The sequence below is a fragment of the Electrophorus electricus genome, chromosome 20 (assembly GCF_013358815.1).
Source record: "Electrophorus electricus isolate fEleEle1 chromosome 20, fEleEle1.pri, whole genome shotgun sequence".
NCBI lineage: Eukaryota > Metazoa > Chordata > Actinopteri > Gymnotiformes > Gymnotidae > Electrophorus > Electrophorus electricus.
Window position 1 is genome coordinate 4,284,877 of NC_049554.1, and position 60,948 is coordinate 4,345,824.

The 60,948-nt window shown below is 44.9% G+C and overlaps 4 protein-coding genes across 9 annotated transcripts; 2 read left to right on the forward strand and 2 right to left on the reverse strand.

The window, feature by feature from the left end:
• Positions 1-10,409: 10,409 nt before the first annotated feature.
• mst1rb (macrophage stimulating 1 receptor b) lies at positions 10,410-28,543 on the reverse strand. Its single transcript, XM_035520441.1, has 20 exons — positions 27,261-28,543; positions 21,569-21,745; positions 20,333-20,455; positions 19,727-19,897; positions 19,103-19,263; positions 18,590-18,734; positions 17,935-18,071; positions 17,659-17,838; positions 17,120-17,219; positions 16,484-16,702; positions 16,142-16,288; positions 15,589-15,742; positions 15,056-15,154; positions 14,610-14,825; positions 14,150-14,230; positions 13,313-13,494; positions 12,860-12,969; positions 12,535-12,700; positions 12,205-12,341; positions 10,410-11,031 (listed from the first exon to the last, which is right to left on the reverse strand). The coding sequence occupies exons 1-20, from the start codon at positions 28,479-28,481 to the stop codon at positions 10,800-10,802; spliced, it is 4,158 nt and encodes a 1,385-aa protein (XP_035376334.1). The 5' UTR covers positions 28,482-28,543; the 3' UTR covers positions 10,410-10,799.
• A 2,706-nt stretch (positions 28,544-31,249) lies between these two features.
• mon1a (MON1 secretory trafficking family member A) lies at positions 31,250-39,201 on the reverse strand. Of its 5 annotated transcripts, XM_035520273.1 has the most exons (7): positions 39,115-39,194; positions 38,629-38,795; positions 38,249-38,422; positions 36,307-36,726; positions 35,276-36,041; positions 34,268-34,415; positions 31,250-33,396 (listed from the first exon to the last, which is right to left on the reverse strand). In XM_035520273.1, the coding sequence occupies exons 3-7, from the start codon at positions 38,379-38,381 to the stop codon at positions 33,256-33,258; spliced, it is 1,608 nt and encodes a 535-aa protein (XP_035376166.1). In that variant the 5' UTR covers positions 38,382-38,422; positions 38,629-38,795; positions 39,115-39,194; the 3' UTR covers positions 31,250-33,255. The 5 variants fall into 5 exon arrangements, 4 of the variants coding, with proteins under 4 accessions (XP_035376166.1, XP_026880741.2, XP_026880740.2 ...); XM_027024940.2 differs by lacking the exon at positions 38,629-38,795 and having other exon boundaries at positions 39,115-39,201; XM_027024939.2 differs by having other exon boundaries at positions 38,629-39,154.
• A 228-nt stretch (positions 39,202-39,429) lies between these two features.
• On the forward strand, positions 39,430-45,041 carry traip (TRAF-interacting protein). 2 transcript variants are annotated; one of them, XM_027024945.2, is made up of 16 exons: positions 39,430-39,546; positions 39,817-39,933; positions 40,057-40,114; positions 40,192-40,278; positions 40,608-40,647; positions 40,772-40,899; positions 41,060-41,154; positions 41,395-41,508; positions 41,874-41,961; positions 42,360-42,449; positions 42,563-42,651; positions 43,094-43,249; positions 43,350-43,389; positions 43,673-43,789; positions 43,950-44,039; positions 44,177-44,294. In XM_027024945.2, exons 2-16 carry the CDS (start codon positions 39,836-39,838, stop codon positions 44,198-44,200), a joined length of 1,314 nt encoding a protein of 437 aa, XP_026880746.2. In that variant the 5' UTR covers positions 39,430-39,546; positions 39,817-39,835; the 3' UTR covers positions 44,201-44,294. The 2 variants fall into 2 exon arrangements, with proteins under 2 accessions (XP_026880746.2, XP_026880745.2); XM_027024944.2 differs by having other exon boundaries at positions 39,433-39,546; positions 43,950-44,000; positions 44,187-45,041.
• A 3,024-nt stretch (positions 45,042-48,065) lies between these two features.
• Positions 48,066-49,619, forward strand: LOC113586649 (polyadenylate-binding protein 1A-like). Its single transcript, XM_035520595.1, is given in 4 exon segments — positions 48,066-48,574; positions 48,576-49,067; positions 49,069-49,490; positions 49,543-49,619. Coding segments are annotated over 4 exon segments (1,500 nt in total).
• Positions 49,620-60,948: the final 11,329 nt, after the last annotated feature.

Consider the following 60,948-nt stretch of genomic DNA (forward strand, 5'->3'; position numbering starts at 1 on the left):
ATCACATCGCTCCTATCTTAGCTACTTTACATTGGCTCCAGGGAAAATTTTGTATCGATTATAAAATACTTCTAATAACCTACAAAGCACTGAATGGTCTTGCCCCAAAGTATCTTAGAGAACTCTTAGTGCATTATGTTCCACCACGCCTGCTTAGATCAAAAGGTGCATGCTCTTTACTAGTATCAAGAATAAGAAAATCTACCACAGAGGGCAAAGCTATAAAGCTCCCACACTATGGAATAACCTTCCTGTAAATGTTCGAGACAAAGACTTAATATTTGAGGCTAGGCTGAAAACCTGTACAGTCTGTAGGCTGAAAATCTGTACAGTCAGGCATCTTATTAACTACTTCCCGTCTTAGGTAAAGGCGTAGATGTGGGGGTCCGTGGGCATTGAGAGTTCTGGTAAACTGGGATGTTATGATGCTGTCACTTCACCTTTCTGTCACTCAAGTTTGTTGACTGAGAGAAGCGGAGTGTTGATGATCCAGGGTGCCCTCGTGCCTGTGGTTCCTTCTGGCTTTAATCTTTTAGCTGTGCTGCCACAGCTAGATCTGCCGCAGTCCATCTTTGCGCATTATAGTTGCCTAATTTACAACCCCTCTTACCTAGACATGCCTAATATTCTAGTCTCTCTTTCTGCCAAGGTACCTTCCCCTGATGTCATGATGTTACCGAGCCTCAACCCGTCTCAGCTGCCAGGGCTACTCCCACCACCCCCTGATGCCCCCTGCTGTAGGCCACCACACCTCCGCCCCAGCCAACTACTTCTCCGTTGCCCTTAATGGACGTCCTCTTGCGGGATGGGTTTCTGACACATGCACACCATCGGGACAAGACTAGCACCCCATTAATTGCTTATTTTTTCATTTTATTATTATTTATTTATTTTTCTCTTAAAATTGTTACTATTGTGGTGATCATTGTCCCAAACCCCCCGTGAGTCTTGGTTCCTCTCAAGGTTTCCTTCCTCACGCTCTAGGGAGTTTTTCCTTGGCACTGTCGCTTTGGCTTGGCTTTTCCTTGGCTTGCTCACTGGGGGCTTGTACTCTGACATTTGTAAAGCTGCTTTGTGACAACATCTGTTGTAAAAAGCGCTATATAAACACATTTGATTTTGATTCATTTGATTTGATTTGACCCTTCATTCAGCTCTGCAGTGCTAAAACTTGGCAAAGGACTCGGATATTTTTACTGCCAAAAACTTCACAGGCCAACGATTAGGCTAACAGAAGTAAGAACCACAAATAGAATAGGACATGACTAGAATAATCCATTTTCACACTGAAAGCTCTGTTTCAATCAGAGGTATTCTACCTCTAAGCTCTTTGTGAACTGACATTGTAACACGCCACTGAGGCCCACCAGCAAGCCTCCTAGACACACAATGGTTTCACGAGTCAGTGACGGAACGCACGGCCCTTCATTATGGAAATCAAGCTCTGACAGAAGAAAGGCAAACCGGAAGTGATGTTAACTAAACTGCTCCAGGATCGCTACGCCCCGAGTGTGATTTTAACTATGAACAGCCATATACACCCAGCTTTGGGAACAAAGTGTATTGATGCTGGAGGCCTTCCCATAGAACTCCGTCTAATCTGTTCACTCCTCCCCAGTCATTTGAACCGTAGCGCATGGTTTCGAGTTCAGTTTGGGGCCCAGAGACAGCTGTGTGCACATGCTCGGGGCCCATGCCCACCCACAGCCGCTCATTCAGCAGCCAACTATCAAATATGCAAATATATGAAAATGAGCTTGTTTTCAGAACACGCCTCCAGCAGCGACCGCACCTCTATACCGCCAACGACTGAGCACATTCTGACTTACGGTAGATGCTGTTTTCTCCGTGACAAAAGCTTCCGGGTCATTTACAGGAGTAGGAGAAGAGCTTCGGACACTCTCCAGGAAATGTAAGGGCCGGGGGGCCTGGTCATTGAGGGCTAAAAACTCCAAAAAGTTTGGAGATCTGGTTTGATTTATGTCGACTGCACAGAATGGCTAAGCAAAGGTCGACCGAGGTCAGCATCCCTAAATGAAGCTGGAGCGGTGAATTAGTATGAGTTTACACAGAACAGAAGTATTATTCAGACCTAATCAGGCAAACCTTCCTGTCTGTAGCTACGCATATTGAGCATGGCTCAAGTTTCTACATCTGTAAATGCCTTTTCCCTAAATGCGAATTACAGATAATGTATTCAAACAGAAACTCTACACATAGGCCTATGTACACATGAATAAAAAGTAACACTGGCAAATCCTTAAGATCTAAAAACTTGTCAGCATTGTGGTCTTTCTGTCTCTTCTTTGCCCTAAATCAAAAGATAAAGACCCTTGTAGGACCTGAATATGTGCAAAGTCAACAGAAAACCCCTGACACCTATTTTACTCAAAAAGTAAAAAAGTAAATCAGTGGCAGCTAAGTATAAAAAGCAAAAGTAATTTAAAAAGCATGGATCTGAATAAGGGATCAGGATGAATGTGTGACAACACACGGCCTTTGACAAGGACCTCTGGGTCGGGCCACATTAATGTCAAACTTGACTGACTGCTTCAACAGAAACGTGCCATATGGCTGTTGATCGTATCAAGATCCTGATACACTGTGTGGACAGGAATCTCCTCTTTTGAATACATCATTAAATCAAAAAAGTATGCCTAAGCCATATAATCTTCATTTTACAAACCATCCTTTAAAATAGTGATTCAGAACAATGTTTTTTAAGCTTCAAACACAAGCAGGTTTTTTAATCATTTTTGTAATACAATACCTGAGAGCATTGGCAGGCCCTTAGCACTACAGGCCTATCTAGAAGAATGCTCATTTGAAATATGGAATATATTAAAACGATTAAAAGTAGTAGATCTAAGTTTCTCATTTGACAGCTCTTGCCGTGATACCTCTGATGGCTGCAGAGCTAAATTATTAATGCACTCAGAGCTATTTGAGTACACCTGCTTTGCTATGTAACAGCCCGACTTACTAATTTGACAATGACACACGAACAGTACTCAGCTCAGTGTACACACATGGGCTCTTCGTGCAGTAACATCAGATGGCTCCCGAGGTGCGTCCAAACCTGATTCTCTATACTACAGGTCTTCGCTAAAACTAGCAAAATTATTTAACTAATTGTAAAGCTGTGCTTAAAATAAAATATTACCTACAGTCCAATTTACTTTTAATTGTTAGATAATACATTTCACTGGAAGTAGACCTTTTAGTGTAATTGACATCTCATATGTAAATCTGGTAAACTATGTAACCCATCTATAAGTCAGAAAAGAGGATTGTTGATACCTTCAGAAGGAGCATTATTAGTCAAATGTGTTGTTGTTCAGGATAACTTAAAGTTCTTGGATGAATGCTAAGGTTTTTCACTGAACAACACACAGCTATGAATAGGTATAGTCAGTATGGAGTGTCAGGGTTGAACAAATCATGTGGGAAATTTTATGAACTGGTTGTATATTAATGTACAACAAAAGTTTAACTGTTAATGAAGTCTAATGTTGCTGATCATCTTAACATTTTTTAAAATGTAGTTTTGATTAACTACTGACTGACTGAAGCAGCCTCACAGTGTGTCCAGTGTGAATGCATTGTTGCGGTTAGCATGAGCATCAGGACATTTGGGTTCATCAGGACATTCAAAGGAACTTCAGGAACTTCAGAGGCTTTCTTCTTCCGATTGCATTCTTAACAAGTTTCACCTCGTCTTTTCTCAAAGGGAAAATAAATACATTTGTCACAAGGATCAGTTTGCCTCAAAAATCCACCAATTCAAATTCAAAACTGGGACTTCCTCAAAGGCCAGTTAAAAAAGTGTGCAGGGGGCACCAGGCCCAGACGTACATGGCGTTCATCTAAGAGCCAGGAAATGGGCGTGCAGCCAGGCGGTGTCAGTTCCACTGTCCCGCACATCATGATTGGCCCATGATTGGCGTAACCACGCCTGATCGAGGAGCAGGATATCATGTGCACATGGAGAAGAAGGCAATAGACAGCTGTAAACTTGTTTTGGGAAAAGAATCAGTGCACACACTTTGTAAAACACCTGGAGCAACAAGGGAATGGGCAACATTCAAACATCGCATGATCCGTGATTGATTCACAAATGGGGATTTAATGTCCCAGTCAGTAAAACGATCCGGAAGCGAAAGAGGGGTATGACAAACGATGTCGATGACTGAACCGTTTACTGCCATCCAGGTAACATGGAGTGTTTCTGGGGAATGCCAGCCATTATAGTGTTTTACATGTTTGGCTGTTTACTCTTGGAAAAGAAAGTTTTCTGCTTTAGTGAGCTCCAGATGTGAGCCTCCAGACTACACTCAGAGATGAGCAATACGGCCCTCTTTAGTGTGGAAGCAACCTTGAAGCTTTGTCTCAGATTCATGCTTTTAGGGCATTCAGTAAGGATTCTTTTCAAATTTAAGCAGAAAATATAAGCTACACTGTAGATATCGTTTCAACTTATATAAAAACTACTGAGGCCTGTGTAAAATAATTTCACTTCTCCTAGATTAAATATTTTGCTGAGATTGATCTTGGCAATCAGTGCTCCCCATTTAAGATGAAATGTTATATTTAGTGAGGCATGCACCATCTCTAGAGAGAAGAATCAAATTTATCTCAGTTCATTACCTATACGCTGCAATGACCACTACAATAATATAGAGAAGGACGTTAAAGTACACAAAAGACAGCCTAATTGGAAACAGAGTGGAAAGATTATTGGGTAGCACTACCAGCAAAAATAAGGAAATATGCAAGATATAAGTAATGAATACTTGAGATATATAGAATTATATGACAATGCGGTAAAAGCTCATATAAAATTACTCTGTGTGAAATGCCTAAAACCTTGCTGGATAAGATTATTTGCATATTGCAAAGGTAACAAAATTAGAAATATTAGATTTGTTGCTGGCATCAAGCCGTTGTTCTGCTGCTGGGACATCATGTTGTGTCACTCAGACTGAAGAGGTCGGCGCTTCCGATGTAAATGCGTGGGGTATTTTTGGCGTGATGAAATGATGGCACTCTTTGGCCCGGAGGACAGCGTCTGCTTTTCTCCCGTGCCTGTCAATCAGCCTTTCTCCTCGGAGGGCTCAGCCTTAAACACACACAGTTCCCACCACAGGCCTGTCGTGCCAGGAACAAGGAAGGGCTGTTAATATTATTTCTGGGAGTTCTGAATGAACTGAGACACTCCCGTTTCTCCTGTAGGCGTATTAAAGTAGGCTAGTATGTTTTAAGTTTACAGAAAAGGTTACCCAAAAGGAGTGAACTACTATCCTGGAGAGTTAGTTAATTCGCATGCCAATGGAGATATTAGAAGAAACAAAAACATTTGAGATCTATTATTTTCCTTTCATCTGCGACTCTTTTTTTGCTTGTTTGTTTTTAAAACGGCAGTGGCTTCGTAAATGTCAAGGTTTTCCTGCAAGAAAATGTCTTTTGTGGGCAGCAGTAATCAGTGGAGATGGAACTGCATTGCGTTGGCACTCAAACACACACAGATTCACATCTGATCTTCTGGCCCGTGCCGTACGTTAAACCCAAACTTAAATCTCTTCTTTTTTTAAATTTTATTTTGCAAATGGTGTCTGCATTGTGTGTGAAGACCCGATCGAAAATGAGATTCAATGAAACGCCCGTCGTTCATTTCTGCTGTAAAGATCGTGCTGACTGAGGCGGACACATAACGCCAAATGTTTGGTTTCTTTTTTCTTTTTAGGTGGGTTCCAGATTCACCGCAGCTGTGTCAAGTCCTGCTTGTTGTGAGAATAAATGTCCAGCGCTGGTCCCAAGGTTTCATTTTTGGAGTTTCTACTCTAGCCACCCCTCACCCCCCATAACTCACTCTGAAGCTGTTACCCAATACAACTCTGCACCGCTGCCAGCCACTGCTACACTGACACAGCCTAGAGCCCTCGGTCACCCCATATATCACTGCCAGATATCTATATTCTATAGCCAATATTCAGCATTTCAAGTGAATTTCCTCATTCCCAGCCCCCCTGGAATAGGTTTCCCCTCTCCTCAAACAACCAATTCCGGCTGCACAAATAGCTGGTGAGTTGGTGTGGTGGAGGGGATCGCTACGTATGGCTGTGTCTAACTCCCATGGCTGGAGTTAGACACTTATAACGAGCATCCTGCTGTGGAAGGAACCACGTTTGAGCTTGGCCCTTAGGCGCGCCCCGGAGGGGCTTGTGGGTGCTGTTGGTACTCCTAGGAGCCTTAGCACCCCACAAGACACATCTGTGGATCATTTGCAATTTGGAATTTAGAATTTGAAAAGAAATAAATACATGAATAAAGAATAATGATTAGTATTAGACTAAAACATGAACCCAAAACAGGTGATGTGATTGAGTCAACGGGTGCAGCACAAACGTTTGACCATACAGAGCGCTGGTTGGCGTCATCATAACAGATCGTTTAAACTTCATAAACGTTTATGTGTAGAGACTCTGGAATCATTGTAAACCTGGTAAGGCTACAGTGGATGTTGATAGGTCTCAAGAAACTACAGACACAATAGTCGTCACCAGAGGTAGACAAAGTATACATATTTCAGCTCAAATATTACTCCAATACAAGCAAAAATAGAAATAAATCCTGGAGGACGGGGATGAGCAAGGAGAACCTGCCCTCCACGTCTCTGAGGACGCCAGCAGTGCCCGAGGTGATATTAGAAATCGTCCCCAAGATGACCGTGGTATAATTGTGCAAAATCTTCTATTCAGAGGTGTGTTTACATATAGTCTTATGAACCTTATAACTTCTTGTGCTTGATCTTCGGCTTGGTTGTGAAGTGTTAAACTGTGGAAAACCAGCTCCTTAATGGGAAACCCTAAATTTCAAAGCACCACAGCCGAAAAGTCAAGCAAACCCACAGCCAGCGCCAAAGGAGCTCTCTGGCGTCACTTATGGTTTGGCCTTGCACGACTCTGACCTCGCATCGCCCGGCACATTGTGAGGAGAACCAGTTAGATTCCTCTCTTTTGATTTGTTTGTTCACCCTCACAGATAAGATGCTGAAATATTGATGAGAATCCTGAAGGCGCTGGGGAGATTCCTGGGCGGAGAGGCGGAGAACGTCTTTCCCGTTTAGACAAGTTGACAGAGCGCCACAACAATAAGCATTCTTTGACTCCTGTTGACTGACTCGCACACAGACACACACACACCCCCCCACACACACACGTACACTCGCTCGCTCACTTACTTTCTCTCTCTGCTCTATGAGTCCAGAGCAACTGTGGAGTTTTAGTCAAGAGCGCAAAGACACACACTCTCACACCTAAAACAGGTCTCGCTTTGGGACCTCTAAATCGAGCCATCTCTATCTGGTTTTCTAAACTGTTCCATCTCTCTCATTCAGCAATAATTCAGCATCACATGATCACACATGGCCCTGCTGCTCCTAAGTAAAGGGACACATTTAATGCTTTGCTACAGTATCTACTCTCTTTTCATAACGTGTGCTACAACCCACAGAACAGGCCGTCTCCACACCACAGGAAAACTATACATTCTTGGAATTTTTGCAAAATGACAGCAAGAGAGAGGGAGATAGAGAAAAGTCTAAGTTGCAGAGTTATGGCAGATTTAGGCAATTGTCTGTGTGTGTGTGTGTGTGTGTGTGTGTGTGTGTGTGTGTGTGTGTGTATGAGTGTGTGTGTGTGTGTGAGAGTGTGTGTGTGTGTGTGTGTGTGTGTGAGTGTGTGTGTGAGAGTGTGTGTGTGAGAGTGTGTGTGTGTGTGTGTGTGTGTGTGTGAGTGTGTGAGTGTGTGTGAGTGTGAGTGTGGGTGTGTGTGAGTGTGTGTGTGTGTGAGAGTGTGTGTGTGTGTGAGTGTGTGTGTGAGTGTGTGTGTGTGTGTGTGTGAGAGTGTGTGTGAGTGTGAGTGAGTGTGTGTGAGTGTGGGTGTGTGTGAGTGTGAGTGTGTGTGTGTGTGTGAGAGTGTGTGTGAGTGTGAGTGTGTGTGTGTGTGTGAGTGTGTGTGTGTGTGTGTGAGTGAGAGTGGGTGGGGTAGGCTCTCTGCAGTACAGCATCCCAACACCAAAACGTCGATGAAATATACATAAGAAAGATTCCCTCTGTGCCGTCTTGTCCTCTCCTCAGCTGTGAACCCTGCAGTCTCTGCCCTGGAGGAAGTGCTCCGGTTGAACATAAGGACAGCAAACGCCACTGCTGAGCACTCACCTGCCACTTCCTGCTACACCTCACTCACGCTGATGCACATCCACACAGCAACATGAATACAAGCAACCGAGTCCGACACTAAAACAGCATTTTTATCTGCAACTATCGTGGAAGGTTAAACTCAAAGCATGTATTAGTGCTACAGAGGTACTCAGCAATATGTATGCTAAAGGTAAACTGCAACTTGGCCATATAATTCTACAGAGAATTATGCTATCCATCAGCCACAACAGTGGCTTACCTGTAACTGAGCGAGGGGCTCTACTGACCTCTAGTGGCAGCGATCTGCCAACGCGACTTCACCTGAGTCAAATGTCCATTTGATGATACTTTGACACCACATTTAAAGCCAAAACATAGCAGTTACATGTCACGGACAAAAGGTGAAGATACAGAAAATAAAAACAAGTGTCAAACGCTAAACAAAAGACTTTGGCTTTGTTACACTGGATTTATTTAAAGATCTTTTCTACAACATTCTAATGAATAAAATTGTGTCTACCAGAACGTCTCAAGAAGAACCAGGACACTTTAAGGTATAATACATTTGAATTATGATAACTGAAATAAATTAGCTTTACTCTAAGGTTTTAAATAATGGGCATTACATTTTTTTTTAGTTTACAAGGTAGCGAAAGCACAGATACCCACACAGTCATCAGCTACAAAGTACCATTCAAACTGAACTATGCATGAAGAATCCATATATATATATGGATATATATATGGATATATATATATATTCATTTCATGAGAAAAATGTAGACACAGCATTTAGGCGTATAGTACTCCTACAGGCGACGCTCCGTCTGTCGTGTAATGTGAGCAGACCCGTTAGTCCAGCTCAAGACAACCGTTGAGCACGACACGTGCACATGTAAAAACTCCAGCAACCCCGCCGGACCTGCAGATGGATATGAGACCAATGCCGGGACCACAGACACTAACGAGCAACGGTCTGTACGTGCACACCTGTGTGTGCACACCTGTGTAAGGAGGTGCAGGGTAGGCCCCAGGACTGGATCATGCTCTTCTGTGGAGCCAAGCTATGAAAAATTGCCCCCCCCCCCCTTTTGATATAACAATAACAGCGTAATGAAGGAGAATGAAGCAATAAAACAGTTCACTTACACTAATTACGATGCAACAAGAAAACAAATAAACATGATCATGCACTCAATGTGAACAGGACTATAGTCTCACAAATGACTGCGAAAATGACTGACTTCTGAAATGCATGTCTCATTCAGGAGATGTAGCTCAATAGTTCATGCTTGTTTCTCTTGCTGGAGTTTTCGTTTACAGGTCCCCACTCTCAGAGTTCCTAGGTGTCAGGATTTGATGCATTTTACTGGCATATCTGATGAAATTCTAAGCAAACCCTAATGAACTTGACATTTTGGCATGCTCTGTCTCATATGAATATCGGTGAATGCCAAATTCAAATTTGTCATCATCTCACGCAACACGTTGACGTGCGTCATGCACGCTCGTTAGGCCCTAGATCTGCATAATCCGGCCATGGTCAATCCCTTTAGGATTTTGGGGTATATGATCTCTTTCAGTGGGATTCCAGCTGGAGGAATGCTTGTGTAATACTCTGGCACTTATCCTCACGGCTGTACACGCATTACTGCATGTAGGGCGGAAACATGGCACCTCCGTGACAGTGGAATCCACGGTGTTGGTCATCCCGTGACTGTGTGTCCCTTGAACTGAGGCTGAGGCCTGGACTCATAAAAGGGCGTTTCTTTATCGATAGGCTTTTCCGAGAGTCGTCTGAGCGCGGCGTCACGTCGCGAGAGCCTCGCGGAGACACCGTCGTGTTCTTACCGTAGTGACTCTGTAGGGTCTCTGTGACTGCTAGAGGGAAAGTAGGGTCCTTGGAAGTGTTACCAGTATGTTGAATGAATAGAAAGGTCAGAAGGGATTGTGCATGTTTGTGAGCAGAAGAACAGAGGTGTGTCCTGCCTTTCAGCATCCAGCTAACAGTACCTTTAAAGGACAAGTTCCATACCTCTCTTCATTCCCAATCAGAAATAATTTGCACTTTCTCTCTGTCTCGCAAACACACACACACACACACACACACACACACACACACACACACACACTCACCTGTGCTTGTGGTTCTACTATTTCTAATACTTTGCAGGGTCATATAGTCTTGAACTGTTCCCAGCTCCTCTCTGCATCCCGCCCCCCCAAAGTGACACGTGCCTGATTCAGCTCATACAGCTGACTCAGCGCTTAAGCCGATGAGGGTTCAGTCAAGAACGTCATAGCCACAGAACCCCCACACCACGCTGTTTCCCCAAAACACGGCATGCAGCAATGTCCATATGACAGAGCGAATATCCCCCTAAACGCACGCTGGAGACTGTAACTTCACTGCGCTTCTAAGCTTTTCAGAAAAACACAGCCTCCATGTTCTCCAGGACTTCCGTAGAGGGAATAACCAGCCTCGTTTCTTCCTGGCTTCTCTCTACACTGTGAGAAACCTCTACTTTAGAAATAAGCGCTAATCATTGGCACGTGCCCTCTCGGAACCTTCCGTATGAGTGACGGGGCATTTTGCCAATCAGGCAGAGGGCGAGCCCGCCTCATCGGCATCCGAAGACTCGTATTCGTCGGCAGAGTCGGTGAGGGCGGGGTACGGGCATGGGTGGTCCAGGTTGACGTACGTGATGTTCAGGCTGATGTAGTGCTCCCCGTCCAGGCCGGAGAGGATAGTGGTCACCACCGACACAAGCGTAGAGAAGCTGGGTCTCCTCTCTGGCTCTGGGTCCCAACACTGTAGCATTATGGCAAACCTGCAGACAAGGCCAAGACCGTAGAGGCTCCTTGAGAAGGTCATAGGCTTCATTGTTAAAGGAAAGGTCCAACAAAACGATGCAAATGTTGACATTATAGTCAAAGGTAACAATCAGTTTGACTCTGAACCACACTCGCAAACACATACACACACACACACACACACAGACACACCAATGAAATCCTATCCAAGGCCTTTTGATCTGGTCACAGAGCCTCTGAAATATAAGTAGGCGTGTTAATCAGACAACATCTGGTAAAAATAACTGACACACACGGTGAAGGAGTTACTGATGTAGACATGATTCACATGGACTCGTCAGCCCTGAGTGTGTGCACCGCTGTCAACCCACCAACTCCTCTTGGTGCCAACTAGTTTTTCATCTCTCTTTTCTTGGACCTGCCCTCACTCATTGTTTCCTTTACTTCCTTGGTCACATGCTGAACTGCTCCATGGGTTTCTGGACCCTTCCATTATTTTCTAGGAGGTTCTAGAAACGTTTCTGTGTTTTGTTCACTTAATGGCAGTCATTCGGATCAATGTCACTTGATGTAATGTTTCTTGGGTAGGTCGAGTAGGTGGTTGGAGGGGCTGGTTGGAGGGGGTGGTTGGAGAGATTGGTTGGGGTGTATTTGAGGGTTCGGGGTCCTTGTTCATGCAGTTTAAGTTGAAAGGGGCTTTGGGGTTGTCACTGCATCCTAACTAAATGATCAGTGACTGTGTCTCACTGTAATGTGGTTCATTTGGACTTCTCACACCCCTCATCACCGAGTAAACACGCCTTTCTCAACCGTGATGAGACGGAAAAGAGAAAACGCCTAAGCCGGCTCTCGAGCTGCGCATCAACTACAGACAAGAAAACATTTGCTACAGAGCTGTTAGATTCTGGGGGCACCACGTTCAGTCTGTAAGCTATGATGCAACACCTCTCGCAATTCTAAAATTTACAGAGTTAATAAGCATATGCTATTTCATGCTGCGCCATTAAAACAATTCTAACAGAGGTCTTAGTGATCAGCTCGTTTTTGCCATACTAACAACTTGCTTCTTCTCAACCAATCACCACATCTTTCCTGAGATCTACCAGGCATCTTTCACTGGGGAAAAGGACCCTGTGAAACACCGGGGTCCTGGCAACAGCAGCGATTTTTAAGGACAGGAGGAAACTCACAGAGGATCCGGACAATACTGGGGCTGAGGCAGTCTCCGCCCCCTCAGGAGGTAATGTGTGATGTCATAGGGGTCGATCTCTGGGTAAGGGCTCGCGCCTCGAGTCAGCAGCTCCCACGTCAGAACCCCGAAAGACCACTAGAGGAAGCGCAGAATGAGAGGCAGGGAGGGCGAGATGGAGTGAGTATGAAAAGAAGCAGTAGGTTGACAGAAAGAGAGAAAGAGAGGGATACGGGTGGGGTTAAGACAGTAAGTGACAGGAAAGGCAGACCAAGATATGGAACCTAGCGTAACGTCTCCACACAGGCGCCTGTGTCTGTCCACGTCTCACCACATCAGATTTGGACGTGAATTTCTGGGTCTGCAAGCTCTCAATGGCCATCCATTTGACAGGCAGCTTGGCCTTGCGGTGGTCCTGAATGCTGTAGTACTCTTTGTCGAACACGTCTCGAGCCATGCCAAAATCTGCCACCTTCACTGTGTACGACTCATCCAGCCTGCCGGAATGGAGAAAGTGCTACACAAGAATCACGGCCCTCTGCTGGACAGTTGCAGTACAGCAAGAAAGGCATCTTTTCCAGTCAAGGCATGGAGCAGCTGCTGCTATTTCACCAATCCATGAGATTATTATTATTATTACTATGTTTAAGACTCACATGCAGTTGCGGGCTGCCAGGTCCCTGTGTACAAACTTCCTCTGGGCCAAATACTCCATCCCCTTGGCAACCTGAAGTCCAAAGCCAATCAGATCCTTTACCGTAGGGTTCTGCAGGAAACCACAGCACAGCACGGAGATAAGAAACACCACCTTACAAGCAAGGTATGCAGGAGCTGTGACTGTCCTGCTAGTCCATGGATGTTCAGTCCTTTTATGCATTCGCTATTAAGTGGATTAGTTGAATTTAGTGCTTGAACTGAACAAGACGACTCAAAGGTTGTTCAGATATCTGGAATGTCATGGATCAGTGGAAGACACACGAGAATCACTGATTGAGTACTGATTCCGGACGCTCATCCTGTATATCCCGTTCACGTCATTCCATCCACTGACTTTGCGTAACGGAGCTGGTTTCAAGCCTGAACAGGGGCGGCACGGCACGGCCACTGACCCTGTCCTCGCAGCGTATGAAGTGCCGCAGGTCTCCGTGCTTCATGTGGGGCAGCACCACCAGGGGGAGCCCTTCGTGTGGGAGTAGGATCCCCAGCAGGGAGAGCACGTTGCTGTGGTGGAAGCCCTTCATCAGAATGCCCTCCTTCAAGAACTGCTCCACCTCCTCTACATCCGTTATTCCTAGCGACACAGAGCGAGCGTGCTTTACTGACAGAGAGTAATGGACTGATGAGGAAACTCTGACATAAGCCATATCTAATCATTATTTCACGTCACCTCCCCTTAGAGCACCCCCTGGAGAACACCTGAGGGGTACACAGGAGCTTTTATAGTTTTCAAGAGTGATTGTCTAACCGCCATATTGATCTTTGAAACTTCTGCCATAATATCTCATTCATACATTATTTATCATTATGCAAATTGATATTCAATATTTACCAGTTGGAGTTTGGTACCATTAAATTTAAATAAGAAACTTCTTTAAAAAAAATATGATCTCATTTTGCCCCCTTACTATTGATAACATTGTTTCCTGTACAACTCGGTACACTCGGTTGCTAGAACAACGCAAAATGATCCGCTTTGCTCCTGCACAGTGGCCATGAACTTCTCTGCGCAGTGTCCTCAGATGCCCGCGGAGACATTATTAAAGATTCTAAATCTTTATGCTTTCAAACTCTCTCTGCACCTGGTAGATTACAGGCTTCACAGGCTATTACTCTGAGGTCACAGGTCGCTCTGTGAGAACACAGGATAATATTTAGCTCACGCCTAAAACATTTTCTCTCATCACTTTAAGAGCATCGGCTGCATGTGAGAGAAAGTGGCAACTCACTGTTGAGGGACTTCACGGCGCAGTGGATCTCCCTCATGTTGTGGTCAGTGAGGTAACCGTGGTAAACCGTGCCAAAATGACCTGTAGAGGAAAGCTATGGTTACCAGCTATGCCAGTTCCATTCTTGAGGCCCTCTATTTAGAACCTGTCCTGACACAAGACAAGCCCGCAGTGCCTCTGGCGTCACATTCTCCCCGTTCCGTCTCCTCATGAGAAACATAAACCTGCGTGACTCATTGAATAAAGCATTAAATGGCCAAGCCATTTTGGTTTGACGTTAGAAGGTGAAATTCTAACCCTATCGTCAGGTAACTTTCTTTTATTGTTTTAGTCTTTGTACATTATTACTGCAAACACTCTGTAGCATACTCTAAGAACACCTAAAAATACTACTACTACTACTACTAGTAATAATAATAATAATAATATCAATGTTCAAATGGCAGCCCTGGGTGATTACCCTTGCCGATGACCTGATGGTGCTGCACGTTCAGCATGGCTGCCGGTATGAGGACGTCTTTCACCTCCTCCAGGAGCTCTGGACGAAAGCTGGAGATAGAGATCTTCTCAGGGGGCATGAGAGGGGCGAGGCTGGAGTCCAGTGTCCTGCCATATCCCAGGCCGGCGAACGCCCCTGCCCCAGCGGGCACGGGGGTCGGGCTGACAGCCGCATCTGCTGCGTCAAAGCCCCAGGAACCCATTACATTTTTTAAAGTATGTACCCGTCGTAAAAATTATTTTGGTCTGGGTTGCCCTGCTTCAACTAATGGACATGAGTATAAACTGTTTCTACTGTGCAAATCTTTACTGGGAAATCAGTCTGAACCTTAAGCGGTAGGGTTGCGCATGTCAGAAAATGTCACAAAAATTATGGGATCCAGGGGTAGATTTTCTACTTGACATCACCTCGTCTGTAGTCTCCAGCAGGCAGAAGCTCCACACTGCTGTTACCAGAGAAACTGTGGTTGTGGGAGTAGTGGGTCAGCCTGCTCTCAGCCAGAGAATCTGCCAGTTGCACAAAACATTTTCCTGTTTAACCTTTTCCCAAACATCTTAAGGCTTGGGGAACATTCAGAAGACAGCCGACTCAGCACACCCACAAATGGCTCTTATCACATACATTCTCCTGGCGTGGAACACCTCAGAATACCTTGTGATCATGGTCGTTTAAGCAACTAAACAGTCAATGAAGTTTACTTCAGGTTGTAATAAATCCCAGCATGGCAAGAGAAATTACTTCTGGTTAAAAATTAAAAACGCATTCACTTTTTAAGCAACATAGTCTTTGAAAAAAAAAATTCATAATGAAGCAAAAAAAAAAACCTCAGTAGAGTGTGGGACAAATTTGGGCCTGTAATTACGCTTGGAGGTTAATCACCGATCTGGAAGAAGGCATGCTGTGGAAGTGTGTTTTATTGCTGCAGTTGTGACTTCCTCACCTGTCTTCTTCTTCCTCAGGTGTTTCATGGTGATGAAGGCCAGCACAGCGCCAGCCACCAGAGCTCCTAAAATGCCGAGCACGATGCCGACCATGTAATGGTTACTGACCAGGATGACGGTGCCCACGTTGTGGACATGACCATTCACTGTGATCTGACAGAGAAGGTTGTCATTACGCCGTACATATACCAACAGGCACATAAGGGGTCTTGTGATTGAGTCAAATCACAAAGAGTTTAACTGAACATTAGCTTTTAAATGTTCCATTGTTCATGTGAATCCATATGGAGTCAAAAGATCATTGCAGGAAGAACCTCAACACTGGTCAGTTTAACAGCAGAAGTCTGGCAATTTTATGTGTGTTCTCCCTGCCTCGAAGAAAACAGCTCCTAAAGGTACTTGATCAGTTAAATCAGAGTAAGTAAATTTGGGGGTGATACAAACATGTGCAGGACTGGGCTTAAGAACAGCTGGAAAAGACCCTAACAAACACGCATTCCCCCTCGCCCCCTTCTGCTCCTGATGAACTAAAAAAAACAGGGGGGCATTCACCTTCACAGGCAAGCCCTCGTTAGGGATGGTGAGGTTTTTGGGGATACGGCAGGTGATCTCATTATCGAGGACCTTTGCCCCACAGTCGACGCCTCCCACGGTCATGGTGATCTTCATACAGGAGCTCACCAGGTTGAGCTTCTGGTGCTGTAGGTCACAACACACAGCAACAAAAAGGAGACAAATCCAAATTTACTGTGGCTCGAGAGCTTTGGGAGGGCCAAAACGAGGACCGATACTCATTCGGTTGCATCACTTCCCGATCGCCGCGTTAGTATTTACTGATCGTTGGCAGCACTTTTATGTCTGAACTTGCCAGGAACCGTGAGACGGCACACGTACGTGTAGGGACACCTCGTCAAAGCCAGGGTAGAGTATGAGAACGTGGCCCTCTGTCTCGAAGGGAATAGGCATCCCGTTGGGATGGTAGGAGAAGTCTTGTTTCCACAGGCCGAGAGCGCCGTCCATGTCGAAGGAGAGCTCTCCCTCCTCCGTCTCGTCTCTGGGAAAGGCTGGTGTGACGCACTCCATCCGGGTGGCGCTGGCTTTGCCCCGGCACTCCTGAAGAGCGGAGAAAGTGTTGAGGCGCAGATTCTAAACACTCTGAAGAGACTTAGCTCTTGCAGGGTTTAGTGGATCTCAGCATTGCAGGGCTCAATGGAACTCCACAGTGTAGGGCTTAGTGGAACTCCACACCGCAGGGCTTAGTGAAAATCTGCACTGCAGGCTTTAGGGGTTTTATCTGTTTTAGCAAACTGCTCTTTTACACCTGATTCAGTGAAGTTGTAAGGCTTTCACATACAGGGACCAGGCTAGATTACATGACACAGGGCAGGGTAGAGGTTATAATGCAAAATAAGGACAACACACCGTAGAATGCTGTGGGTCTCCACAGTGGCGCTAACAGGGCTAGAAAATTAGAAACCATATGTGTGGACCAGCATGACAAGGCACGGGAGAGTGGGCCCACACTCTTACAGTGGAAACCGGCTTCAGATGTGACTCTTTGGGTTTGAAGTGGATGATTGTCCTGTAAACAGAGTCCAGGTTCTTCCCTTCAATGGCGATCCTTGACCCACTACCAAACACAGAGACAGGTGAAGGAAGCAAAAAACATCATCAGACATCAGAACGTCAACGAAGATTCCTCCATGCACATAAAGTGGTAAAGTGCTTTGTATAGTGACTGCAGCCAGAGTGTAGCAGTAGATGCAACAGCATTTGAGCTGTTTCACGCTCAGACAGTGCGAATGCACAGACTGTAGCCCTCAGTATCTCTCAAAATGTCCTTCATCTCTGAAATCCAGAACCATGGTTTAGCCTTGCGGTTAATAGTACAATACAAATCAGTGTGGGTGGAGACCTGGCATAAAGCCTCAGAAACAGAGTGAAGACAGTTCCCCGGAGCGTGGCATTTCACCCGATTTCGACATATGCTAACAGGCGCTCAGTCAAAACCGTCTGCATCATTGGGCTTCTTGTGCCGAGCTGTGTTTGCAGGGAATAAAAACGTGCACCTGTCGAAGCCGCAGTCGGGAAGGACGGAGAGGATCTCAGGTGTGCGCTTGTAGCGGAACACCCGCGTCTGCGAGACACGGGACTTGTCGATGTAGACCTGCAACACCACGTCCTCGACCTCAGAGACGGGCTGAGACACGCACACGATGGAGGACAGGTTTCCCCGCTCCACAGACACACTGCAGGCCAAAGGACAGCAGGCACTCAGACACGCAAAACATGGTTGGGATGCATGTGAGACACACAGACGCACACACACACACACACACACACACCGCTGGACGGGGCAGTCCTCTCCATCAAGAGTGACCTTCCTGTTCCTCCCCGAGTGTAGATAGGGTCCTGTGATGGTGACGAGTGTGCCTCCGTTCACAGGACCGTAATCAGGCTGGACCTCACTGATGTTGGGAAGCTGAGGAACGCAAACACACAAGGCCAAAAATTACAAACCCACTCTGGACACTGGGTTGTCGAAAACACACTGGAACAAGAAATATATATCAACCTTTTGTCAGCCTATAAACTTCAGACTCTTAGTGCTTAATATGTGTATATAGTGCAGTGTAGGACTGCAAAATATACACATTTTAATCATTAGCCTTTACAATACTAATACTACAGATAAGTGAAACTGACCCCTCTAACAAATCATAATTTGTGTGTGTGAGTGTGTGTGTGTGTGTTTGTGTGATGTAAGCACTCTTGCCAATTTCAGATGTTTCAGATCGGGGTTGCGTGTTTTGATTAATCCTGGCGTTCCCATGTTCCAAAAAACACAAAGAATGTTGACTCAAATAACACTAATACATCACTATAAACTCACCAGTTGGGTTCAGCAATCGGTCCCTAACCTGTAACCCTCAATCCACACATTATTTATGCCCTTCAGAGGCAGAGTCCCAGCGAGACAGACTATAAAAGGAAAAGTACCACGAAGATGAATCCAGACATCCTGGCCCTGCCCTGGATAGAGTAACGGCCCTCGGGAGAGACACGACCCTCGTCAACCCTCACCGTGACGTTAACCGTCTGGAACGGTAGCTCGCTCGCACCAGAGCGGATCTTACACATCAGGCTACAGAGGAAAAAAAGAGCCCGTGTGGCTTTAAATAGTTTTCAGTCTGCAATTTCCCACCATAAATGTCTACATGGTGGCTTTTTGTGCACAGCGCAAAAATCATTCTGTATTTATATGTGCAACAGTGTGATCACAAGCTGCCAAAATTTAATTAATTTTGTAACATTTAAAAAATAATCGACAAGAGACACATCCTGTTGTTCTACTGCTATGTTTTTCCTAAATGAACATCCTGCCACCAGCCCCCTCCCTCACACACACACCCCCCCGGCAATTAGCTCTTAAATATCCTTTACAGAATTCCCGAGCTCTGCTGTGCTCTACTTAAAAGCAACGGCAGCATTTGGCCTGATGGTGGCGCTCACAGTGTGCTGTTGCTCTTGAGGGGCTGCACCACGCAGGCCGTCTCGCCCACCTTCACCTCATGGGTGCGAGTGGTGATGGCATGACGATGGGGAGACTGGAACCCCCACCCGCACAGAGACAGCTCCGTCTGACCATCGAGGGGGGCCGTCTTTGGGAAGAACTACGGAGAAAGCACGAACACGCGCGTTTGTCTAAAACCAAGGCTACACTCGAACAGACCGTAAATATGCCCACCCCACCACGATATCATTAGAGGTCTGTGGATAAAAAAACAACAAATTCACATTTTTTCAGCTGAGACTGATATGGTAATAATATACTCAGTCAAAGGGAAGAAAGGGGTGTTTTTTTTTGAGAATTGCAGTCATTTGTTTATGTATAACTAAATGGTGTTACTCATAAATACTTATTCTGAGCCGATCATCTCCTCATTACTAATACTCAAAACCTATTAAAATCGATATGAAGTGCTTTTTTTTATGCTTCACGTGTATGGTTTTTTCCATTAACTTCTGATTTGTCATACCGTTCTCGTGACATTTAGGATATGCCACTCCCCATGTCAGCCGCTGAGTCACAAGCAGATAACGTGGCCGAGCGCCGCGTGCGTAACCTGAGCTCACCTGGGTGACGACAGGCGGACACGACTCCTTGGCCCAGTGGCCTGGACACTCGGCTTCCCACGCACAACGTCCTGAGCACCAGCCGCAGGCCATGAACGTGGGTGCGGTCAGGCAGGCCGCACAGGTGAGGAAGTGGAGACAGCCGGGGCCTCTCTGAGGCACCTGGAACATCTGGCACACACACACACACACACACACACACACACACACACACTAGTGAAACAGCGTTGTGTGAGTTTCAGAATTCTACATATTAATGCCTGAACTGGGAGCTGATGTGTCATTCTTGTAAAAACAAGACTTGAGAACAGCTAAAGAAGGGACTAGTGTTCTCTCGTGCTGTCTCAGCCTGCAAACATGCAAACATTCATATATATTATTTCAAATATATTATTTAATATTAGTCTCCTTAAAAACACAACTGTGCGGCCATCTAACATTAATGGCAATATACCCTTGAAAAAGTGCCAAAGTGATTGTCTAATAAGGACAAACTGTCTGATTTTTCTGGCTGTCTGATTTTGCTATTATACCAAAGGCTGCCCTCCATCGTACTATTATGGTGAGTCTGAGTCTGATCATGTCACAGTGTGTCTGGTCTTGTACCTTCTCCCCCACCACGAACAGGAGGTGGTCTGGAGGAAGAACTGCAGCAGTGGCAGACACCCTCTGGTCTTCCACCAGAGAGTAGTTAGCAAAGACCACCGGACTAGACCTCCGCAGGACAAGCTTGAACACAAGCACAACACACACCGTCATGTGAAGCATGCAGAATGCACATCCAATACACACACACACACACACACACACAGTCTGGCATTGGTATACTTGCTATTTTTTTCCAAAATTGTACACATATAGTTGTTATAGTGTCTTAACAGCTTTAGGAACCCAAGTCATTTGTTCATTTCACACATGTTTCTGTAGGAACATCTCCAGTTCTTTGAGACCAGTTCCTCAAGCCACAGGATGCTGCAGGTGTTTGTTCAGTCCACGTGAACTCTGTGGTACTGACGTCTGGCGAATGGGCGCTGCACGTTAGTACTTTGAGCTAGACATGGCGCTGATGGAGAGGAAGATCACCACGGACCTGTTTAAGATCAGCGATTCTTCTGACCAACAACTCAGACCATGTTACAGTCTTTCCCCAAGTTTGACCGTGGAAACGACACATGGAGGACTCATGTGCGATTTGTAGTTTTCAGACATACACAGGTTCTGGACTCTCAAGGATTGGATCATAGTCTTTTTGACTCATCTGTTTATAATACTGCTTTCCCCTCCGCAATTGCACGTACTGTGTTTGCCTCAAGAAAGGCTGTTCCACTTATCCTACGCTCTTAATAGCAGCTTTCCCAGCAGAGATTAGTCCAGGGCAACACTACCTTTGGTAAATATTAATGATTAGATCTGTACGGCTTAGCAGAACAGACGTGCCAGTTTCACAAAAGATGTGACTCAAATGAACTTGGTTTGGCCTTGTTCATTTCTTATGGGACACGGTTTTCTTCAAACCGTTTGATGGTGTTGGGGAGTTGTGCAAACATCCTTTTTGGCTTAAAGAATGACTTTGTATTTTAATTATAGACTGAGTATTTTGGTACCTAAATAATGGCTTTGATGGTTCTCTTTGTTTTTAATTTCCATTCAAGTCTGACAGCTTAATGACATTTGCTAACATCTGCTGACAAAAACCTTAGCAATAAAGTTTCATTGTAGGGTCATTTAAGGGTCTGGCCATTTTCCCTTACTTAGCACATGGGTCCTAGAATACTCAACATGTTGTAGAATGTTTGGTGCGAGGTGTTCAAGAACGCTGTAAGCGTTCAGTCGGGGCGCTACCTGCAGCAGTCTGCCGTCGGCCGTGCCTATGTGAGCCAGCGTCTTGTTCTTGATCGTTGTGATGAGCAGGGCGGTGAGCAGAGTCCCGCGCATCTCCCGGTTGAACAGGTCCACTCGGTAATACGGCTGGGCCACCAGCGTGGGCTGGTCTCTGCACGTAGCATTATGCTCCATGCTCTGCTCACACACATGCAGTAATGGACCAATCACACAGTCGAATGATACAGACAGGATCGCTCGGCCGACCGACGGATGTGGTTCTTTTTATACTTCCATTAAAAGGGTGTGATATTCAAACTAAAATGTTAAAAGACTGCTTGATTCATATAACCTCAAATGTGAAGACACTGGTTATGTTTTTAACTTTCTGTCTTTTTTTTTCTTTTCTTTTGTAAATAAATTAAAGGTTCATTACATTATGAGTGCAGATTGAGTGGACAGACTGTTCTCCTTAAAGGAAGCTTTAAAAACAAGCAGAGAACTAAAAAAGCAGTTTATTCTCCAGGTCTTTTGCCCTTTTGACTCTCTGTCTGTGGTCAAGAAGACCATGAGTGGAACCAACACTGAGTGGAAACGATAAGTGGGAAAAATCCTGCTCAGGTGCATTTGTATCCCTGTGTTCCCCTCTCTGACACCACTTTAAAAAACAAAACAAAACACTCGACTACACACACACACACACACACACACACACACACACACTTAGAAATGCATGCAAGAACACTTACTGCTAAAAATAGGACAAACGGACACCAAGGGTAAAGCAATGAACTTTGCTCAACCACAAGATGGTAAACTCTCGCTACAATATGCTCTAGAATGTTCCATAGTACTAGTTCTAGAAAGCATAGTGTTCCAGGCTTTCTATCCTAAAGCACATACAGGCCTCTTTCTGTTTCATGAATCAGTAATGTGTGTTCAAACTATTTTCCACAGTGCTAGTGGTTAAAAATAAAGCGATTGTGATTGAGCAGACGCACTCATTGTGGAAGGAGCTTAGTCAGGCGTCTTTTGTGAGGCCATTTGTGGTTCTTTCTGTACAACTCAATTCCATGAAGAAAACTGCAACATCATTTTCCTCGGTGGAAAATTACAAGTGATGTCATTCATTGCGGTGCAGGACTGTTTACAAACCGAGGATTATTTGGCCGGCAAGAAGCGAGTGTCTGGACACAAAAGTATCCCATGGCCATCATCGGTAGCGTCGGTTTATATGATGCATACGACGATGTGAATCCTCAAAAATGCTTTTTGCACATGAAAAGATTAAATGCTTGTGCAAAGCAAATTCTGAGCATCCGACCCACCAAACGCCTTGCAAACCTCTGACAGGGAATGAGGTCTAAGTTTCCCACCGTCAGCTGTAGTCCCAGCAATGGATAGCTGCAGCATTAATGATGTGGCAGGACACAACCTCCCTACTACAGCAAAGCGTTAATCCACTACAAAAGCCTGTTGATTCAGCCTGGAACACCAGCCTGTTTTGGGCTCGCTCTTTAGTTTAAGTGCATTGCTTTCTCCTGCACTAAGAGCAAACAGGAAAACAGGCCCCAATAAAAAGATGCAGAACAAGTGGAATGGTATTTCTCAACCTCCACAAAACAAGCCACTTCACTGCTCACATCTCATACTGAAAACCCACTCTGTTGCCCCTTCTACAACAGAATGTGGTGAAACTTGTCCTGACAGACCCACCCACCCAACAACAAAATTCTATTCCATTTGCTTGTAGGTGTACTACTGTTAACATATCCAACAAAAGTAGGTCTACGTCACTTGCCAACACATCCATAAACTCCTTTCCATCGCTAAAGGATCCATAAGGTTGCAGATAGAGATTTTTTTGTGCTGTTTAAACAACACAGTGGTAGCAGTTGCATCTGATTTATTGCACTATTTAAGTTTGGGAGCCCTCGAGTGTTCTAATGCTGTACATAATGTGTGTAAACATACTCCCTGGGGGGGGGGGGAGGAGGAGGAGGAGGAGGAGGAGAAGAAGAAGAGGAAGAGGAAGAAGAAGAAGAAGAAACAAAGTAGAGCAGTCACAAGAACGCTGTGGGACAACAAGAACTCCAGAACCAGAAGACCTGAGGGTGTGAGAGAGACAGTGTGGGAGGAGACCTGAGGGTGTGAGAGAGACAGTGTGGGAGGAGACCAGAGGGTGTGAGAGAGACAGTGCGGGAGGAGACCAGAGGGTGTGAGAGAGACAGTGCTGGAGGAGACCAGAGGGTGTGAGAGAGACAGTGCTGGAGGAGACCAGAGGGTGTGAGAGAGACAGTGCTGGAGGAGACCAGAGGGTGTGAGAGAGACAGTGCTGGAGGAGACCTGAGGGTGTGAGAGAGACAGTGCGGGAGGAGACCAGAGGGTGTGAGAGAGACAGTGTGGGAGGAGACCAGAGGGTGTGAGAGAGACAGTGTGGAGGAGACCAGAGGGTGTGAGAGAGACAGTGCTGGAGGAGACCAGAGGGTGTGAGAGAGACAGTGCTGGAGGAGACCAGAGGGTGTGAGAGAGACAGTGCTGGAGGAGACCAGAGGGTGTGAGAGAGACAGTGCTGGAGGAGACCAGAGGGTGTGAGAGAGACAGTGCTGGAGGAGACCAGAGGGTGTGAGAGAGACAGTGCGGGAGGAGACCAGAGGGTGTGAGAGAGACAGTGCGGGAGGAGACCAGAGGGTGTGAGAGAGACAGTGTGGGAGGAGACCAGAGGGTGTGAGAGAGACAGTGCTGGAGGAGACCAGAGGGTGTGAGAGAGACAGTGCGGGAGGAGACCAGAGGGTGTGAGAGAGACAGTGCGGGAGGAGACCAGAGGGTGTGAGAGAGACAGTGCGGGAGGAGACCAGAGGGTGTGAGAGAGACAGTGTGGGAGGAGACCAGAGGGTGTGAGAGAGACAGTGTGGGAGGAGACCAGAGGGTGTGAGAGAGACAGTGCTGGAGGAGAGCAGACGGTGTGAGAGACAGTGTGGAGGAGACCAGAGGGTGTGAGAGAGACAGTGCTGGAGGAGACCAGAGGGTGTGAGAGAGACAGTGTGGGAGGAGACCAGAGGGTGTGAGAGAGACAGTGTGGGAGGAGACCAGAGGGTGTGAGAGAGACAGTGTGGGAGGAGACCAGAGGGTGTGAGAGAGACAGTGCTGGAGGAGACCAGAGGGTGTGAGAGAGACAGTGCTGGAGGAGACCAGAGGGTGTGAGAGAGACAGTGCTGGAGGAGACCAGAGGGTGTGAGAGAGACAGTGCTGGAGGAGACCAGAGGGTGTGAGAGAGACAGTGCTGGAGGAGACCAGAGGGTGTGAGAGAGACAGTGCTGGAGGAGACCAGAGGGTGTGAGAGAGACAGTGCTGGAGGAGACCAGAGGGTGTGAGAGAGACAGTGCTGGAGGAGACCAGAGGGTGTGAGAGAGACAGTGCTGGAGGAGACCAGAGGGTGTGAGAGAGACAGTGCTGGAGGAGACCAGAGGGTGTGAGAGAGACAGTGCTGGAGGAGACCAGAGGGTGTGAGAGAGACAGTGCTGGAGGAGACCAGAGGGTGTGAGAGAGACAGTGCTGGAGGAGACCAGAGGGTGTGAGGGAGACAGTGCTGGAGGAGACCAGAGGGTGTGAGAGAGACAGTGCTGGAGGAGACCAGAGGGTATGAGAGAGACAGTGTGGGAGGAGACCAGAGGGTGTGAGAGAGACAGTGTGGGAGGAGACCAGAGGGTGTGAGAGAGACAGTGTGGGAGGAGACCAGAGGGTGTGAGAGAGACAGTGCTGGAGGAGAGCAGAGGGTGTGAGAGAGACAGTGCTGGAGGAGAGCAGAGGGTGTGAGAGACAGTGTGGAGGAGACCAGAGGGTGTGAGAGAGACAGTGCTGGAGGAGACCAGAGGGTGTGAGAGAGACAGTGTGGGAGGAGACCAGAGGGTGTGAGAGAGACAGTGTGGGAGGAGACCAGAGGGTGTGAGAGAGACAGTGTGGGAGGAGACCAGAGGGTGTGAGAGAGACAGTGCTGGAGGAGACCAGAGGGTGTGAGAGAGACAGTGCTGGAGGAGACCAGAGGGTGTGAGAGAGACAGTGCTGGAGGAGACCAGAGGGTGTGAGAGAGACAGTGCTGGAGGAGACCAGAGGGTGTGAGAGAGACAGTGTGGGAGGAGACCAGAGGGTGTGAGAGAGACAGTGTGGGAGGAGACCAGAGGGTGTGAGAGAGACAGTGCTGGAGGAGACCAGAGGGTGTGAGAGACAGTGTGGAGGAGACCAGAGGGTGTGAGAGAGACAGTGCTGGAGGAGACCAGAGGGTGTGAGAGAGACAGTGTGGGAGGAGACCAGAGGGTGTGAGAGAGACAGTGCTGGAGGAGAGCAGAGGGTGTGAGAGAGACAGTGCTGGAGGAGACCAGAGGGTGTGAGAGAGACAGTGCTGGAGGAGACCAGAGGGTGTGAGAGAGACAGTGCTGGAGGAGACCAGAGGGTGTGAGAGAGACAGTGCTGGAGGAGACCAGAGGGTGTGAGAGAGACAGTGCTGGAGGAGACCAGAGGGTGTGAGAGAGACAGTGTGGGAGGAGACCAGAGGGTGTGAGAGAGACAGTGCTGGAGGAGACCAGAGGGTGTGAGAGAGACAGTGCTGGAGGAGAGCAGAGGGTGTGAGAGAGACAGTGCTGGAGGAGACCAGAGGGTGTGAGAGAGACAGTGTGGGAGGAGACCAGAGGGTGTGAGAGAGACAGTGTGGGAGGAGACCAGAGGGTGTGACAGAGACAGTGCGGGAGGAGACCAGAGGGTGTGAGAGAGACAGTGCTGGAGGAGACCAGAGGGTGTGAGAGAGACAGTGCTGGAGGAGACCAGAGGGTGTGAGAGAGACAGTGCTGGAGGAGACCAGAGGGTGTGAGAGAGACAGTGCTGGAGGAGACCAGAGGGTGTGAGAGAGACAGTGCTGGAGGAGACCAGAGGGTGTGAGAGAGACAGTGTAGATGGAAAAGATCTGAGTGTGCAACAGACAGTGTGGAAGGAGATCACGGAAAGGGTTTGAACAGGGCTGGGCGATCGTTCGACTTACAGTCTAATCTTGGTGTACATTTGAAGTTTAGACTTAATATGGGAAGGAACAGGTAGTGAACCTGATGTAGTACAGGGGTACAGGGGTAATGTGAGCAGAGCATTTGACATGTGAGAGGTCAATGACTGCTGAGGTTAGATCAATTGAAGCCACTTATGCGATTTAGCATGGAGACATTAAGGAGGGAATGACACTAACGAACACAAGAGAACTCGGATGTGTTTACCAATATGGCCCATGCAGTTTAGACCCAGTCTCGGCAGTCTGCTCCAATAGTATCTCTCCTGCACTAACACATTTACAGGCATAATGGGCACTTAATGGGCTAAATCTTGCATGTTGGAACACTGAAAACACCAAAGGAGAGAAGATTAAACTTTGCCTGGGAGCCTAGTCTTAGTGCTTGATCTAAAGCCTGAAGGTCCTTGTGTACTGCTTAGAGAAAGAACTACCAGCAGCCATAAACTGCACCCTCCACAGTACCAGGTCTTTGGCTTAACCATTACACGGCCACGCTATACATATTTTGCTGGGTGAAAGTAGCTGCTCTTTTTATGAATCACACTGCTTTGCAGCCAAGGGTGTGGCCAGCGTGGCAAACGTCAGTGCATAGCCAGGGCTGCTTTACCACTATGAGCTCTGCTCCAATCACACGAGTGGAGGAGGGGCTTATTGACTGACCTCATGTGGGCAGCTCTCACACGGCTGGAAGTGGCACAGGCCCCTGGACAGCTGCTCAGGACCCGACTTGCAGCAGTCCTCCACGCCCTCGTCTATGAACGAGTTGACCGAGTGCACGGGGAAGGCGCAGAGCGCCGAGTCGTGCTCCGGGATGCCCAAGTCATTGGTGACGGCGAAGACACCGTACAGGATGTTGTCCTCGTCCCCGGCGCCAAGCTCCTCGGCGAGCTCGCGGCCAGCCTTGCTGAAGTGCGCCGCCTGCACCACGTTGTAGACGACATCCTTGAAGGCTTCTCCCCCAGCCCCATCCCTCCGTCGCCGGCGCTTGGGTTCAAAGCGGCACTCGAGCACGACCTCGCGGTAGCGGCGCGTCTCCCGCTCATGGCGTGGCAGGCGGCCTAGCCGCGTCTGATAGGGCGACGGGGCCTGCGCTGCCTTCTCCCGCTGCACTGACAGGAAGTAGACAAAGTCCTGTGTGTGGAAGGTGTACACGTACTCAATGGCGTACACGCGACGAAGGCGCGGCAGCACCGTGAGGCCACGAACGTCTGTGTGGAAGCCGTCCTCGGTGGCCAGAGGCCGGCGCACCGACACTGACTTGCGGCTGTAGCGCTGCGTGACGCTGTCGTTGACCGTGGCCGCCACGTAGAAGTACACCGTCTGGCCCTCCTCCACCATGCTGACCTTGGTGCCCAGTGGGCTGGCGATGCAGTCCGGACAGAAGGCTGGCGAGTTGACCTCCCGGCGGAAGAGGCAGCGAGAGGGCGCGGGCGCACGCCCGCCCTCGTGCAGCTGGTGGAAATAGCAGACGCCGTACTGCGAGCTGCCGCACGAGTACAGGTACATGAGGAACGTGTCCAACAGCAGCACCTGGTTGTCCGTGTCCTCAGGCAGCGGGTCACTCTCCAGGTCGCACAGACGACAGAGCACGCACTCGCTATCGCCGCCACCTACGGGCCCCGTGCGCAGCTCCCACACTTTACCCAGGGTGCTGTTCACCGCCTCGATCACGTTCCGCGACGCCACATACACCTCCCTGAAGGCCAGGTTGACGGCCACGTTCTGGACGGGGCCGCGGCTCCGGAAGTAAGGCATGGGGTAGGGGACGGAGAAGTTAACGTACGTGAGGGACAGCAGAGGACAGGTGTCCGGCATGTCCGGCGCGTCCGGAATGGCGACCTGGATCCACACACACGCCATCAGGAGAGCCCAGTGGTCCATGTCAAACCATGGGTTAGAAACACAGGCGTCCTCCAGTTACCTCCAACACAGTCCTTCTACTGGACACATCCTGTAGAACACCATGGAATGTTTGATAAAGAATCAACAAAAATACAGAGCTGGTATTCAAACTGTCTAACAATGCAGTGATGATTCAGGATCTGGTTTGTGTGACTACAATATAAATAAGAGATGAGAGCCCTTTCTCAACCATCATGCCTACATGTCCTAAGATAGCTCTTTAAGAGAGAAAAAACAAACACATTTAACATCACCCTGAGAAAAGATGAATCAGTTAAACATAGGCGACTCATCAGAAATGTATTAAGGAGGGCTTTCTTCACATTTTGGCTAGCAGAGGCGAGAGCAGGCCTGCAATGAAACTGTCCTTTCTGACAACACAGCACCACAAACAACTATGAGTTCTGATTACAACTTCTGATTATGGCAGGGAGGCAAAACTACCACCTGTCAGTAACTTCATATGGACGTCAAACAAACCCAAACACTTAATGTTTATTTCATTTTTTTTCCTTTCAAACACTTTCACTATATTTACGAGCAACAAATTAATACAAAACGTATGCAACGATTTGAGCACAGTTCTATAAAGACAATGGCTTGTCCACCTAAAAAGCTCGAGCGTGCATCACGGATACGGAGGAAACAGGTGGCGTGTTACGTTAATGGCGGGCAGAACGGGCGGAGGACTCGTACCACCTCGGCTCGACTTCTAGATGTTTTTGGACAAGAGCTGGGAAAAGATCCGTTACCAAGAGAGCACTGCTGGACAACACGACTGAGCAAAGACATGTATTGACCACCATATCGCGCACCAGGCCGTGCGCCTCTGTAGCTGATTAACAGAGGCCCCGCTGCTTGACATTCCCGTCACAATCGTTACGTGCTTCTGGGGCGAAAACACGCGCACGGCCCAGTGCCCGCGCGACCCCGTGACTTAAAGTAACGCGTGGACTAACGACTAACGTGTAAACTCGTGCCGGAAAGGTTTCACCACTGCGTTAAATGGCCAACGTTGTGTCCATTTCGTAACGGACCTGAATGAACCACCTCGTTTGGACATGCACAGTTTATTAAGGTAGAACTGCTTTCTCAATATCAATATTTATAAACCAAAATGGGACATAAATGTGGTTTAAATCAGTCATATCACTGCAAAAGCCCACTGGAGTGTTAACGGCATCTTTAAACGCGGGGTTTATGAATCTAAACATTGCTCCAATCAGGTGTGCGTCGATTGAATAAAAAGTAAATAAATAAACAACCAAAATACATGAGTGAAAAGTTCCCCCCCACCGCACCCCACCGCCGCTGCCGGTAGTTCCCACACACTGATACACTCATATCTTCCGCTCTCGTTACACTTACGCTCTAATCTTGCTGTACGTTTGCTTGCACATTGTATTGTATTTTCATAACGACATAAGACCGAAATGACATATCATGGTATAATAAATACTCTGGTCTAGGCAATTTAAAGAAGGTTTCGTTTTTGACATTTAATAAGCTTTTAAATGTTTTAGTGTTGGTAAAAAGATCGAGTCTCCTTTATGACTAGCCTAATAGTAGTCTGCTATAAACCACAAATATTTCACAAAAATTAGTTTATACGATTATTAAGACGTTTAATAAAAACTTAATACATTGTAAAATTCCTCTTGGGTTGATTATTCGACTACGTTAGCTAAGATGATGTAGCCACAAACCAGAACGCGTAAAAGACGACCAACTCTATAAACCATGCAGAGAAGGATCTGTCTTACGCCCTCAGACCTTTTAAACATGCGGATTTCTTAAGAATTACCGAGAGAAAAAAATCCTCTTGTGATGGAGATTATTTTGAAGAGTACATCACGAACTACTTACCTCTCTGGGTGAACCAAGGTGCTTCTACTTCAGTGCATTTTCACACCCCCAGATGGCACAAATGGCAAAGCACAAGCTTAAGGTATCCTGAATGTTTTCATCCTCATCTATACCCAAAACAAAAGATTATTACGGTCGTGGAATAACTCGTGTTACAGAATAGGATGTCATTGCTCACACGAGAACGCAACAGGCGTCGACACTCGTTCCACGCGTGGGCTCAGTCACGGTTACACGATATGGGCTCCCGTACCCTTCACTCGCTCCACGCGTGGGGTCACTCCCGTACCCTTCACTCGCTCCACGTCGCCTCCTGCAGGCTTCTTCAGCTCCGAAAAAGCTGGCGTGGGCAAGAAAGTATTCGGTCTTCAAGGTCCAAGTTTAAATAGTTCATGCGCGACGGTTCAAATGTTGCTTACTGAAAATGTCATATTAACAACTTTTTTTAATAACAACTAACTAAAAACTAACGTACTAAGATTTTGGAAGATGAAAGTACGTTCTGAACCTCTAAAAAATGCCTAGATTAAAGGCTTCCAAAAACGTACCCTATACATTTGGATGGCATTTAGAAAGCACTACCAGTTCATGTTAAGATATCATCAATTTTCATTTGTGTTCAGTGTTAGGGTGAATCTTGCCTTCCCTCTTCAGTTAAAACAGTTAACTTTTTACTAGTTAAATCTAAACCGTGGGACTCTGGTTTAGCGTTGGTAACTAATAATTCCCCCACTTACTCATTTATTTTTTAAATGCACGAAGTTTCAGAGGAACGCATGTTGCAACAAGGACGACGCAACGTACAGTACAACATTTAATGACAATTACTACCATCTAGCAACAATCATTGATAATGAGGTACCAATGATTAATAGAAAATATATATTTAAATAAGTTTTTATTGAATATTTGTTACATTTTAAAAGCAGGTTGTAAGCACAATGTCAGTGATACATGACAGTTGTTTGCCATGCTGGCCATTGTCACGCGTGAGGTACCCTGCTCCTCTACTGTCTAAGACAGGGAGAGAGAACAAATCCGCGATGGACTGTTTAAGCATGTCTGTAAGAATGCCTCAGAAACCATTGTACAGGAGTAACACAACACAATAATAATGGGTGCGGATTCTGGACCAAGATTCTACCAGATGAGCAGCAAAAACTTGTCAGCCAACATCATAGCCTTCTGCTTTAATGAAATGAACACTTCTTACTACTGTGATCAACCTGCACAGCAGTGCTTTCCAACCCTGTGTTACACTACCTGTGCTTTCAGATAGAAAAACAAAAAATTCTCACTCGGATACAATAAGTTTTTCCAGACATTTAGGATGTGCATCCTAAAAGGCTCATAGAATACCTGTAGTACAAAGGAAACTTCAGTATGATTCCTGTGGAGACATCATTGTTGTCAAAACATTAATAAATAACTTGGGACAAAGCGGAGTGAGAATTCACTGAATTTTAACCATTTCTGTGGAGTGAAGTATTTGGATCATTTGGTCCGATGCTGTTCACTCTCAGTCCTGGAGCTTGCCAGAATCGCACAGTTCAGTGTTCTTGCTGCTCCGTCGTGCCAGGATTCAGCTCGATGACAGGCAGACTGGCCAAGTCGGGCACATCGGTGCAGACACGGCAGTGTGCAGTGCCTCGCCGTGGCCATCCAAGACAGGGAGTGAAGAATTATGGGTTGGTGGAGTCCATCCCGCCATTGGACACTTTTGCCACTGGCAACACTCCTTCCAACCCAAAGCCCCAACTGATTGGGCCAATCTCAATCTTCTGAGCACAGGGGATAGCTGGAGAAGGTAAGGCATTAAGATCAAGGAAGCTGCTTTGGTCAGGGAGTTCTGTTGAGCTTGGAGAGCACACAGTTACATGGCGAGACGAAACGTTGCTGAAATATTTCGATATCACAGTGGCTTAGCTTGCAAAAGACAGTTGCTTTGATATGTTGCACCAGGTCAGAACAGTGGCAGGTCTAAGACACCTAAAATGACAAAAAGGCAAGAGTTTGGCTATTAGTGTGTTAGTGATACACAGGAGCCATGATGCCATGAGTAACCATCAGGAAAAAGCAGGACATTTTGGAATTTTTTTTTTTTTTTTTTTGCCAATTCAACTTGATATTGCATTTTCCTAGAGCAGAGTTAAACCGTTTTTTTTTTGTTTCCTTTACATATTTCAACTATTTCACTGGTGTGGACATTGGTCCAGCTGTATGCATGATGGCTCTAAAATGTCCTGAATACGTTATACCCACTGTGTATAATTTTAGGGCTGAATCAGAGCTAAACTCTGTACAACGGTAGCCAGCCAGGCAGGAAGTTGGAGATCCCTTGCTTACAGTGGCTTGCAGGTCAAATGCCATGAAACTAACGCTTGTAAACTAGTGACATTTTAAAAGATAATTATTCATGTTTGAGAAGTTAAAAAACAAAACAAAACAAAACAAAGCAATAAACCACATATCTTGTCCACAGCTCCTGTAGTGACCCCTGCTGGGTATTACTGTTTTTTAAGTGCTTGGACTACCTCATGCAGTCTAAGGTCTGAAAAGACTATGTAATATGGTTAGGGACTGTAACCCACCCCCACCCCCCAGACTTCGGCCACAGTCTATGCTATGACTGACACCTCTTCCAGTCTGTATAGGATCCTGTCCAGCACAAACAGGCAACTTTAATAGATAACAGAAGGCTAGCAGGTGACTCTCTAGCCGTTTGTGCTGGTCTAGATGGCATGGACATAGAATCCAGCACAGAGTCGATAGGTTGGGGGGGGTGAGATTTAAATGGGGTGATCGTCCTGTAGCTTTCACTGATGTAGATTAGTGTCCTCATCGCAGGTTTGCTATGTGACTCAGTTTGTGTGCGTCCACTGCAGGGTCAGTAAGTTAGCGGGTTGAGGATGAACAGGCGGTCCTCTTCCTTCCTGATCCACTTTAGCAGTTTGGTCACAGCAGACATGGCGAGCGCTTTCGTTCCCAGAGGACTGAAGCAGAGGTAGAGCTCGAAGCCACTGGTGGCCTTTGGGGAAACAATAGAGAAGCTTGTGACAGCAAGAGAACCCCGCAAAAAAAGCAGGATTAAAGCAAATAAAAGTCAATACAGCTATGGGTAGAAACCTGAAATACTAACGGTGCACCTATATCAACTTTTCCCCTCTAATTATGAGATAGTTACCACAATGCACATTACAACAACCCCGCAGTGTGTGCATAAGCGTGATTTGACTTTAGAAGCCAACGTGCAACTAACTCGCTTACAGGTGCGCGCATGATAAGTGGGAAAAATCTTGCTCAGGTGCATTTGTGTCCCTGTGTTTCCTTCTCTGACACCACTTACACACACACACACACACACACACACACACACACACACACACACACACACACACACACACACACACACACACACACACACACACACACACACACACACACACACACATACACACACACACATACACACACACACATACACACACACACATACACACACACACATACACACACACACATACACACACACACATACACACACACACATACACACACACACACACACACACACATACACACACACACACACACACACACACACACACACATACACACATACACACACACATACACACACACACATACACACACACACACACACACACATACACACACACATACACACACACATACACACACACATACACACACACACATACACACACACACACATACACACACACACATACACACACACACACACACACATACACACACACACACACACACACACACACACACACATACACACACACATACACACACATTATTTTCACTAGCAAACCTCTCTGCCCTGCTGCTGGAGCAGTGTGAGGGTTCCAGGGGAGGGTGCTCACCCAGGCGAAGAGGTTCTCCGTGTTCCCGCTCCGGTACATTGAGCGGAGGGGCCTTGTGGGGTGATGCAGGCAGCTGTGCAGGTACCGGTACAGTCTTATAAGCCTCTCATGCTCCTCCTCTCCCTGGTACGGCACAGGCAGCTCTGGGCTGGGAGGGACGGGGACAGGGGAGAAGACGGTCAGGAAACTTGGAACTGGACCACTGGTGAGGAGATGGTCAGAAAATCTAGAAGTGGAGTAATGACCACTGGGGAGGAGACAGAAAACTGGAACTGGAGTACAGATCACGACAGTAAGAAAATGTAGAACAGGCAATGAAAGGTTTGTCCATTGACAAAACCATAATATTGCTATGCTTGATATTTTCACAATAGGTGTTTTCATATTTACGTTTTTTGAAGTTCGCTAATAAATTAGGCATAACGCACCGGGCAGAACCAGTAGTGCTGTTGTGTCGTGTTTTTAAAAAATCTGACTTTTTTGTTTAAATGAAATATTCAGTTAGGCATATTTAGGCACTTTAGCAAGATAATGACATCAATTTGCATACCCTGTACACAGCTGCAAGGTCAGTGCATTCAAGGAACTCTCAAATGCACAGGCACTATATGCCGATCTGCGAACCACTGCCTGCTGGGAATGTTTATATGCATATGACTTGTAGATCAGGTATAAACTATGCCGAGATGCAATGACCCTGATTTAAAGGGCATGATCTCATAACTGCATCTTTAATCAAGCCAGTCCGGGCCTTGTTAGTTCTGGGGCCAGGAACACACAAGATCCTCACTGCAGTTCATGTGCATCAGGACAACCGGTATCAAAAGATGCAGCTTAAAAAAAACCAAAAACAAAAATGCAATTAAACAAAACATTTATGTATGAAATCTATTCGACTGTCATACATAAAACATTGAATATACATTCTAATGCTATAAATATTTATAATGTAATTATATTACAGTATGATAATGAGCATTCAAAGTGCAGCTGGGAACTCTCCCTCACCTGGTGTAGAGCCCCGAGCTTTTCGACTTGTACACAAAGTGCCAGAGCTCCGGGATTCCGACCTGCGAGACAGGGTAGGTGGGCGAATGCAGCGCCTCCTGCAGGGCCTTGTAGGCACTGCGGCGGCGCAGACGCTCCAGAAAGCGGCGCCTGCAGTCGGACAGGTTGAAGAAGTCCTCACGGTCCGTGGACACCAGGATCAGGCAAAGGTTAGACGCAGGCTCCAGGTAGGAGATGTGGGCGTGGAAGAAGCCCGCCGTGTTGAACTTGGGCAGGCAGATGGGTGTCCAGCCCTCGCCCTCGCGGAAGGATGACGAGGAGCCCACCAGGTTGAAGAGCAGGTGCAGGTCCATATGGTGCAGGTACTGGTCCTTCTTCCGCACCAGCGTGACCAATCGGCTGCCGGCTAGCAGGATGGAGAAGACCAGGCTCTTGGCACGGGCCACCTGCAGGCCAGCGGAGAGGGCGTCCCGCGCCACGCTGGCCAGGGGCAGGCTGGTGACGGCGTTCAGCAGGAGCCCCGGGTCGTACTCCAGCATCCGCAGCAGGTTGTCGGTCAGGTGCTCAGAGCCGGCGAGCAGCCGCCGCAGGTCATAGTTCTGCTTGTGCCGGAAGACGTGGTCGAGCTGCGTGAGCGTCAGCAGGCTCACGATCTGGTAGTAGACGTACTGGAGCTCGCGCGAGAGCTCGCGCTCTGACTGGCTTGAGCGCGACACGCCCACCAGAACTAGCGGGCTCTTGTGCAGGAAGACCACACGGTATCCGTCTGGGGGAAGAAAGTGACAGCACAGCGGTACCGGGATTAAATAAACCTGTCCTTCCCAAATCCAGTTAAAATCCTCTTGAATGGCTCAATAATTAGCAGTGATGACTGATCAATCGTAGTGGAGTGAAAGAGGTGGGGTTGAAGAGTGCCTGAAATAATGTATAGCCCTGGCAAAAAAACACCATTATCTGTCACCTACAGGTTGACCAATGGAAATAAGAGTAGTAATTTAAAAAAAAAAAAAAAAAAAAACTCAGCCAATCACCAGCATGAATGGAGCGTATGATGTTCTTCTCAGCTTCGACAAAGGACACGAGTGCCATCATAACTCCCATGATGGTGGAGAGGGCCTCCTCCGTGCCGTAGCGGGTGTAGATGGGTTTGCCCGCCTCGCTCAGTACGAACACGTGCTTGCGGTGCGCTCGCCACGCCTCGCCCGTAACATCCTCCTCCCTCGCCGGGCGCAGGCCACGCTGCTGCCCCGCCCACTGCTTCTGCTCCCCGGCTTCGTTGCCTGTGCTGCCTCCCTGCAGCTCCACCCCCTGCCCCTCCTGTACCTCCTCCGAATCCCCCACGGCAGAGCGACGGTTACCCGTCAGCTCTGCGTCGGGGTTGCTCTCGCTGTCAGCGGTCAGGTCCTCGAAGGACTGGGCATGGACAAACATGGTGTGCTCCTGGCCTGCGCCTGAGGGAAAACACACACACACTTATAGCCACAGGCTGCCCATTTTTTGCTGCTTCCCAGTGTCACAACAGACTCGCAACAGTTCAGTTATGCCTACCAGCTCATCCTGTTCACCCAGTTTATTCAATCATAAACCGTTCCACAAATTTCATGTTCCAGGCAAATGTTGGAAATGAGAAAGGGAGAATCTTCCATATTTATTGAAACTTGGCTGCTCACTGAATACCTTTTAAATCACGGAAAGGAGCTGCAGAAATGTAATTTCTTTCTGTCTATGGCATTACCGCCACAGGACAGAAGTCCACCAACTTTGCGTTAAAATCTTATCAGACTGAAACCACATCCACTCCCCCCCCCCCTTCTTTTTTTCAGTGCTTGCTGTTTTACTTCTTGTTATGAAGTCACAGAAGTAAATAGCAACCGCTTGCAAAATAGTTGCACAGGGCATTCAGGGAACTGAGAAAGTCAGAGGCAGGAAACCTTGTAGCATTTTCTTATGTCTGTGACCAAAAAAGAGTGAAAATGAAAAAAAGGAAAAGGAAAAAGAAGTTTAGGTGAAATTTTGCATAATGTCACTTAACCCTTCTGACCCTACTGTATTTTCTATTGAACAACATGAGCTTTTTCCAAAGCTGGTTGTTGTACTGGACAAGTTGTTGTACAATCAGAGCCAGCGTGTGAGCAGGCAGCCAGCCTGGTAAAGGCAAGTCCAAGACATGGCAGCTTTCTATGCATGGCTGATATCTACAGCAGGTCTCACATACTGCACAAAAAAAAAAACAGCCTGAGCGATAAAGGAGCAGTGGATAAGAACTGGTTTCAGCAAAGTGCCATTTACAAGTCAAAACTAGTTAGTGCGCAACTCCAATAATCATTCATCCACCTCGTCCTGGGTGAGTCATTGTGGCAGTACAAAGAGCAAATTTCACTCATGTTTTCTGAACGGTGTGAGTCAGCGATTCAAGGTGAGGAGAGTAAGGCTTTAATCACTGGAATCAGAGACTCATATCCTGAGACTTGGGAAACATGAGATTGGACCATAAAATACTGGAAGTACACACAGACATAAAAAGGTCAGTTCGTGCTTGAAATGCGCATTATTGCCAAAGGAAACAAGTCAAGCCACCTACCTTTAAAACATCATATACAATCCACAAACAGAAACAGCATCACATGACTATAGAAGACGCAAGCTGTTAAATCAGAATGTAGGCACTGTTGTTTATGTACTGGGAACCATATATGCCACGCATTGCTTTAATTATTCATTTACATCTATACTACCGAATGTAGTTTAATAAAGTTTTTGCATAATTTTCCACACATTTTACCATTTTCATCATTTCCTCCTTATCTTTCTTTCAACGCTTTGTGCATGCGCAAGGATCTCCATAATCAACATTCACGCCATCTTTCACACATTTGAATATTCTAATAATTCCCCTCATACAAGTTATACCAAGTCCTGTCATGCTGGCTGCTCCGACCTGTTGTGGCTGTACAAATGTCCAGATCCTCTCACCTGGTTCGGTCCCTTCCACTAGTCCCGGGGTCGGGCTGTCCGACCTGTCACTGCGCATGCGCTCCACCGCTGCCAGGCCTCCTTTCGCTGTGTCCCAGGTCGCTCCTCCCTTATTGTGGACGTCTGCCGCCATTCCAGCGATGTGTGCGTGTCCGGCGGGCACCGACAGCAATACTGGAGGCGTGACAGGGCATTTATACTGAGATAAATACTGAGCTTACACTGCAGAACCCAAACCCCGAAAATAAAAACCTCGTAATTTGTCATGTAGTTTACAATTGCTACGATAACACTACACGTCAAAAGTACCGAACCACTTTTTTGGACAGGAGTTGTCGCCATTAAAGCCAGTAAATAGTTGTTTTCCTGACACACATTACCGTGCAGCGTATAAATGTCTCCAGGAGCACAGCCATGCAGACTAGGATAAGTGGAAATGGTGATGACATGACTGTTGAAAAGACAGGCTGATAACTCCGTCACAGGCGAGTCCAACGGTCGGTCGGTGGAGAAGGAATGCAGAGTAACTCATGTCAAATTAACTTGTCTGGAAAGTTAATTAAAATATCAAAGAATTAATTATGGAAGTACTACTCTTACAGAGGACGAAATAACCCCTTATGAGAGAAATATAACTCCATATGAGGGAAATGACCCCTTACGAGAGAAATATAACCCCATATGAGAGGTTCGGCAGTGTCGCTAGCTAACCTAACGAGTGAACGTTAGCGGACTAACAAGGCGCAGTCTGACTCTGTCGATTAAAGCTAGCTGTTATTGTTGCTGATTTCAACAAGACTTTGCCTGGCAGCGGATGTGGCCTCCGGAAGAACGTATTTCGATGGCTATAGGATGACGATATCTACCTGCACCGGTCCTGCGCCGTTTTAAAGAGTTCGGGTTTGCTCCGTCTGAGCCACCAGCTCGGGGTCTGTCAGAGGTCAGCTCGGAGGACTACAACCCGCGTTGCATTGTGGGACATTGAGCTTGGTTTTTTTTGTTGTTGTTGTTTTTCTTCTCGTCTTGCCAATGATATCACCGTAAATATTTTTTAAAATCCAGATTCGGTGGGACCGTTTCTTCTCGACAACTTGTGATTTATGAAAATGTTTCGCTCTAAGTGGTTTTCTGTTCCGAGTGGTCGCTTGTTGAGTGCGTAAAGCGTTAGCTAGGCGGGGACGTGACGTTTGAAGAAAGCGCGGTATGGAAATCCTTCGCCTGAAAACAAGTCCTGTGAAAATGGCCAAGCACTTCTAACGTCTGCTGTGTTTGTATTATAACCCCGAAAGGACTTTCAGGTACGTGAAGTCAAAGGAAGATACAATAGGACTGAGAGCTTCGTAACTTTTACGTCACTCTTACTTATCTTACCTAGCGATGGGATAACAAGCGTAGCTAATGCTAACTGGTTAGCCAGTTTGGGGAAGGTGGAACCACAACAGCGTGAGCAATAGTGAGCAACAGCTGCATGTAGTCCCGTATACAACCGGATAATAGATATAGGTCATCGGATCATTTAGCCAGGCTGTAGCTTGTCCGTTAACACGCGTTTGCCCACTGCCGTTTAGACTCGGCTGCAGAAGGACGATGCCAATACGAGCTTACTGCACCATCTGTTCGGATTTCTTTGACCATTCAAAAGACGTGGCAGCGATTCACTGTGGCCACACGTTCCACTATGTGTGGTGAGATCATGTTAATACATCCAGGACAGTCATCTCTGCCTGTTGCTGCAGGTAACCCTGGCCCTCAATCTGTATCCTGCCACATTATGTTCTGTTGTGTTTGTGTTCTTCCATCCACAACAGTCTTCTTCAGTGGTTCCAGTCCGCTCCCACAAAGACATGTCCACAATGCAGGAAGCAGGTGGGTGATCTTTGGTGTGACAGGGTAATTATATTCTTTGCTTTTTAACTTGACCGTAATGAATCACTCATTGATAGGTCAGTACAAGGCACATCATCAACAAGCTATTCTTTGATATAGCGGCCGAGGATGAGGGTTCTGCAACAGATCCAGAAAGCTTACAGGTGACCAATCTGTCATTAACTTGATTTTTTTTCACAGCTTGAGCTAAATGTTTTATTTAGAATGTGACCTTAATTCTGATTTAGGAGGTAACTAGTGTTCATCATTGCTTCTAAAAGTAATTTGCTAAGAACATTTCTATATAAAGTGTGTTTCCTCAAAATATATTATATTACTACAATGCATACTGTCTGTAGACTGTATTGCAAATAATAATTCTATATGTACTTGTGACTATATGGTTACTTATTGCAGTAAATTCTGAATCCTTTATATTTGGTCTAGGTTTATTACATTGCGTAATTTTGAATTGATCTGGTTTGCTTTTCAGAATGAGCTGGGCAGAATGAAAGCGCTTTTATGTGAAAAGGGTAAGATGCAAGCTAGTGAGGTTTTCTCAGGAACCTGTCAGGTGTGGGCTGAATCTGTCTGGTGTTGAGCAACACTGATCGCTGCGCTCCTGATCGTTGTGCATGTGGTTGGCCACTGATTCAGAGAGGGAGTGGCGAGACAAGCAGAAGGCGGCTGAAGCTCTGCAGGAGACGATGGAGAGGCAGAGGACGGATCTGGACCGAGTCAGGAGAGAGATAGGGGAGAAGGAGATGCTCTGCACTGCCCTTCGAGTAAGTGTGTGTGTGTGTGTGTGTGTGTGTGTGTTATGGACCCATACATTAGTAAAGCTGCTTTGTGACACACGCTAAGTGAACCCTATCTGTGTTCATTGTAATCCTGCATGCCTGTTCTCTAGTAATATTGCACACCTGTGCTCCTGTAATCCTGCAGAAACAGCTGCAGTACCTGGAGAGCCAGCACAGGGAGAGTGAGTCAGCTAAAGAGGAAGCCAAGCGACTCCGCATCAAAATGAAAACCTACGAGAGGTAGGGGTGTGTGTGTGTGTGTGTGTGTGTGTGTGTGTGTGTGTACGTGTACGTACACATTCTCTCTGCCTGTGCTGTGTGTGTATACACATACCTGTTTGTGAAAGAGAGTGTTAAAAATCAGAAATGCAGAGACAGTAAGGCGATTCTAATAAGTGTCCGATGAAGCACTTGCTGTGTTTACAGGGTGCTTCTGTTTACTGGGGTTCATGTTGTCTGGGCTGTTCTTTTCTCCTGCAGTCTTCATGTGGTCCTGCAGGGCCAGAGGGCTGAGGTGGAGGCCATGATCTCCGACATGGGGGTGGGGCAGTCCGCCGTAGAACAGCTCTCCATCTACTGCATCTCCCTGAAAAAGTAACACACCTCTCTCTCTCTCTCTCTCTCTCTCTCTCTCTCTCTCTCTCTCTCTCTCTCTCTCTCTGATTCATCAGCACCATTGACAGCATCTGTTTCATCCATGCAGAAGTCGAGGGCTACCAGTTGGCAGGTCATTCGGCCTTATTCATGATAGCGGGCTTGTTCGTTTTTGCTCGAATTGTCGTCTATTTCCAGTTTTACTTCTCTCTTGACGTAGAATGACCTCTTTCACAGAAAGTGTTTTCGCTATTATAAGGAGTTGTAAAATCTTATCGTCTCTTTCTGCCTGCCTGTGTGTGTCTGTCTCTCTCTCCCTCTCTTATTCACTCACTCACTCTTTTTCTGTCTCTCTGTCTTTTCAGAGAGTATGAAAATCTGAAGGGCGGTCTCAAATCCTCGAATGAGATGTGTGAGAAGCTGAAGAGAGACGTGTTCTCCTCTAATAATAAGGTACCTGTGTGGTTTCCTCTGCTGCTGACCCGAAGACACCGTCAGGACATGTGGGGCCATCGTTTCTCTTTTTTGAGTTGTCACAATACATTACATGTTTTGTGTTTGCTTGTTGTAGAGGAAATGGCTAACAAAAGCAGCACAATCTTGTCTTTGCTTTTTTTTCTTTTTTCTTTTTTTGACATACATTGGCTTGGGAAGTGCAGTAAATGTGGCATTTGCAAGAGAACACATGTATATAAGTTAAAAAGAACACCAACTGACTACTTCAGTCAAAAACATTGTATTACTGTATATTGTATATCGTTGTGTGTGTGTGTGTGTGTGTGTGTGTGTGTGTGTGTGTGTGTGTGTGTGTGTGTGCATGCACGCGCGCGTGTTGATCCTTTGATGTGCAGCTTCAGAAGACCATAGCAGAGAAGAACAAGTTGACCGAGGACATGAAGTCTCTGCAAAATGACCTCACCAATGCAGACAAAGAGGTCACTGTAAGGAAATGCACATCTTTTCAAGCCCCTCAAAAACATGCTCTATATGCATGCATGCATACATTTGTGCAGTAGTGATCCCACAGTTTGTGTCTGTGTGTGTGTGTGTGTAGAGTCTGAAGAAGAAAGTAGAGATACTGCAGAAGACCCTAAGCACGCCCACTCGCACCAACGAGGCCATCAGCCGCCTGGTGTTGGAGAGGTTGTTTACCTTCTTAACATTTTTACTGCAGTGACTGTAATTAGTGTGACTAGACTTATAAAAAGAATATTTAAAACATCAGAGCAGTGTGGCCTCCATTTGATGCTAATGAAGTACTGCCTTGACCATTCGGCTTGGTCTTATTTGCTTAATGCTAGCTTTTGTTCATTATTCGTTCCATCACATCACAGGGAATCCATTATCTAACTGGTCCTGGAGAACTGGTTACCTTTTTATTGTTGAATTTTCCAGTTTTAAGTCCTTTTAATTGTTTTAAAGCAATTAGGTTGTTTTTCCGTAAAATCTTTTTTGAATGATTTTCTATGTCCTTTTTATCTATTTATATTTACTTATTAATTTATTTAAAGTTTCTTTTGATTGATCATGCTGTTCTGCCAATTTGTCCTGGATTGGAAATGTAATTTTTGTGCGTGTGTATCAGCCCCGCCCCTTTAGAGCTTAAACCCCCGAGATTACACCCACCTATTGACAGTCAGGACATCGACCTCAACCTAACCTTTGACATCAACACACCTGAGCAGGTGGAGAAGAGATCTATTCCCATGCCAATGAAGAAGATGCGCCTGGAACTGACAGAGTTAGTGCCCTACCTCTCCATCATCTTTAAACCAAACACCCATCTCCACCTTCTGCTGTCAACACTAAGATCCATGTGTTTTCCACACTTTGTTTTGCAGCTCTTCATCTAAACATGGTGAAAATGTATTTGGAAGTAAGGTATGGGTGAGACTTGATTTTTGTTTTGTTACATGTTTTATTATAGTATGTTTGTTTTGTTTGTTTGTTTAGAAATCACAATTGCACTGGAAGTGAACTGAAAGCAAATTAAGTATCTTGTCTTAGCAAGTCTCTCTTTTAAAATAAATTATCGTGTGTGTGTGTGTGTGTGTGTGTGTGTGTGTGTGTGTGTGTGTGTGTGTGTGTGTGTGTGTGTGTGTGTGTGTGTGTGTGTGTGTGTGTGTGTGTGTGTGTGTGTGTGTGTGTGTGCACGTGCACTCAGAATCAAAACTCTCATACCAAAGACGAAGTTTCTGTGGAGTCCATGTTCCGGAACTCTCTGCTCTTCAGGAAGAAGACATTTGGCAGCATGCTAGATCCACACAGCAAACCTGGCTCTGTAAGCTGTGTTCACACTCGCATGCACACTCGCACGCACACTCGCAAAACTGGATGGGCATCATAGCACTGGTAAACATCAACTGATGATATAATAGCTACTGCTGTAGCGATGGTAACAATCGTATTGCTTTCATTAACACTGTTTGGATTTCTTCTAGGTAAGAACAGGTTACGATGGCTTTGGAGGAAGGACCAAGTTCATCCAGCCTGTATCCTTGTCTCAAGCACTAATAAAGATGTCATTTGAGGTTGTATAAGCTCTTGTACATGGCTGCTTTTAAATACCATCCTCTTAAAATATCATCAGCGTTCAGTGTAACCAAACTAGCTGTGTGTGCCACCATGAAGCTCGTAGTTTGACCGTGTTCGTTTGCCTTGACCCCAGTGTAACTCAGTCTCCCTTGGCTGAGATGAGGCCCCACGTCATAAAAGCCAAGAGAAAGAAGGTGTCTAGGCCTGTTGCAAGCAAGTTGGCCCCCAACCTCACCACACTCGATGGTTTCCTGGAGTGACCCTGCACCTTCCCCAACCTCCACATCCAGTCACCTTTTCCATATTGATATGGAAATCAGAACTGTGTTCCTTCCACCTGCCTGAGACTTTTCCCTCTATACAAGCCACAGCTGTAGGAGAGCCAGGTGTGCTCTCTGTGCAGCTGCTCGGAATTCATAATGGCTTCTCTGTATCTTTTTAGTGACCATCTATGAGAGGTTGTTATTATGGTACCTGGTTCTACATGATGCCAGGGACTGTCTCTTTCTCAGCGAAAGAATGCTAAATTAAGATCGGCTCTCTCAGCCCAGAAAACAGCACACGCAAGTCATGGGTGCCCAGGTCTGATCCTGGATATCTGCTATCCTATAGAGTCTAAACTAAATCTACCACACTTGATCCAATTAGACAGGGGGCATTACTACTATTTGAATATTTGAGCCAAGTGTGTTGGCGGTAGAGCTCCAGGACCAGTGTTGGACACCTAAAGCAGGACACAATGCTGGTCCCAGCTTCACAATAAGAAACATTAGTTCTATTACTTTTCTCAGATTAGAACATTTTAATGAATTGAGATCTCACAGAGGTTGGTGTCAGGGGTCCAACAAGAGATTTAAACAAGTCAGTATCTGTAACTTTTTTTTTTTCCCCGCCATTCACAGATTTATTTTTGTATCTTTGTCAGTGTGCATAGCTTAGTTTTTATTTGTGCATTAGATGTGTGTAAACCTAAAACTTAATAAACAGGTCTTATTCAATCAGCCAGCTCCCAAGAATTGGAGGGGGAGGGAATGGGGTAAGGAGGGGGTGTGGTTGGAGGATGATTGACAGCTGTCAATCATCCAATCAGTCAAAAACGAGCAATAAATCATTTTGACAGAAGGTGTACATTATACTGTCTCTCTCTTATGACCCCTAGACCCATCCACTACAAAACTCTGTGAACAAAGGTCTGAAATTTCCAAAATTGTGCAGGTACGCAGATGCCTTTTGAAAGGTTTGCATAGTTGGAAATTTCAGACCTCACACACAAAGTAATGCAGCTTTTAGGTCATCCATCAGTTGTTGCTGATAACTGTGGGTCCACAGCTAAAGATCCCCTGTAGAACTGCATTCCTAAGTCCTCAATCAGTTAGTTTTAAAGTTGAGCATTCAAATAGAAAATAATGACGCAGACGTCAGAATTAGTTTTAGACCTAGAATTAGTTTTAGACCTAGAATTAGTTTTAGACTTACATTATATAGCTGGTCCTGTCCTTTATTGCAGGTTAACATTAACAAGCATTATTGAGGCAACCTGCGGAGAACGTCTAACAATTACACAACGAACCCACATTTTTATACATGTCTCAGAAGTGATTGTGTTCACCCCACCTTCTTTTATATATTAGTGTTTGCTTTCCCCTCCATTATATCCAAACCATACATTAGTCAATATATGCAAACTGATATTCAGCACCCATAGCAGTTGGAACCCGTTACCGCCACATTCCATGAGAAGACTTCTCTTGACCATATCCTAAAGAAGATTGTTTTTCTATATGGTCCTGAGCCTGGTGGAGAGATCATATATCTTACACTGAGGTCTGCTAAGGCCTACCCAGGATCCTTTGCAGAAGCCTACAGAGGCTTCTGCCTTGTCTGCAAATCATTCTGAAAGGACACAGAATCTCTAAACTCCCTTATGTTTTATGTTATTAATATGTCTTATTCAATAATAAACCTCTTTTCCCCGTAAACACTCTTTTTCTTACTTCAAGCACCAGACCTGAGGGATGTGCGCTGTCTACAGGAGTGTGTGAAGTTCATCACTCAGTAGAAACAAGAGGTCGAGAGTGTCTGTAAGCCTGATAGGGGCACTGTAGCTACATCCAGCAGCAGTAATGACTGTTGTACAACACTGTCACAGACTCATTCTTCACTGGGCCAGCCATCACAAAGCTGTTGATACATTTCAGTTTAATGGGAAGGGCATCAGGAGAGAGGACCATCCCAGGAAGTGAAGGAGACCGATCAGAGAAACATGGAATGGTCTAAGGAACTACAGTCTCGGAGCGGCGCAGCATGATGAGCAGAGAGTTGGCTCAGACATTCAGGCAGCTAAAGCTTAAGAAGAAGGTGGAACCTGTGCTTCCTGGAGTTTATCACATGTTAAAACATGACCAGGATGTAGTTTCACAGCTTTGGCTCCATAGTAAAGAGCGATCCTGGAGATCAGAATTTTCAAACTACATTCCAATTTCAGTGTGGTATGGGATCTGCAGTGCTGCGGCTGAGGTCACATTGGACTCCATGAGGAACCACGCATGGCTACTGCTCTCTGATGACTGTAAGAGGGTTCAGGACTCCCGGACTGAGATGAAAGTGAAGTTCACCCCCCAGCGCTTTGGTAATTGGGAGGACTTCTCCTCCTGCCATCGCTACTGGGAGGTGGAGCTTGCCAACAATGGCTACTGAAGACATACTCACATATCTACACATTTATTGGAAACTTCCGGAAGAAGCTGTAACCTCTCTTTGTACCACTGGATGGATGCAATCTTGTGACACTGTTTGTTTCGTCTCTGTCCATTTTATTTTTTCCCCTCTCTCCTCTATTCCCGTTTCGCCCGCGTTATTTATGCCTGTTCATACGTTTTCAACTTGGAGTTGGAAACACTGAGAAGTTATAAATAAATAATGAATAAATAATAAAGTTCTAAAGGTCCTCCCATGGGCGGAAATAAATTGATATATTTATTTCTCAAGATTTCTAACTCTGAGAACACTGCTAGGTTTAATTCCAGGCGATTATTTTTAAGTTCTAAAAAAAATAGAATAATAGTAGAGTTCTAAAAATCTTCCCATGAGGCGGTGTGCTGGTGGCCGTCCAAAAATATCTAAATCTTCGATATGTCGCATGTAATTTACTCGAAATAACATATTTTTGATATGATTTACATATGAGTTATATTTTTAGGCCTACTAAATGTTTACTTTAGATACATTCAATAATTCGCACAGATAATATATATGCTCTTTATACTTCGATTTCTAACCTACATATTAAAAAAAATAATCAATGTTCTTATTTCTACAAATTTCTAACTCTGAGAGCAAAAGACGTCATTTTACAAATTGCACGTCGTTGTGAAACTCTACTAGGTTTAATTCCAGGCGAGTATTATTAACGTCAAAGAACATATACCTTCTCCAAGGCAAACTGACTTCATCTCATTAACTATCTTTAATGCGATAAATTTTTGTTGCCTAGCATTAGGCTAAAGAAAATGAATGTTGCTGCGTTTATCAAACTAAAAGTATTTTTTGGATCCAGTGTGACCAGCATATCTACGATTTTTGGAAAATGCTTTAACTAGGTATTTGGAATGTAAGGCGTTGTTAATGCCTAGTACAGTTAATAGGCTAGTACAGACACAAGCCTCTCATTCACGCCATTAACGCTATCATGTTAAATGATTGAATAATTAATAATTAACGATTTTTAAAAATAAACAAATAAATGGCATTTGGATAATATTTAAAAATAAACATTTACGTAAAAGAACTCTTACGTAACAACCAAGTTGTCATGTATCTGTATTCTAAAGCTAAAGTGTTCCTTTGATCGCTTTGGTCGGTCGACACTTGCTTGGCTCTGTTGAATTGCTGTTATATTTTGGAAAACTGTTTTATCATTTGTGTAGTTAGATCATTTAGTTAAATCATTTAATATTTTATTTTGTTCATTTACTATTTTAGACTACGATTTCCAGAAAGGTTCAACGACGTTCCTCACGAAAATGAATCCAAGTGCTCCAAGTGCTCCGATGGCCTTGTTGTACGTAGTTGATCTTCATCCAGACGTTACGGAGGCCATGCTATTCGAGAAACTGAGCCCTGCTGGTCTAATTGTCTCCATCCGAGTGTGTGGGGACATGATGACCAGTCGCTCACCTGGATATGCATACGTGAACCTTCAGCAGCCAGCAGATGCTGAGCGTGCTTTGGATATGATGAACTTTAACGTCATCAAAGGCAGGCCTATGCGCATTATGTGGTCCCAGAGAGACCCCTCTCTGAGGAAGAGCAGAATTGGCAACATCTTCCTCAAAAACCTGGACAAGTCTATTAACTGCGGAGCCCTTTACGACACATTCCCCAACTTTGGAAACATCCTTTCCTGCAAGGTGGCGTGTGATGAGAATGGCTCTAAGGGCTACGGCTTTGTGCACTTTGAGACCGGCGAGGCTACAGAGAGAGCCATTGAGAAACTTAATGGCATGTTGCTCAATGACCGCAAAGTGTTCATAGTCTCGCAAGGAGCGTGAGGCTGAGATGGGGGCCAAGGCCAAGGAGTTCACCAATATGTACATCAAGAACATTGGAGAGGACATGCATGACAACAAGCTGAATGAGATCTTCAGCAAGTTCGGCCCAACGCTGAGCCGTCGCGTCATGACAGACGAGAGCGGCAAGTCCAAGGGCTTTGGCTTTGTGAGCTTCGAGAGGCACGAGGATGCCAAAAGGGCTGTGGATGAGATGAATGGGAAGGAGTTGAATGGGAAGCAGCTGTATGTGGCTCGTGCCCAGAAGAAAGGCGAGAGGCAGACAGAGCTCAAACGCAAGTTTGAGCAGATGAAGCAGGACGGCACGACTCGCTACCAGGGAGTGAACCTGTACGTTAAAAACCTAGACGACAGTCTGGACGACAAGCATCTGCGTAAAGAGTTCTCTCTATTCGGGACAATCACGAGTGCCAAGATAATGACGGAGGGCGGCCGCTCCAAAGGGTTTGGCTTTGTGTTCGGCAACCGAGGCGGTAAAGGAGATGAATGGGTGCATCATAGGCACCAAGCTGCTGTACGTGGCCCTGGCACAGCGCAAGGAGGAGCGGCAGGCCCACCTCACCCACCAGTACATGCAGTGCATGGCCAGCGTGAGTACCGTGCCCAACCCAGTGCTCAACCCCTACCAGCCCGCCCCGCCCTCCGGCTACTTCATGGTGGCCATTCCACAGGCTCAGAACTGGGCTGCCTACTACCCGAGCAGCCAATTGGCACAGCTCCACCCCAGCACCCCCTGGACCACACACAGCATACAGCCACAGCATTTCCAGAACATGCCGAGTACCATCAGGCCCGCTGCAGACCAATCTCTAGGCCAGGAACCTCCCACTGCCTCCGTGCTGGCTCTGGAACCTCCGCAGGAGCAGAAGCAGATGTTGGGTGATCGATGGTCTGTTCCCCGTGATCCAGAACATGCACCCCACCCTTGCAGGGAAAATCACGGGTTTGCTCCTGGAGATCGACAACTCTGAGCTACTGCATATGCTGGAGTCTCCTGAGTCTCATTGAAACATTGAAACTGAAAAAAGAAAAACGCATTAAATATTGAAATATTTTTGCCTGGTCCGTAGACTCCAGTTTCAGGCCTTGATTACAGTAAACTAAAACAACATGTAAAAAGGCTAAATGATTGAGATGTGTACAGTCGGTCACTCCTTTCTTTTTGTTCCTCTTACTGTTCGAATGCTCAGAATGTCAGTTTTTGCAGTTGACAGCTGAGCATTAGGCATGTGTATTGGATTGTATTAATAATACAATTGAGGATTCATTGCTGATCAGGGACCCAGCAGTGGTAACTTGGCAGTGGTAGGACTTGAACTAGCAACATTCTGATTACTAGTCAAGTAACCTCTGACTAGTATTATTATGATTCATATTATTAATATATCTTACACTGAGGTCTGCTGAAGCCTACCCAGGATCCTTTGCAGCAGCCTGCCATATGCACAAATCATTCTGAAAGGACACAGAATCTCTAAACTCCCTTATGTTTTGTGTTATTAGTTTGTCTAATTCAATGTTAAACCGCTTTCCCCTGTAAACACTCTTTTTATGACCTCATTTCACCGTTTCATGACCTTATGCCACGATCCAACCAACTATTCTTTTATGCAACTCTGTTCAAACACTTTAACCATTGTGGGTAACTACACTATTATACACCTATAATTCTTGTTATGCTATTTATTTTATTGGTACTGTCGATACATCGATGTTAGGAGAAATACCTCATGAATACTTTAAATTAATCCTTAAAATGACATTTTCCATTTACTAATGCTAAGCTTGCTACAGTCTGAACTTCTAGCAAGTCAAGAGAGGTCTCATGCAGTTTCTGTATTTTCTATAATTGCATAATAGATGGATGGTTTTAAACTCAATAACATACGCACTTGCAAAATACGTGAATATAAAGGAACAAAAATAAATGAACAAAAGTGATCAAAAATAAATGAACAAAATAACCACTCAGAAACAAACAAACACAAAGAACAAAATGAACAAAATAAACACTTGATAAAGCGCATCCCTCATTTCCACTTGCTCCTCTTTATCAGAACCCACCCACTGCATTCATGAGACTGCTGAACACGTAGGCCTTACCTCCGAAACCGAGGCACAAAGGACGAGCCCTCAGACGAATCATTTGTTCGGGCCGTACAGGGATACGTGGACCCGGGCTGCCACGAGGAGCTCAAGCCAGTACCGCGGCAGTGCCTGCCTTAGGTCGTCCCAGTGTATACCCAGGATCCTACCCGTCCTCGGTCACGTTTCCTCGGCTGACCATCGTCACTCACTCATCACTCAGGCGATGTCAGCCCGGTGCCTAGATCTTCCATACCAGTTTGCCCACCAAGAAAACACTCTCCCTTCCAGACCATCCACCAGTCACTAATGACATGCACACAGTGCCATCAAAGGTATCAAGACCTCTGCCAATCTGAAATAGATATTCAGATGCAGGTGTGATGTAGCAGGCTATCTGTGTATCATAAACTGAGGGCATCACTAGACCTTGATAAGCAACAAACATCTGAGGTGATACTGATTAATCAACCGCTATCACAATTAGACCTCTGATACATGGAATAACACACCAACTGCATAATGCAAGTATAGCTATCACTATCACTACACTAGAAAAAAAACACATATGTTTCCATTTTCCAAACATTGAATCAAACCATCCAATAATGCTGATATCAACACCCGAGTTCTCAGCTAACTCATTGTGTAATGAGACTACCTTGGACAATGCTCCTGTAATAGAATCATCAGGAGCAGTATAATTTGGATTAAATGTATAACATAACTCACCAAGCATAACACAAAGACCACCTCTTTCAGCCAACAGCATATCCAAAGCCACACGATTAAGCCAAGTCATTAATCAGCAGACTTGTAATTGTTCAGCCATAGCTGACAAAGCATCATGGGAGTACTTAATAAATCATTGTTGATTGTAATATATATGGTTAATCCAGTTAGCATTCTTATTTACCCAACAAAACAAGCAAGACTCAAAACCTGCTTCATTCAGAATTCTAGCCTTAAATTCATCTGGTACTCACCTAGGAACCGAAATGGCATCTATGTGTACCTTATCATCAAACCTACCTAATACCATACACACTTATGAACAGGATGAATCGGTAATCAATGTCCATCCCACTACCAAAGTTACATACAGCTCTTCATGACCACATACCTAAACAGCATCTGGTATCATCACCCCATTACCCCTCAATGCAGTATGAGGATGGTCAGGTTGTTGTATTAACTAATAGTTACCACTAGTATTAAAATAACAGTAAGCCCAAATCGTTCGACTATGTCCTCTTAAACAAACCTGTGATTTTTAAATATTTGGACCACATCCTCCTGCAGAATAAAACAATCAGGAAATACAGTTGAGTTGGCCCATACCGCCCTCACATCAGTGTGATTTCCATCAATGACGTGTTATGGCTCTGGGTAAGGAACAATGTTATATTGTTCAATAAACTTTTCACAGGATGCATATTTTTCATTGTTTTAGCAAAGTTTTCGCTACCTCTATACAGCAAACACCAGAATCGACAAGGTTTACATTAATTATAGTCAGTAGAATTAAAGGGAAGAGGCCATATAAAAGGCTGGGATCTACGTTTAGCAGACTCGGCACTGTGTTACTAGATATTGCCCACATTCCAGTAATTTTATTAAGTCCTCTTTAAACAGAAAATAAAGATGCAGACTCAAGAATTAATTGAAGAGAGTAGTAGGTCCATTATTTATTTTGAGCTCAGCGTTACATACAAACGAGGCATAGTCCAGAATATGTCTAATAATCACACAAGGAACACACATTTTTATCCAGTTTTCACAACTGATTATGTGATTGCCACACCTTCTCTACATACTGGTGTTTGAAATCTCCACCACTACGTCCAAGCATACATTATTCAGTATATGCAAATTGAGATCTATCATTAAGCAAATTGAAGCTTGACAACAGTGTGTGTATATATATTTTTTTAACAAAGATGATCTCAATTCATACCATCAAACACCTGTAAGATGATGTTGCAGGTCAGTATCACCCTGCTCTTGTGGTAAGATCTTGTAACAATTCATTGAGTATATGAACTGTTTTTGTGTCCTTATATCTATAAATGAAAAGTAATGAAACATTTAAATGATAGATAAATAAATTACATAAAATGTATAAAAGTTCACAAATAAGAAAGTACCTGAGTCTGCACTTTTCTCCACAGATTCAAGAAACTCGTGAAAGTTGGAAGCTATAGAAACACATAGTACAGAATTATAGACTGACTGAGGTGTGAGCAGAAAGATCGCTATGATGTCCTTATATCTAAAGCACTCAAAGCATTGATGTTATGTAAATGAACAGTGATCCGATTGGTTCAATCTAAATAAATAGATTCACCTACTTTGAAATTAAAGTTTTTCTCAAAAGGTTAGAACTGGTTGACTATACTTTGCCGTGTTCTGTAATAGAAAATGTAAACATTTATATCTAAAATATTACACGACAGAAATCAGTTCAAGACTAACCACTAATGACCGCTAGATGGGGTAAGATATCAAGTAATAAATGAGTCCAGATCCTCCTGCCCGACAATACGGTGAGACTCTGTTTTTACGTCATTACTACGCTGCAGAAAAAAGACCGCCATATTTGTAGTTCCACAATATGAAAAGGCGTCATTTTGTATGCATACGAATGAATAAACACCATGCCATGCATTGCTGTATCCCCTCTTTGCACCGCTGGACAGACACACTCATGACACTGTACTCATCAAAAGCAGCACCAGAGACGCACTGAGTCATATCCCGCTACACACCTCTCAGGCCAGCTTGTTTGCACATTTTGTCATAAAACTTAAAATGTCATTTGTTGCCATTATATATAAAATTACCTATTTAAAAAAAAATAAATCAAAAAGTACTTGTGACTAGAGAAACACATGGCTAATCACTTACAAGAAATAATGTCAGTGATGTTTGGGGCAGGTGTTTCAAACGTGCCCAGACTCTTGAGAAGCACCTAAACGCTCACACAAGGGTGTCCGCTTGCCATAGTGCTGCAAATACTGCAGGAAGGGCTTTGGTGAAACAGGCCACATGGAGGAGCAGAAGACAATCCACACAATTGAAGAACCCCGTAGCTGCCCAGTATGTCAGAATCCACACGGGAGAAGAACCCTGTAGCTGCCCAGTATGTCAGAAGCAATTTGTGCAGGTGGGTAATGAACCACATTGTACCCATTCGTATGTTGGGAGCAAAACAGCTGAAGACTTGAACAGTATGTTAACAATCAGTTAAAATTACTGTTGATAACAAGAAAACAATGGCTAATATGTTTCTTCACAGCTATGTCATTGGTTGATCTATTTTTGTCAGATTTAGTGCTTGTTTGGGCAAGTGTGTTAAAGTCTTCCTTTGTTTTTGGTTTTGTTCCTTTTTATATAGTTGTTTATTCCTTTTTGTCTAGAGATGTCCATTATCCATTTGAAATCTGTCAAATTAAACAAATGTGAAACAAATTTCATAGTGTTCAGATTTGACTGTAAAAGAGACCAACCACTCCCCGTATTTTGAATTTGCATATATAGTATATGTGCAGTTCCAGCCTAGTCCATTGATCCAAAATCTGGCCCAGATGTATCTGTTGACTGCAAATTTGAATGATTTCTGTGCTCTGCAGCTAAGAAGCGATTGGTTACTATCTGATGGATTAAAATAGGTTTGTTGGTAGCAAAGACATCACTAAAGTGTACAGAGCAAAGGTACTCCAGGACCAGGACGGGTAAGTAGCAGCTTGATCAGTGGTTTCTTCTGTGAGATGTAACAGGACGTCAGTCTTAAATGTAATGTTAGATCAAGTGAAAAACTTTAGTGGATTGAAATACAGATAAACAAATCCACTAAAAGTACACCTGCATCATTGGTTAAAATGTTGTTCTGCTAGTTGTCTGATTTTGTTCCAGTAATCTAATGTTTCCTGTGGACTAGGTGGTTCAAGAGTTTATTGGTGTTTGCTTTATTTCTGTGATCTTTTTAACCATAGTCTGTTTGTTTGTACTGTCTACCAAATGCAATACTGAGTAGTGAAACACTGACACAATCCCTTTTGGCGTTAGACATTTGTAATCATTTCAACAAACTACAGTTGTAAGTCAAGAGGGCAGCACCATTTTAAAGTCTAGTTTCCTTTCTCTGCCTCACTTTCTGGAATTTTTACATCTGTGTTTTTATTAAAGTTAAAAATGGAAAGGGTATTAAAACTCCCGTTCACTTAGTGCCATCTCATCTAATGAACTGGCGAAGGAAGCTAATGACAAGCAGATGATTATAGTTTTCTGTCAGAGATCATTGTCTGGGGGTAATGTTGTACAGCTCATGATGCCCCGGGTTGCAATCAGGATGTTTAACAGTGATGTGCCACACAGTTCTCTGTGGTTTTCTCTGTGATCATCACAGAATAACAGACAATTGGTACAACTGTATCTCCATTAGGCCTTCAACCGGCATTCTGCTGTCGAGCAAGATTGTGTCCACAAGGCAGACTACCTGTTATCAGTCACCAAAGGGGCACATTATAGCCTTTTATGGATGCAGATGTGAGCTGGGCAAAAGGCTGGTTGTACAGGACCAGTAAACCATGCTGTGAAGACAGTCGTCCTGAGGTCTTTATTTTGTGGGGCTAAGGAAATATTTTAAGGCTTTTCTCTGTGAGTGCTGCTTGGGAAATGCAGCTGAACAAAAGATACATCTATTCTGTTAGATATCACATGATTCGATCGTTTCCTGTCACATTCTCTTGAGAAATCCCTCTAAGAGGCTTGATTTTTGCGCACATGAAACTGCCGTGTGCTTAAGCTGCTTTCATTTTATCATCCGTATCTCATAATAATGTTCTCCAGCCATCTGTAAAAGCATCAAATGGCTGCTTGGATTACTTCCCAGTCTCTGTGGATATCTGATAAATCCGTGATTACTCATAAACAGCAGGGAGAGCTGGTTAGGGGTTGTTGGGGTTTTTTTGGATTTTTTTTTAATGGAAGCGTTCCTGTAATTAGCATTTGCCATTCATCTTTCCAACCTCAGAGTGAATTATGATGTGCTGTCACATAAAAGGAAACAGTCTTCCATTATATGAATGCTATCAAGCCAGTAGGGGTAAGGCTGTAATAGCAGGAGAAGGGTGTCTATGTTAGTCTGCCACAGCATTGGTGCAGGATGAGGGACGAGGGTTCTTTCCAGGTAGAGTTTTGTGCCACCCATGGGAGCTTGGTTCACATCTGAGACTGAGCACACACAATTCCTCCATCTGTCTTCCTGCCTCACATAATGAATTGATTTGACTGAAACAAATATAGCTATGGCTGTCACAGACCCCCAGAAGTCCAGTTTAAAGCAGGCCTGGTAAATTTGATACATTGATTAATGTAGCTCTGGGTGCTCACTGAACAATTAATTCTTTTCACATTTTCACTTCTTTCAATACTTAGTGAATGTTCATGTTTTCCTTAGTTTTCTTGATATTATTTTTCATTAAACAGTCTGGTATCAGGCCTAACTAGCCTAACTCACTGGGAGTCTAGACATGAATCTGCTGGGCTAAAGATGTTATGTCTGTGGGCAGGATGACAGGATGGCATTGCGTGTAGATGATAAGTGGTGCTGTGCAAACACACACACGTCCAGGATGGCTGTTCCAACTTGACACAGATGGTTTTTCCCTCTCCTTTCCAACCATGTGCCTTTGTTAACCAAGATGTGTACAGTCTTGTCCTCTGAGGATCCCTTGACTTTTAGTTGTAAGTAAACTGCCAAGTATTAACAAGGAAAGTTATGTTGCACGATGTTGGATTGCAGATTAAGTAGTTGTTTGGTCTCAGGTCTCACCAATGTCCAAGTTTTTGCACTCCTAAGTGCAATGCATTGCCTAATACACTGGTCCACTTGTGTTTTGGTGTAAGATCATTTGGATCTTAGTGTGTTGCTGGGTCTGAAATACCAACACAATACACACATGATGTTTAAAGTTCCTCAGGTACTCCAGACACACAGAGGCAGGTAACTGTCCAAGCTACCCCGTTTCCCCCTCTGCTTGTTGGTCTGATGTTTCTGTGGGTTTTTCTTGCCCTTTTGACAGAGGTCCGGTCTAGAGAGTGATGTCCTCACAGCATCCCTGATACGGTTGTCCTCCTTGCCTTTGAACCTGACTCATAATAAGAAATAACAGGGGCATTGTGACCATTTGTTCATACTAAAGATCATAATATTGTAGTATTGTCCTCTAGACCTTTGCCTTGGCTATAAGACTCACATTTGTATTTGTCAAACCTTGGATTAAAAAACTTGGACAGAAATATAGCAAGCCAAGGCAATTTATTTATAAAGCAGCTTTCATACACTGAGGTCATCCGAAGTGTCATCGACAACACTCCCTGAATGAAATCCTTGAAAGAGACGAAGACTATGCTTGTCTGTGCAGGGTGGATCAGATCCCATTCACCCTGACCTTGTGTCTTATGCCTCATTTTTCCCCCCTCCGAGCAGTTTAAAACATAACGTTTTTCATTCATAATAATCATGTTATCCACGTTATCAGATGAGTGTGCTTTGGGGACCACCACATAGTAAACAAGAGACTAATAATGAAAAAGCAGCAATAAACCCAGAGATATCTTGCCCCCTGATTCAAAGCCCTTTGCACAAAAATAACTGAATAATACCAGTTTACTTTGCTTCGCAGCACGACCTAGGACCCCAACTGGGTGTAGCTAAGGGACTGCCACAGGTCTGAGAAAGATAAGAAATGAACATGTTCTTCACCTTTTAAATCAAAAACGAGTTGTAGGGTGTTTCTTGTTTAGCAGAAGGATAGCACGAGTCATGGTTAGTCTGTTGAGTTTTGTTGAATGCTCATTCACCCCACGTTCACACTGAATGTATTTGCCCTGCAGACTTGTTACTGCAGGAGTTATTTGTATTGCTCCTTTCAAGTTTTTAGTCGAACGTTGTAGGCCTGTCTACTAAGCTCTGAGCTAAGATAACCAAATCTTTATTTAAACTGTGGAATTTATAAAAGTGCATATCACTAAAACTCACTGCTGACAGCTCTACAAGTCTGGCCTAGCTGTGGGTAAAACGTGGCTTTTGCTTTTATAAATTTAAAGGTTCAAGGCGAGAAATTCTCTGTGTCAAGATAGTTCAAACAAGACTCTCAACCGTGACCTCATGGAAAACACAGAAATGACTTGGCTGACCTCCACTTTCATTATGAGTGTATACGTGTCTTCTTCAAGGTTGCTGTGTAACTGTCAGTACTGCAAAACACGCTACGTGAACTAAACTGAACTGAACACCTCACCTCTGCTAATTGATATGGCTTGAGATATATGCCTTATGACTGTTGACCTGGAAGAGAACTTGTTTAAAATAACCAAAAGGTGATGCATTTATTTAAAAAAACAAACAAACAAAAAAACAGCACACTCTTTACATGTTTTAAGTAACGATTATAGTAAATAATCCCCTGTCATGTGGGTTGGCCTGCCACGTGCAGTAGGAGGGTCTTGTTTGTGTATTGGTAACCATGCCTGCACACACCTGCACCGGGTTAGTGTTTTGTTTGTGTATTTAAACCCCGTTAGAAGTGTGCACGTGTTTGTTCACATTGTCTATGAGAACCGTATGTATCTTCATGTTCACTTCTTGGAGTATGTTATCCGAGATCACCATTTATGTTATTTGTGAGTGCCATTGTTTTTCATTTTGTGTTAATAAACGCATGCCCACATCACGGGAGTCTGTGCATCCTTCTCCTCGACCTGGTGGCACTCGGACAGCGTTATATTCCCAAAGGGCATTAAAGTGGTTTTCCAAAGGTGATATCAGTGCTATTGGTGTAGATGAGGCTGACAACATTAAACAAATATCCTTGGATTAGACAGCATGAATGTGCATCTGTGAAGTCGTGAGATCCTTGGATTGGACAGCCACGATAGTGTTTGAGACTGAGACAAAAAATCGGATGTCAGCATCAGCTGAGTAGTAGAGGAGGCTTTTTTTGTCCCCACCTCAGTTTTTTTGGCAATGCCACATTAAGATCTATGAATATACAGGCTTGCAGGCCTTATTCTGCGTACGGCAGAGCTAAACAGGCACCTGACTCTGTGACAGCAAACAGATAGGACTTGACTCCATTTGGATCATTACTAAAAGATGAATGAAGCAGGGTCTGTGTCAAAACACAAATATAATTTACAACACGCCTTTAATGATGATGTAGTTAATAGAATGCCATCCATTCCTCATTATCCAAATACTGTCGGATTACCTTATGAGTTTCGTTTATTCAAGTTTTGGTTGTCCCTGTGCATTGTTTATAGGGACCATACCACCAGATAGGAATTCTTTTAGTAATAATAGTGAAATCATAACTTTTAAAACTGCTGACTGCAGAAACCCAGCAGTAGCACTAAAAAGGAAGGGTTGCTCAGTGACGCACGAGATCCTCATTAAATGTGAATAGAACTGAAAGACATTATGCTACACATTGTCACAAGAGAGATAAATGTTTTAAACCTGTTTGAGTGATTGCTGACTTTTTGCAAATGCAACTCAATGTGTCATGCCAGCGAGTTCAAAGCCAAGCGTGCCAGTCCTCAGTAAGCTCTCCCAGATCAGAGGGACATTCCGAGGATATCTGGAGCTTATTTATGGAGCTGAAGGAAGGGTCACACTTGGTCTAGCACCATGTTCAGCTTGGAGGTATGGAAAACCCTTACTCCTGCCAAAGGGAGGCTCCAGCTGGTTTCATTTTACGCAGCATGCTGAGACCAAAATGAGCCAAGGAGGTTGCAGGCAAGACTGAGTTTTAAAGAGCTGGTTATGAAAATCTGCATATGGTCAGGATACTGTCAGTGGTTATGATTAAGACTTTGCTTGTTATTTTGAAGTGATCACAGCAGATGCATAGAAAACATCCTGCAATGTGTTTATAATTCTTCAAAGCTGCTTTTGTTGATATTATGTTCACAAATTTAATTAAAAGCAATACTTGGGTAAGGATGTTTGGATATTTGCATGCTTACAGTCACAAATATGGTCATACTCTTCGGTTTTATACTTATCATCACAGAAGTACTACGTGTCATTGACGTAATAATTGTTGTAAACATATTTGCAGGAACTTTTTGTTACACAGATAAGTGAGCTTAATTTATTGGTCTATTGATCTATTGATCTAGGGGCTAAGCTCTTTGGCCTAGGAAGCATAAATGAACCTATTACCTCAACAGGACTTGAACTATAGGATTATCTGTATGTGTTTGGGGAACACGGGACCAATAGCCATGTAAACATAAAAATAAAACTATGGACCTGATCAGAGGAAATGTTGCAGTTTAATTTGGATAAAATATATCTATGTAAAACGAATGTAAATGTATACAAGACATGTGAAATGAATCAGCTGTAACTACTGAAGACTTCAACATCAAGAAAGAAGAAAACCTTTTTTTGAAAAAGTTCCAAAAACATGTAAGTGAGGATAGATATTAATAGATACATCCGGCTGGAAGAGGCTGCCTAAACTGGAAAGACGACGACCGATGATAAACCGCTCCCCATGAGCTGGAAAAATAACAAATAGAGACTGGAACAGTGGCGCTGGTTGTAAAAGAGAAATACAGGGCAAGCATTACTCATATAGGAGTCAAAAATGTGGGAACACAAGGCAGACAAAACGGGAGAAAAGGCGAGAATGAACTGCCAACTGGGTGAGCTAAATTACAGCAGCGTCGTTAGAGTGGAGCCAGGGTCACAGACTGCACACAGCCTTCTTACAAATCAAACAGGAGACATTAGCAACACAAAGGAAACACTGACCGCAGTCTTTATGTCATGCACATACTGACCACTACTGACATGTTGTTTTACCTGTTTTCCATATTAATGTTTTAACACCAATAAAGATTTTTTTTGCATATATTTTCTCAAGTTTATAAGGAGCTGCAAACACGGCATTGTCACCTAATAAGGGTTTTTGATCAGGCAGAGCTGGAAACCATAAAATTGAGTTGCTCTCAGAGTCCTCATTGCCAGTGTAGACTGTTGAAACACCTCCTTTAGCCAATGATTCAGAACTGACCCCAGCGTACCTGAGTCACACAATGAAAATCAATCAGAAGTGTAACACAGAAAGCCTATAAACATCCAATCTGCCATGTACTCAGAATAAGAATAAGAATAAGAACTCAACACAGTGCTCGCACTGTGCACTTCTTGTATCCATATTTTCTGGATGAAATG

Excerpts from the sequence above, each read along its gene's own strand:
- mst1rb (XM_035520441.1), bottom strand. The coding sequence starts at position 28,481 with ATGGACCACTGGGCTCTCCTGATGGCGTGTGTGTGGATCCAGGTCGCC. Across the intron at positions 19,264-19,726 it reads GTCCGCCTGTCGTCACCCAG|TTCTTCCCAAAGACGGCCCC; the intron begins GTGAGCTCAGGT and ends CTTTCTCCGTAG. Across the intron at positions 16,703-17,119 it reads ATCTGAAGCCGGTTTCCACT|GAGTGCCGGGGCAAAGCCAG; the intron begins GTAAGAGTGTGG and ends TCCGCTCTTCAG.
- mon1a (XM_027024940.2), bottom strand. The coding sequence starts at position 38,381 with ATGGCGGCAGACGTCCACAATAAGGGAGGAGCGACCTGGGACACAGCG. Across the intron at positions 36,727-38,248 it reads AGTGGAAGGGACCGAACCAG|GCGCAGGCCAGGAGCACACC; the intron begins GTGAGAGGATCT and ends GTTTTCCCTCAG. Across the intron at positions 34,416-35,275 it reads AGCTCGGGGCTCTACACCAG|CCCAGAGCTGCCTGTGCCGT; the intron begins GTGAGGGAGAGT and ends CGTCCCTCCCAG.
- traip (XM_027024944.2), top strand. The coding sequence starts at position 39,836 with ATGCCAATACGAGCTTACTGCACCATCTGTTCGGATTTCTTTGACCAT. Across the intron at positions 41,155-41,394 it reads AAAATGAAAACCTACGAGAG|TCTTCATGTGGTCCTGCAGG; the intron begins GTAGGGGTGTGT and ends TTTCTCCTGCAG. Across the intron at positions 41,962-42,359 it reads TGTTCTCCTCTAATAATAAG|CTTCAGAAGACCATAGCAGA; the intron begins GTACCTGTGTGG and ends TTTGATGTGCAG.